At 38.2% G+C, this 72,089-nt stretch overlaps 1 long non-coding RNA gene across 1 annotated transcript; it reads left to right on the top strand.

Moving 5' to 3' along the window:
- Positions 1–40,736: 40,736 nt before the first annotated feature.
- Positions 40,737–67,336, top strand: LOC143643139 (uncharacterized). Its single transcript, XR_013156142.1, has 3 exons — positions 40,737–40,928; positions 56,895–56,999; positions 67,133–67,336. It is a non-coding gene; the product is annotated as an uncharacterized LOC143643139 (long non-coding RNA).
- The last annotated feature ends 4,753 nt before the right edge of the window (positions 67,337–72,089 follow it).

Raw genomic sequence — 72,089 nt, 5'->3', positions numbered from 1 at the left:
TGCAGAGTTATGGTATGTCCAGGCCAACTCCACAGCAGATTGGTGGATACTAATGAGGGCTTTGGGGTGGGAAGCCAGGTCTTCAGCTGCCCTTTCGGTTTTATCTCTTTATTTTACTTTTGCTTCTCAACCCCAAAAGTGCTGTGTTTTTCAGCACACTCTCAGGAAGAAATAGCAATAATAGAGAGACAGAGATTTAAAATTAGATTCTGTTAAGTCAGAAGCCTAGGAACTTTTTTTAACCAAGCAAACAGAGAAGCTTTGTGAAAGTTTCTCAATGGAGCCAACAGACATTGGGTCTGGGGGTTATGGATTCCAGCCCCACCTTAGAGTCTCCAGTCCTAGTCACTGAAACAGGACTGTCCAATGTATTTCAATCACTGACTGCAAGTAGCAGGCAGTCCCAAAGCCATTCCAGGATGTTCTTGGCAGTTTCATCCTTCTTCATTGGTGATTATCCCCCTTTTCTCTACACCCTCACTAAAGCAGACAAAGCAGACCCTACTTGGGTCTGGAAGTCCCCACCTACCTGGAGTTCCAATTCCTATGTTGTCTCAGGCCAGGCAAGGCATATGATATGAAGAAAGTGAGTGAGTGGCTTTCCCAGGCCCAAGTGGGGGATGGAGAAATGGGCTTGGCATAAGGACAGTGGGGTTGCCTGGGAGGCAGCTCTCCAGGTTCCAAAAGAGAATAAGAAAGTGGGATGGGGTTGGGGTGGTCAGGCCTCATTTTGAGGGGCCAGTAGGCACTGAGACAGCATTCCTGGGCAGCATTAGACCATTTCTCTGCACCACCTCCCTTTTCTTTTCATGAGTGTTGAGAGCATCAAAACATAGAGCCCCAGACCGGTTGTACTTAATTCTCAAACAAGAAGGAGGGGCGAATGGGAAAGGAGGGCTATTCCCCAGGAGCAGAAATGAGCCGTGGGTGGAGGGTCTGAGAAGGGCTCCTGGGGCAGGAAGTGTGCAGGCCCCCTTCTTGCAACTCGTGCTTCCAGGAGGCCTCTGATGGTGACATCCAGGTTTGGCCATCTTCAGGCCACGCATGCAGAAAGGAAAATGAGCCTGGTCTGGCTGGCTGTCTGCAGAGGAAGCCAAGGAAATGTCGTTGTAACTAGCCCCTGGTACTGAGGGTCAGGCTTCTCCTGACTTTCTCTTCTATAAAATCATCACCTAACATCACCGTGACAATTTGCTCTACAAAAATACCATGGGTTTATCATCCTTACTGTTGTCTCCAGTGCTCATGAAGGAAAGATGGAAGGCATAAGAGAGTAAGATGTTTGTACTAAATTAGGGCAGGACATAGAAATGGCATTTTTTTCAAGTTTTATTTTCCTGAAACTGGCAAAAGAAAAATCTATTGTGCTTGATAAAAAGAATTTTCAAATATGGTTTGGGATTGTTGATTTTATCTCCTGCATTTATAGGTGATGAGGATCCCATTCTGTCCTTTTTTATGAAATAATTTAACGAGGTATATTTCCTTATTGATTCTTAACACGAACTATCACTCCCTCTGTGGGTGCAAGGTGTCATTGTTGGAGCTGGGGCCGGAAGGCCTGGGAAACAGAAAGTTGAGCTGGGGTACACTGACATGCTCCACCAGCCTTGCTAAGAAGCAGTCCTGGGAAGTAACCATTTGGGGGGCTCTATCTTCCTCTACTAGACTAGCTGGTAAATGATTTGAGGAACTCATTGCTCCTGGTGTTTTATTGGTCCCTCTAGTGCTGCACTCTCTACCAGAACTTTCTATCTGTGCCGTCTGCTATGGTAGCCACCATCTTATGAGGCTATTGAACACTTGGCAATGTAACTGAGGAACCAAATGTTCAATTTAATTTAACTTTAATTAATTTAAATGTAAATAATGACCTTTGGCAAGTTGCTACCTCATTGGACAGTGGAGCTCCAGAGTCTTCCTAGAGAAGAGAGAATAGAGCATCCAGGGTACTGGACCAGGGTCAGCCAACCAGGTCTTTAGCCCAGCCCAGCCCAGCTGCTGAGTCTCTGTGTGACCTTGAGAAAGCTCCTTACCTTATTAGTTGCTCAGTTGCTCTCCTGGGACATCAAAGAGGCCTTGAAACCTCCAGGCAAGGTCTACAGAAGCTTTTGAGAGCTCAGGGACAATAATCAGGCTCTGGGGAACAGAGTCTGTCCCCCAGGAAATTGTTTTGCCCTCCCTCCCCAAAGCTGGAGACCCCAGTTAGCAGTTTAGGCTCTGCCCAAAGCTAGAGCCTTCTGACCTGAACTGATTAGCCAGGCTTAGAGCAGAGTTTTCTTGTATGGCTCAATTGATTTCCACCAACTGAACACACCCGTGTAACCAGCACTCAGCTCCAGCTGAAAAAAAAAAAAAACCAGAATGTGGGCAGAACCTAATGCCCTCTCTAAGTACTGCATCTTCCATTTCCATGTAAGGATAACCCTAAGTTTGACTTCCACTAGGAACTATCAGCCATTTTGTTCCATCTTACACTTTTGAACTTTATCCAAATTGTTCTGTGTAGCTGTAGTTAGTTCATTGTCTTTGCTGTTTAGTATAACATTGGGCATTGTATCACACTTTATTCATTTTTCTGCTGATGTGCATTTGGAAAGTTTCCAGTTAAGGGCTATTATGAATGATGCTTTCATGAACCTTTATTACCATCTTTGGAGAATATATACTGTTAAATATTTAGGAGAAGAATTGCTGGGTTATAAGGCATACATCTCTTCTGCTTTAGTAGATGCTGCCAAGCAGTGTTACAATTGGTTGCATCCAGTTTTACAGTTGTTGTTCCAATTTACACACTCATCCACAGTTCATGAAGGTTCTGGATACATCAATACACAGTACTTGGTATTTCCTATAGTTTTTATTTTAGTCGTTCTGGAGCATGTGCAGATTAAACATATTGTGGATGTAATTTTGTGACTTCATATTTCCATAATGACTAATAAAGTTGAACATCCTCATATGTTAGTAGACATTTGGTTATTGTCTTTTTTATATGTGTTAAAGACTTTTGTTTAGATTTTCTACTTAATTTTCTGTCATTTTCTTATTATATATTCTGGATAGGAATTTTCTTTGTCAGATACAGATACAGTGCAAATATCTTCTTCCATTCTGTTGGTTTATTTTCCAGTCACTTATTAGTGTGCTTTGATGAACAGAAGTTTTTTTAACTTTTTTTTTGAAACACTTTCAAACTTACAGGACAGTTACAAAAATTGCAGATAACTTTGGCATAGCCTTATTGCACCAGATACTCATATCCACAAATTTTGTCATTTTTTCACATTTGCTGTATCATTTTATCTATCTACATATCTGAAAATACATTTTCTGAACACTTGTCTGAAGGTTGTATTCATCATTCTCCTTGAAACTTTACTACAGCCATGCCCATTTCCTAAGAACATGGATGTTCATTTATGCAATCACCTTAAGCAGTTGTCAAGTTTCAGTAAATTGAACATTAATAGAAAGCTGGCAGTCTATATTCCAATTTTTTTAAATATGTCCTAATAATATCAATTTGAGCCTTTTCTACTCCCTTGTTAGATCTTCTCCAGGATCATTTAATTATCATCATCTCTTTAGATGTTTTTTCTTTTTGATTTTGTTTTTAAATTGTAAGCACATACATACGACATAAACTTACCCATCTCAACCACTCACAAGCATACAATTCAGTGGAATTAATCATATTCACAGAGATTACATCTATTATTAAAACTTTCTCAATCACCAAACAGAAACTCTATACCCATTATGCATTAACTATGAATCCCTTCACCACCTCCTGCTTGTGGCAACCTTTACTCTACTCTCTGGTCTTATATGCTTGCTTACCTTCTGATATTTTCTTTGCAGTTATCATGGGGTTTACATTTAACATCCTAAGAGTATAACCATCTTATTTGCTTTGGTATCAACTTCAATAGTATACACAAACTATGTTTTTATACCCTCTATCCATTCACCTTTATGTAATTCTTGGCACAAATTACATGTTTATACATTATGAGTCCCAGACCACTGATTTATCATTACATTTTATGCATTTGCCTTTTAAATCCTATAGGAAATAAACAATGGAGTTACAAACTCAAAATACAATATCCCTGGTATTTATATTTACCCATTGTGCTGGTTTGAAAGGATGTATGTATCCTAGAAAAGCCATGTTTTAATCCTAATCCCGTTCCACAAAGGCAGCCATTTCTTCTAATCCCTATTCAGTATTGTATGTTTGAAACTGTAATTAGATCAACTCCCTGGAGATGTGATTTAATCAAGAGTGGTTGTTAAACTGGATTAGGTGGAGGTGCATCTCCACCCATTTGGGTGGGTCTTGATTAGTTTACTCGAATCCCATAAAAGAGGAAACATTTTGGAGAAAGAAAGATTCAGAGAGAGCAGAGCAGAATGACATAGCCATGAGAAGCAGAGTCCACCAGCCAGTGACCTTTGGAGATGAAGAAGGAAAATGCCTCCTGGGGAGCTTCATGAAACAGGAAGCCAGGAGAAGAAGCTAGCAGATGATGCCATGTTTGCCATGTGCCTTTCCAGATGAGAGAGGAGCCCTGACCATGTTTACCATGTGACTTTCCAGATGAGAGAGAAGCTCTGACTGTGTTCGCCATGTGCCCTTCCACTTGAGAGAGAAACCCTGAACTTCATTGGCCTTTTTGAACCAAGATATCTTTTCCTGGATGCCTTAGATTGGACATTTCTATAGACTTGTTTTAATTGGGACATTTTCTTGGCCTTAGAACTGTAAACTAGCAACTTATTAAATTTCCCTTTTTAAGAGCCATTCTGTTTCTGGTATATTGCATTCTGGCAGCTAGTAAACTAAAACACCCATGTCATTACCCTTACCATAAACATTTATTTCTTCATGTGGCTTTGATCTATTGCTCTATAGAAGGAGTTACTGCAAAATTCTCTTCAGCTCTGGTTACGCCTGATCTAGTGGTAATGAACTCCCTCAGCTTTTGTTTATCTGAGAGTGTCTTAATCTCTCCCTCATTTTTGAAAGACAGTTTTTCCAGATATAGAATACTTGGTTGACAATTTTTTGCTTTAAGCACATTAATGTCATCCCACAACCATCCTGTCTCCATGGTTTCTGATGAGAAATCAGCACTTAGTCTTATTGAGGCTTCCTTGTAAGTGACATATTATTTCTCTCTTGCAGCTTCTTAGAATTCTCTATTTTTCACATTGGACTGTGTGATTATAATATGTGTTTTTTTTTTATTTATCCTGTATGGAGTTCGTTGAGCATCTCGAATGTGTGTATTCTTGTCTTTCATTACATTTGTGAAGTATTTAGCCATTATTTCTTTAAATATTCTTCCAGTCCTTTTCTCTCTTTCTCCTTCTGAGACTCCCACAATGTGTATTTTGGTAAGCTGGACTGTGTCCCACAGGTTCCTCAGGCTCTGTTCACATTTTCTATCCTCACTTCTTTCTGTTTCTCAAACTGGATGATTTCAATTGTCCTATCTTCATGTTCATTGATTATTTTCTCTGCCAACTCCAGTCTGCTGTTGAACTTCTCTAGGGAATTTTAAATTTCTGTTCTTATGGTCTTCAGCTCTATTTGGTTCTTTTTAATAATGTCCATCTCTCTACTGATATTCACTTTGTGTTCATTTATTATTTTCCTGATTTCCTTTAGTTATTTGTCCATATTTTCCTTTAGCTCTTTGAGTATATTTAGGATAATAAACACACACACACACACACACACACATATACGTGTATATATATATATAATATATATATTTTTTTTTTCAAAAAGAGAAAGAGTTTACATATAATAGGAGAGCAGACAGCCTAACAGCCCAAAATCTGTCTCCCCAAGTTTAGGGGTTCAAGGTTTTTAAGGATTTTAGCAAGACTAGATTAGGTCATTTTGGATAGCAAAGTTCAAAGCAGAAAAGAAAACATTGTTAAGGTAAATTGAAAGGAAGGGAGGCAGAGCTATCTTTCAATAGCAGAACCTAGCAGATATGGTTTACAAATGTAAGGGGCTGAGGCTAGTTAATGACTGACTTCATTAGCATTAGAGTCTGCAAGAGAATGACCAGATAAAGGGGGTAACAGCTTTTACAGTCACAAAGGCACAAGATAAGAGATAAGGGCTTTTTACAATCCTTTCAAATATCCAGACAGCTTATTTACAGTTTAGGGCTTCAGTATTTCCCTCTGTCTACGCCAATATCCCAAAAAGCAGAAGGAACATCTGTATAAGTAATCAAAATCATCCCTTAAATCTTGATTTCTCTGTTGCAATTCCTCCTTCTCATTTGATAATTATCTCTCAATCTTGAGGGATAGCTTGGTGATGACTCTTCCAACTGCTTCAAGGCTGAAAAGGAGCATTATCACTAAGGGGCAAAGGGATGAACCAATGAAACCAGTTGTTATTCTTGGAGAGTCCAGCATTTTTTGGGTTTCAGAGCTTCTCTGGCATTGGAAAAATATGGAGATTTCAAGTCTTTGAAAAGTAAACTTAATAAGTAAAATGTTATACAGCACAGGATATCTTTCAGGGCTTCCAGGAATGCTGTTGGTTAGGGTTTGTCTTATTGTGGCAGTTTACAAAATCTGACTTAAATTTGCATAAGCGTAACCTCCAGATTGACCTCTCAACTCAATTTGAAATCTCTTAGCCATTGAAGCTCTATTTTCCACCCCCACTCCCCCCTTTTGGTCAATTCATCCATGATGTCAGGGCCAGGCTCATCCTTGGTACTTATATCTCAGAGTGCCAGGGCCAGTTATCTTCTGTGATGCCAGGGTTAGTTATGTTTCATGCTGCCAGTGCCAGGCTTACACTCCTATAAATTATGCCCCACATTGGGGGGAAGTGAAGAGTTTGGCTTAGATAGAGACCACATTTGAGCAACAGCAGAGATTTTCTGGAGATGGCTCTGAGGCACTAATCCTAAGTAAGTTCAGTTTACTATTACAGAAATAAGTTTCATGAGGGCAAGCCTCAAAATTGAGGCCTTGGCTTATTAAATTGGGAGCCCCTTTTGCTCAAGAAAAATGTTAGGAACTCCCCAGGTGTGGAAGTTTAATAGTTCTATATTTCCCAGTCCCTCAAGGGACTTTGCAAACACTTTTTCATTTTCTCCCCCCAAAATACTCTGAAATGCATCACTGCATAACATTAACTTGTACAGAACATTAGCATTTTGTTCCTTATTCTAGGTTCCATATCAAGTAAAGCTGAATTAGGTTCTTTAACTGACTAGACAGATTATATTAGATAGTGCAAATTTTGGGCAAAATATTTTTCTTTTATTTCACACAAATGTTAAAGCTTTAAAATACAGGCAATATTATTCTTTACCTTGCATATTGATTTACCTTAGTTTTAACCAGATCAGTTTCATCGTATCTTCAATTGGAGTTATATCTCTTTCAGTTTTTTTTTTTAACCATTGCTGTGTGGACCCATGCTAACTTTCAGAGCTGAAGAACCAAATTTGAGTTTCAGGTGTCTCAAAGTCACTTAAAGTTCCAGGGAACTACTAGGCTATACAAAGAGTAAAGCACCTCAGAACTTAATAACAGTTAATGCTTACAATCTGAGCTTTAATTTTTATAACCATTTTTAAATGAAACTTCTATCAGAAATAAAAATGTTAGACAATTGTTTTATATTAAGAAACCATAGCGGAGGTTTTGTTCGGTTTCACTTTTAGACATTTACCAGAGTTATGTTATTTAACAGATAAAATATAACATATATATTTGTGCTGCCTTTCTTTTAAAGTTTTTCCAGATGGAGCTCTGATTTAACAGCTTGAAACCAGAGTAACTGACAATTTGGCTGTTTCTATGATCTATAGCCTTTTAAGAATAACTAAAATAATGACTAATAATACCATGCCATTGCTTAACATCATACAGATTAGTATCAAGATATAACATGGACAGTGAGAACATTGTCAAATTTTTAGGAATTTATACACTCTCTAAATATATGAATAATGTTTTATCTATACAATTTCAACCAGCAACAGAATAGAAAATCCCTTTTAACCACTGCAATACTTCCCAAACACCTTCTATGCAATAGGTTAAACTATTTTAGCAACTTACTTATATAAGGTGAAAGAACAAATTATTTGTAACTGCTTTTCCCTTTACAGTGAGAAGACTTTTTTCTGAAATAATACCACCATAAACATTAACAATGATATTTTGATGTCCGCATTATTTTTAATAGGGAGAAAATGAAACTTTAGCTTTGTATGAATACTTAACACAAATATCATATACATATTTAACATAGAAACTTCCTTTCTTCATATATGTGATACAAAAAGCTTTTTAACTTGCATACTTCCTTCCAATAGCAATATTCATGAAGCAGAAAAGAGACAGAGATACTACAAAATGGAAGAAAGAAGAAATTTATGCTTGGGTTTGGAACACAGCCAGGCATCTATATACTTTATATTCAGAACACACAAATGATTACTTTATAATATGCCTAAAATATCTCAATCCAATTTAGTGCTACTTTCAGAGGTCAGAAAAACTCCAAGTTTGGAATTTAATCAGCTTTTTATATTTAAGGAATTTATAGCCAGAAAAAAAAAACACACACAAATTTTTCTCAATATTATTCCCAACTGCTAAATAAATAATGCCAGGAATGTGTTAGTTAATGAAATTAAGTATGGTTTCTAAAAAATAGTTCAGAGTTCTATTTGTTTAAATGCTACTTATTTAAAGGTCTTACACATTTCATCTCTTCTATGAAGACTTCTGAGGTCATTCTTTATCTATTTGCTTTTTAAATTCTTCCAGCATTTTAATTCCTTCGTTATGACTGTCTTATCCTATGCCCTGGTACAAGTATATCCTGATTAGAATATAAACGCTTTGAAGCTAAGACATGTATTTTCTATTCATGACAGCACTTACTAATAATATATTGATTGACATTAACACAGCCACTGCGAATTCAAATTCTTCCACATACTGAAATAACAAATGGCCAAGAATCCAAAAACCAGATTCTTTGAAATCCAGATAATCAAGGTTTTAAAAAATCCATTTATATTTCTTATTAAACTTAACTAATTTCTTAAATAGAGTATATTTGAAGCATTAGCATATTTTAAACTCTTAATATACTTTATATGTGTTATTACCAGGTACATTGCTCAGTTTATATAAACTAACTTATTTTTGAGAATGTATTTATAATTCTAGCTTATTTTTTAGTAAGCTTATATAGATTTTAGGGAGAACACACTCAAGTAGAATAAAATCACACTTGTTCAATTCAAAATTTATCATAAAATTCCTTTTATCTGAGGGTGCAAAAAAGTCTTTGTTTTAATAATATTTTAAAACAAACAATTTTAAAAGCATATTGACTATTCAGTTCTGAAAAATAAACTGCAATTGTTTAATTTGTTCCAAGTCTAAATTCAGGAAAAATTTTTCCATATCTCAAAGATCTTTCATTTTGCTCACTGAACTTTGGTAATCAGATTATATTCAGTTACTCCTATCACAAGGCTATTTATATTTTAATGATAATCTGATTACTACAGTTACCATTGCAAAGGTATTATTGCAGGGGAAAAAAACCATATTAATAAGCATAGTCTATTCTATAGCATTTTGAGCTTACCATTTCTAGTCTCCAGGCCCAGTAAAAAGAATTCTAAACTGCACCTCACCATATTTTTCTGTCCCTAGACCACCCCCATACCTTTAGTTGGTTGGGCTTTAGCAGGGATAGGCTGCACAAACAGCAAGATATCAGGCTTGCTGGGTTTGAAAGTTTTAGGTGAGGGCCCTGGAATTGAGAGTTCCTATGCCCTTCCTTACATATTTTCAATTATTAGATCAGTTTAATTAAAAGTTTTGACCAGGACCATTGGAAAAGGTCTTTGCTTTTTTCCAGAGGCAGCCCTTTGGCACGTCTCTGCTGCCTTAAGGAAATTCCAGGGATGGTTTCTTTCTAATGTCCCAATTTGTTTACAGTAATTACAAAACAAAGGTTTTTGAATTTTGCTGTTCAGAGAGTTTTTTTCTATTACTTCAGAAGTACCAATTTATATATTTATATCAGGCACTCAATTACTCCTAAGCAGTTTAAACAGAACCCTTTAAGAATTTTCTTATTCGTTTGCTATTACCACCCAGAGGTATGAGAATATACATTGAAAACGCATACAGACGCAAATTGAAAATTAGTTACTCAAAAAACAGAAACACAGAAATACTTTTGAGAGGGACAAATAAAGAATTGAATATATTATCTCATAGCATTTCTACCTTTTTGCAGAACAATTTTAACTGTAATATCTTTAACTATAATGGGAATATTTTCATTTTAAATCATATTGAGGGCAGATTATGTTACAGAAATAAAACCCTTTTTATAGACTTATAACCAAAGTCTTTTCAAATTTCAATACAGCCCAAATATTCCCTTTTTAAGAGAATTTCCATAATCGGTAACCAATTAGGAACATTTGACGAATACTAATGCAAGAACAGACCAATTAATAATTGGTCTGAACACACCAGCTAACAAACAGACATTAGACACTTAACGCACTGATTAACAATTAAACATCAACTTTTACTATACCCAGGTAACACACTGGCTAGCATTTAAACAGGCTTACTTAACTTCATTAAATACCAAGTAATTGTTGGATATTCATTTTTAGGGGTATAATCAACAGACAAATTTAAACCAGGGCCTCAAACCTGTACAGAACATACACCTAATACATCAGTTAACAATTAAACAGATATAAAACACTTATCACACCAAGTTAACAATTAACCAATACTTAAGCAACATGCCAGCTAACACTTAAACAGACCTACTTAATTTCAGTAAAAACCAGTTAATTCTTGGATTAGGTCAGGGCTTCAAATCCTGCACATTATGGTACCCAAAATCAGAAGACATGGAAGCCAGAGCAGAAGGATCATTCAGGATGCATGACCCTGGCCTAGGTCAAGGGTACTTGAACTGCCTATTTACTCCCTGATCCACTTTTACCCTGATGACCCACTCGCCCAGTCAGATGTCCAGACCTGGGACTGTAAACGATTTCTCTCTCTGAAGCTTTTCAAGGTGCCCAAAGTCACGGGAGTGCTGGTAGAACAGAGAAACCCCAGTTGCTGAGCTTCTACACTAAATTCAGTCCAGCCACCGTAGAATGCTTGGCTACTTGGCTCACCTGTTCTCTGGGACTCCAGAGCCTCAGGCATTTGTCCCTTCCTGGTTGCCAATTGTTACAGGACAAAAGCTGTGGATTCTTCTGCCTGTCTCGCTCCATAACCAATTCCTGAGACAATGGGGTTTTAGAGAGAGAAAGAGTTTATATTACTATGCACATAGTAGGAGAGCAGACAGCTTACCAACCCAAAATCTGTTTCTCATATATGTATTTTTTAAACAATGCAAATTATTATCTCATAAGTTCTGTGGGTCAGAAGTTCTGATGGTCTTGACTGTGCTTCTGCTAGGGTCTCATGAGAACCAAATCAAAATGTTGTCAGGGCTGCACCCTTTACGGGATACTCCAGTGAAGAGTCTACCTAGAATTGCTCACTTCTTGTGGTTGCCGTTGGCCAAGTTCAGTTCATATCCTTAGAAATACGAGAGGACCATATTTTTAAAAGCCTTTGTCTGGTATATCCAAGGTCTGATCTCCTCATTGGTGTTACTCATGCTTTAATTTTCTCCTTTGCCTGAGCTACCACTTTCTATTTCCTTGTATGTTTTGTAATCTTTTGTTGAAACGTGAACATTTTGACATGTTATTGCTGGAATTTAGACTCTGTGACATTTTTTTTAAACTTGTAGCCATCCAGTATTATGACAAAACTTTCTTTGAATGCTTGGAGCTAACAAAGAAAAAAAAGAGATAGAAAGAGAGGAAAAATCTTTTCCAGTTTTTGCAGATTGACCTGAGGGAGTGCTTTCCTTCAGAGCTTATCCTTTCAATGGTTTAGAGAATTGCTTGAGGCCAAAGCAGGTGGATGTCCCTAGTCTTTTCTATTGATGTGACTTTTCTTGTGGAAGACTGTGTGGCCTTAGGAATTCCCTCATTTACACAGATATGAATATCTTCTCTTCCCAAAGAAACAGTTTCCTCATGGTCCTGGGCACTGCAATGCACGTCCTTCAACCAGGAATCCCTTTCTCTATGCAGCTACAACTGTGAATTGCCTTCTAAATGCAGGTCAAGTTCTGGGATGGTGAGCTTATGACAAGTGTCCTAGATCAGTTGCTCAGGCTGCCACCAGAGAGATTGGTCCAGACATATATGCTCCTGGTATGTGTATGAGGGTACTTTGCTCCCTCTGGAATCAAAACCAGGAACCTGCACTGGAATTGCAGGCCAGGTTTTTGCTGAGGCAGTGGGGAGATGAATGAGGGGCCCAGGAGGCCATAAGAACCTACTGCTTTTAAGATGCTTTTATCTTGATTCAGAGACTGCCTTGTAACTGCAATACTTTAGCTGTTTTGTGTTGTCTTGTGAAATATATTTCTGTCAATACTTGCTGACTGTTCAAAGCTTCTGTGGGGGGACAGATCCCTGAACATTCTCACTCCACCATTTGGATGGGGCTAGCAGGTGGCTTCAATTTAAAAAAAAACAAAAAAAAACCCTATAGCTCAGATGCAGCTTCATTCAGTGTTTTAACATGATTACTTTACAATTAGGTATTATTGTGCTGTCCATTTTTGAGTTTTTGTATCTCTAATATATCAATTTATTTTTGTGTATGATTATGCTTTTTTTTTCCCTTTTAAGAATTTTTTGTCCACTCTAAGGTCACAGACATATTCTCACAAATTTCATCTAAAAGTTTTATTGTTTTACCATTGCCATTTAGATCTCCAACCCACTGAGAATAGGATTTGATGTAAGGACAAAGATATATATGGCTATTATTGGCCGAAGCACCAATTGGTTGAAAAGTATATTTTGCCTCCAATATATCTATGATAATGCATTTGTCAAAAACCAGGTGACTATATAGATATGTGTTGGACCTATTACTGGCTTTCATTCTGCTGTTCCATTAATAAATTTGTTTATCTTTTTCCCAACATCATGCTTTCTAATTAACTGTAGGTTTATAATGAGTCTATCTAGTAGTGTAAGTCCTTCATGTTTTTTCTTCTCCCTTTTCCTCCTCCTTCTCCTTCCCCTCTTCATCCTTTGGGAATGCCTTGGGCATAACTAGACCTTTGTGAATTTCAATATGGATATTTGAATGATTTATGATATCACGCTGCCCATGCACACACTTCTGGAATTTGATTCTGATGTGTTGCATTGCATCACACAAAGTTCATGAAGAATTGGCATCCTTCACAGTCTTAAATCTTGTAAGTTATAAGGCAAATGTCCCCCATCTCATTCCTGATTTTATTTATTTGCTTCTTCTCTTTTGCTTTGTCAAAAAGCTTGCAAATTATATTGATTGTTTCACAAACCAACTTTTGGTTTTGTTATGCTCTCTATTGTTTTATAGTCACTATTTCATTTCTTCTGCACTAATATTTGTTATTTCTTTCCTTATGCTTGTCTTGAGATTAGCTTGCTGCTCTTTTTTCTTGTTGCTCCAGGTGTACAGTTAGGTCTTTGATTTTAACTCTTTCTTTTTTTTAATGTACACATTTAAGGCTATAAATCTCCCTCTCTACAATGTCTTCACTGCATCTCATAAGTTTTGATATGTTGCATTCTTGCTTTCATTAGTCTCAAGATATATGCTAATTTCCCATGTAAGTTCTTTACCCACTGATAATTTATGAGTGTGTTATTTAATTTCCATATATTTATGGATTTTTCCAGTTCTATGCCTGTTATTGATTTCTAGCTTCATTCCATTAAGGTCAGAGAAGATGCTCTGTATAATTTCAATTTTTTAAAACATATTGAGACTTGTTTTGTGATACAACATAAGGTCTATCCTGGAGAACAATCCATGTGCATTTGAGAAGAATGTGTATCCTCCTCTGCTGTGGTACAATGATCTGTTAGGTCTAGTTCATTTATCATATTATTCAATTTTTTAATTTCCCTATTGGTCTTTTCTATAGATATTCTAGCTATGGATGAGAGTGGTGTATTGAAGTCTCCATCTATTATTGTCTAAGTGTCTATTTCTTGCTTCAGTTTTGCTATTGTTTGCCTCATACATTCTGGGACACAGTGATTAGTTGCATCAATATTTATGGATGTTATTTCTTCTTGGTGGATTAATCTTTTTATTGATATCTAGTGTCCTTCTTTGCCTGTTGTAACTGACTTTGACTTAAAGTCTATTTTGTTCAATATTAGTATAGTAACCCCAGCTCTCTTTTTGATTGCTATTTAAAAGGAATATCTTTTTCCTTCCTTACTCCTTCAATCTATTTTGTCTTTGGGGGTAAGTTGTGTCTCTTATAAACAACATGTTGTTGGAATATGTGGGTTTTTTTTCCATTCTGCCAATCTGTGTCTTTTCATTGAGTTGATCCATTAACATCAGTGTTACTACTATAAAGGTTGTACTTACTTCTATTGTGAGTTTTTTGCTTTGTTTTTTTAATTTATTTTTTATTTATGATACATAACCACATACAAACACAAACATTCTTATCATATGATCATTTCATTCTTGTTATATAATCAATAATTCACACTATCATCACATAGTTGTATATTCATCATCATGATTATTTCTTAGAACATCTGCACCAATTTAGAAAAAGCAATAAAAAGAAAACAGAAAAAAACTCATGCATACATACCCCTTACTCCTCCTCTTCACTGATCACCAGCATTTCAGTCCACTAAATTTATTTTAACATTTTTCCCTCATTATTTATTTATTTTTAATCCATATATTTTACTTGCCCATTGATAAGGTAGGCGCATCAGACACAAGGCTCACACACAACCACACAGACACTCTGAGACAGCCATATCATCATACAATTATTGTCAAGAAACATGGCCACTGGAGCACAGCTCCACATTGTCAGGCACATGTGGACACACTCTAGCTTGTCCATTGCACCTTAACTAAACAGGTGATATCTATTTAATGCATAAAAATAACCTCCAGGATAACCTCTTGAGTCTGTTTGGAATCTCTCAGCCACTGACACTTTATTTTGTCTCATTTCACTGTTCCCCCTTTTGGTCAAGAAGATTTTCTCAATCTCTTGATGCTGAGTCTCAGCTCATTCTAGAATTTCTGTCCCACATTGCCAGGAAGGTCCACACCCCTGGGAGTCATGTACCACGTAGAGAGGGGGAGAGCAGTGAGTTTGATTGCTGTGTCGGCCAAGAGAGAGAGGCCACATCTGAGCAACAGAAGAGGTTCTCCTGAGGGTGACTCTTAAGCCTAATTTTAAGTAGGTTTAGCCTATCCTTTGTGGGATTAAGTTTCAGATGAACAAACCCCAAGATTGGAGGCTCAGCCTATTGCTTTGGCTGTACCCATTGCCTGTGAGAATATTAAGAATTCTCCACTAGGGGAAGTTGAATTTTCCCCCTTTCTCACCATTACTCCTAAGGGACTCTGCAAATGCTTCCCTATTCACTGTTCAAATCACTCTAGGATTTATCTGGGCATCACTGTGGACAAACCTTCAAAATCTCATGCCCTACTCAAGGTACCAAGTACTATGGTATTCAATTAAGCTGTCCACATAACCTATGTTAGGAAATACAGTAGTCAAAATATAAATTTTGTACCTAATAAACATTTTTTGCTTGTCTCACACATATGTTAAACTTTTAAAATATTAATTACCATCTATTTTCAACACTCTGCATTATTGACATTCCTTTGTTCTTCCTCATACAGAAACATTTTTAAATTTGCACTTTTAGTCGCTATCATTGTACAATCTAGGCATTCCTGTATTATACCATCTCAATCTTTATTGTCTGTCTTTACTTCTGATTTCATTTGTGCCCCCAGGCTTCTTCCCTCAATCATTCTCACATTCAGCTTCATTCAGTGTTGTAACATTATTGTATTACAGTTAGGTAATATTGTGCTATTCATTTGTGAAGTTTTACTATCAGTCCTGTTGCACAATCTGTATCCCTTCAGCTCCAGTTACCCAATATCTACCCTATTTCTATCTCTTGATGATCTCTGTGACCAAGTGAAATTCTCCAAGTTCATTCGCTAGTGTCAGTTCATATCAGTGAGATCATAGAGTATTTGTCCTTTTTTTTCTGGCTTATCTCACCCAGCATAATGTCCTTAAGGTCCATACATGTTTTTACATGCTTCATGACTTCATTCTGTCTTACAGCTGCATAATATTCCATCGTATGTATATACCACAGCTTGCTTAGCTACTCTTCTGTTGATGGACATTTTGGCTGTTTCCATCTCTTGGCAATTGTAAATAATGCTGCTATAAACATTGGTGTGCAAATGATCATTTGTGTTCTTGCTCTCATGTCCTCTGAGTAGATACCTAGCAATGGTGTTGCCAGATCATATGGCAACTATTGTGTTTTTTTTGCTTTTTGTATATCACATTTCTTTTTTGTTTTTTTTTCCTTCATCACAACCTCCTTTTCTGTAAATTGATCTTTTGTGATGTGTTTGACTGATTCCTTTCTCATTTCTGGTTCTGTAGATATTTTTAAATACTTTCTTTGTGTTTACACTGGGGTTTTTATTACACAACCAATATATATAACTCACTGTGATGATTTAGAGTTTTATGGCTCACAGAAAAAATCATGTTCTTAAAGCAAATCTATTCCTTTGGGTGTAAACCTATAACGAGTGGGATATTTGGATTAAGTTATTTCAGTTGAGGTGTGCCCCTAAGTCGGTTTAAATCCTTTTACTGGAGTCCTTTCTGAGAGGATGAAAAACAGAGAGACAGAGAAGCTGAGTGGGAAGCAGCCAGAAGCCAAAAGCAATGAAACCTGGGAAAGAAGGACCTGAAAATACTGGCCCTGTGCCTTGCCAGGTAACAGAGGAGCCCCAGATTGTGAGTAGCAGATCTTCAGGGAGAAAGCATTGCCTACTGATGCCATGATTTGGACATTTTCATGGCCTCAACATTGTAAACCTGTAAATTGATAAATCCCCGTTGTAAAAAGCAACCCATTTCTGGCACATTGCATCTTGCCAGGTTTAGCAAACTAAAATACCTACTAATTTATTCCAACTTAACTTTAATAGCACACCCATTCTTTGGTTCCATATCACTATTTCCCCTCCTTAGGTTGGTTTTGCCCCACTTTACCACTTTATATCTTGCATATCCATTACCTGGAAATATGCCATTTTCTTGTTCAATTTTACTCTTATATTTAAAGGAATTGAAGAGTAGCATTGTATTTTGAGCACACAGTACTAATGGGTTTTACGTTTAGCCTTTTATTTACTCTCCCTGATAATCTTCATTGTTTTACACTACCCTAACCCATGATCTCCTGTCTTTTCCTTTCAACCTGTAGAACTCCCTTTAGTAATTCTTGTAGGGCAGGTCTTCTGTTGGTGAACTCTGTCAGGTTCTGTTTAACTCTAAATTCTTAAAGCTCTTCCTCATTTTTGAAGGGCAGTTTTGCCAGGTAACACATTTTTGATTGGCGGTTTTTCTCTTTCAGTACCTAAAAGATATACTACTACTACCTTCTTCTCTCCGTACTTTCTGATGAAATATTGAACTTAATCTTATTGAGGGTCACTTTTATGTGACAAATCTCTTTTCTCTTGCTACTTTCACAATTCTCTCTTAATCTTTGGCATTTGCTATTCTGATTAGTATATGTCTCAGAGGAGGTCTATTAGGACTTGTTCTTTTTAGAGTACCTTGCATTTCTTGAAATATGCATATATATGTCTTTCATAAGTGCTGGGAAATTTTCAGTCATTATTTCTTCAAATATTATTTCTGCTCCATTTTCACATCTCTTCTCCTTTTGTGATGCCCATGATGTGTATGTTTGTGTGCTTCATGCTGTCAGTTAAATCCTTGAGAAACTGCTCAATTTCTGCTATTCTTTTCTCTATCTGTTCTTCTGATGACATGATTTCAATTGTCCCATCTTCTAGTTTGCTGATTCCTTTTTCTAATGTTTTATGCCTCTAGTGTATTTTTTATTTCTACTATTGTCTCTTTCATCCCCATAATTTCTTTTATGTTTCTTTTTATGCTTTCAAATTCTTCTTTATAATGCATATTCTATTTTTAATATCCTTTAGCTCTATATCCATATTTTCCTTCTTCTTCTTGAATTTGTTTAGAAGACTTCTTTGAACGTCTTTTATTCCAAATTAAATTTGTTCCAAATTTTGTGTTTCCTCTGATGTTTTCATTTGTTACCTTGACTAAGCCATATTTACCCATCTCTTAGCAAGGCTTGTAATTTTTTGCTAGTATTTGTATTGATGAGTTAACTCTGAAGGCCAGTTTCTTTCTTTTGTTTAGGGTTTTATTGTTCATTGACTTTGTGTTAAGGCTCTTCTTTGATGCTTGACCCTACTTATTCTAGACCTTCAGTATAGCCCATGTTTAACTAATAAGATTTACTCAGTTCTTCTTCACTTGATTTTTGCCCTGGATATGTGGGACAATTTTTAAAATTGCACTTTTGTGTAATTGTTTCACTTCCAGAAGAATGCTTCCTTTTCCCTGTTTCTTCTCTGGGAATCTTGATCTGTTCATTTTTTGTGTGTGTGAAGAATTTTCTCCCCACCTTACATGATTTGTTCAAATTCTCTCCTTCATTCAGAGATTCATTTTCCTTACACTTTTCAGTTCTGAGACCCTCCTGTCTTACCTCAGTTTATTTTAATTCTCCTTTTCAGTTTGAGACTTTTCTGCTTATGTTTCTTCTTCATTAATGTAACCTGCCCTGAGGAGCCAGATGTAGTCAATCCAGAAAGGTGGATCACTTCAGAGAAGCCCATTTTTTATTTAGATGGTCCAGTTGACAGTAACTGGACTGAGTAACTGCACTCCTTGTCAGTCAAAGTTCTATTGCATTCCTTCCCCCTCACCACTTGGGACACTTTTTATTGCTGCACTCTTCAGTGGCTTGTGCTTCATCCTGGTTCTCTGCAGACTTGGATCCTTGTACCTGGATATGTAAGAGCTTCTAACTTGCTGCTGTGAGTAAGTCTATAATACATGTCCCTCTTGTGGGGTGGAAGGATCTGGGCCACTGCCTCTGACCAACTCCCAAGCAGTAAAGGGCCAATTGAGGGGGAGGGAAGAGGGCCAACAGTGTGGGACTGAAGTTTTCTATTAGATATTTTTGTTTTACTTCAATTCAGCATTTGTGGACTCCTTTCCCACTCTCTACCATCCTCCAGTATTCTAAGCAAGTGGGGTTTGTCTATTTATTCAGTGAATTTCTGGGGAAGTTTCATCAGTGATGTCTTGCTTCACCATGTTGATGACATCATTCCAACACCAGTCTTGTCAGAACATTTCCAAAAAATTGAGGAGTAGAGGACAGTCCCTACATCATTCTATAAAGGTAACATCACCCTCCTAACAACACCAAAGAAAAATGTCACAAGAAATTGGAGATTACAGAGCAATATAATTTATGAATATTGATGGAGAAAACCTCAACAAAGTAGTAACTAACAAAATCCAACAGCACATTGAAAGTACTATACAATATGTTCAGGTGGGTTTTTTTCCAGGTTTCCAAAGGTGGTTCAACACAAGAAAAGCAATTAATGCAATACAGTACATTAACAGAATGGGGGGGGGTCATGATCAACTCAATTGATGCAGAAAAGCTATCTGACAAAATTTAACACCCTTTCCTGATAAAAAGAATGTTTAGAAAAATAGCAATAGAAGGAAACCTCCTTAATATGATGAAAGGCATCTATGAAAAACCCAGATTTTCCATCATATTCTATAGTGAAAGATTGAAAGCTTTCCCTCTAAGATCTGGAACATGATAAGATGCCCTATGTCACCACTGTTATTCAACATTTTACGGGAGTTCTAGCTAGAGCAATTAGGCAAGAGAAATAAATAAAACCTTCTCTATTTGCAAATTACATGATACTATATATTCAGAAAATCCAGAAAAATCAACAACACAAAACTACTAAAACTAAGTTTAAAAACTGATAGAAATTGAGCAATGTGGCAAGATACAAAATCAACATACAAATTTAGGCAGTGTTTCTATACACTAGTACTGAACAATCTGAAGACCATAGCAAGAAAAAAGTTACATTTACAATAGAACCAAATATTTAGGAATAAATCTAACCAAGAATGTAAAGTTACTTTACACCAGAAACTACAAAACATTGCTAACAGAAACCATGGAAGACCTAAATAGATGGAAGGATATTTTGTGTTCATGTATTGGAAGACTAAATATGAATAAGATGTTAATTTTACCCAAGGGGATTTACACACTAGACACAATTACAATAAGTATTTCAACTGCCATCTTTGCAGAAATGGAAATGCCAATCATCAAATTTATATAGAAGCGTAAAGTACCCTCAATAGCCAAAGCCATCTTGAAAAAGAAGAATGAAATAAAATGACTCACATATCCTGATCTTAAAACTTATAACAAAGCCACAATAATCAAAGCAGCATGGTACTGGCACAAGAACAGATATATGGACCAATGGAATTGAATTGAGAGTTTGGGAGTCAAAATCACATTTAAGGTCAATTTATTTTTGAAAAGTGTACCATGTTCAGTCAATAGGAAAGGAATAGTCTCTTTAAGAAATGGTGCTTGGAAAACTAGATGTTCATTTTCAAAAGAATGAAGATGGATCCCTATTTCACAACACATACAAAAATCAACTCAAAATGAATCAAATACCTAACCATTAAAACAAAACAGCAACACTCCTAGGGAAAAACACAGGACAGCAAATTGAAGACCTTGTGTTAGGCAATGGTTTCTTAGCCATTACACCCAAAGCACTAGCAATGAAAGAAAATATTTGGAAACTACATATCTGATAAGGGTTTAATATCCTTCAACTCAACAACAAAAGTATATACAAATGGCCAAAAAGCACTTAACATTATTAGCCATTAGGGAAACACAAGTCAAAACCACAATGGGGTACCATTTCACACCCACTAACATGGCTACTGGTAATAATATTTATTATCACTGGGTAATAATAAATAAACAGAAAATTATACATGTTGGAAAGGATGCAGGGACATAGGAGCTCATTCGTTGTCGATGGGAATGTAAAATGGGGTAGCCCCTATGGAAAACAGTTTGGCAGTTCCTCAGGAAGCTATATGACCCAGCAATCCCACTTCAAGGTATGTACCCCAAAGAATTGAAAGCAAGGATGCAAGCAGATATTTTCACAATGATATTCATAGTAATGTTATTCATGATTGTCAAGAGATGGAAGTAATCTAAGTGTCCATCAACTGATGAGTGGATAAGCAAAATGTGATATATACATACAATGGAATATTATTCAGCCATAAAAAGGAATGAAGTTCTGATACATGCAACTACATGAATAGGCCTTGAAGATGTCATGTTGAGTGATATAAACCAGACATAAAGGACACATATTGTATGATCTAACTTACGTAATTGCAATACATAAACTCATAGAATCATAAACTAGAATCTAGGTTACCAGGAGCCAGGGTAGGTGTAGAGAATAGGGAATTAATGCTTTAATTGTACAGAATTTCTGTTTGGGCAATGGGAAAAGGATTGGCAATGGATCATGGCATTGGCCACACATCACTGGGAAAGTAATCAACAGCACTGAATTATATACTTAAATCTGATTAAACTTTAGGTTGTGTATATTTTACTAGAAGAAAAAAAATTTAAAGAACAATCTATAGTATTGTACACTCGAACAGAACCCTAATGTAAATGATGTACTATAGATAATAGCACAGTATAAAAATGTTCTTTCATTAATTGTGACAAATCTAACACACTGATGCAAGTTGTTAATAATAGGATGTTATATGGGAACTCATATTTTATGCATGGTTTTAAGTAAACACATTCTCTAATTGAAAAAAGCAGACTTTCAAATAATTATGCCTTCACCATTTTTATTCTCTGAAAGAGTCCTTATAAGATTGGCATTATATATTTTCCAAACTTTGAAAATTTTTACCACTGAGGGTTTGTGAGAATGTCTGCAATAATTTAAATGTATTCCACTATTCAGATTTTCTGTATTTCCTTCTGTTGCCTTAATAGGTTGTGACTTTTAAGGCATTTTAAAAATTAAAAATTTAAAAATTTCATGCACTGTTTTAAATATAATGGCATAAACTTGTTCAAAATGTTTTCATATTTTCTTTATGGTGTCTGCAGGTATGTACTAAGTCCCCATTTTCCTTCTTAATATAGGAAGTTTGTTAATTTTCTTCATTGTACATTTGTTTTGTATATCTAATTTTTATTTTTTATAATTTCCTCATGCTCACTTTCTTATGTTTTATTTATGTCCATTTTGTGCCTTTTAGAGTTTTTATATTTTTTTACCATCTAGATATGGGAGTTTGAATCATTGCTTTTCGGTCTTTCTTTATAATAAATGTATTTATAATAACAAATTTTACTCTAATAATTGATTTAGATATATCTCATGAATTAGATATGTCAAATTTTGTTTTTATTCAGTAATTTCTGTTTTGATTTTTTCTTTGACCCATGTGTTATTTAGAAACATATTTTTGTAATTTCCAAGCAGTTTGAAATTTTCTGTTATCTTTTTGTTATTCAATTCTAGCTTGATCACATTATGGATAAAATTATTCCATCTTTAAAAACAATTTTGGGGGTTTCCTATTACCCAATATATGCTAATAGTGTCGATATTCTAAGTTGAATTCCTTTATTTTGGGGTGTCATGTACTTCATATCAAAATTAGGCTAAGACTATTAGTTACATTTGTCAGAGCCATATCCCTTCTGACTTTTTATTGTCTTGTTTGACCACCTATTTAAAGAATAGTGTGACATAGTCCTTATAGATATTTGTGGGATTGTCTATTTCTCCTTGTTTTTCCCTTTATTGGTTTTAAAGCTACAATATTGGATGCATTAATATTTAGGATTGTAATATCTTTACGGTAAATTGTCATTTTATAATTATGAAATACTATCTTGTTTAAAATTTTACTTTGTCTGATATTAATGACACCAATTTCTTCTGGCTTGAGTTTGCATCAGTATGAATCCCTGACTCATTACAGTCCTATAAAAATTATTACTTTAGCAGTTACCCAATAATGCTAGAATGTATATCGCGTAAACTCCATTTACCCCCACCCCAACCCATGCACATTTTGTCCCGTTGTGTACTGCAATTTAGCTTTATATAGATTTAAAAATTGATAATAAATTACTGTAATTGCTCTTACAATCAATTCAATTTATATTAACCTACATACTTACTTTTTTCATTCTTCATTCCCTCTGTTTGTTCTGTTTTATACTAAGGTCATTTTTCTCATCCTGAAATATTCCCTTAATTAATTCTTTTTAATGCAGGCCTACTGGTAGCAAAACAATTTTTATATAAAGTTTCATTTTAGGAACTAGATATTTAAATCTAGGAAAGCAGTCTATTTCTTTTAGCACATTAACTTGTCATTCCATGCATACTGAAATTCATAATTTCTGTTGAAAAGTCAGCTTAACTCCTTTTTAGTTTTTTGGAGGTAATCTTTTACCTTTACCACCTCCCCAACACCAACATGTTTGCTTTCAAGAATGTTTCAAACTTTGATTGTGGAATTATCTATTTATTCTTTTGGTTGTATAAGCATTTGTTTTATATAGTTTGAAACTACACTGTAAGATACATGTATATTTTGGACCCTGTCCTGATTAAAAAATGACTTGCTTTATCTGTATTGATATTTGCTTTTCAAATACTTTGTTTTCCTTTTCTTTTCATGAGTGTATTAGCATAGTATGTCTATCATCATCCTTTTACTTTTAATACAATTTTGTCCTTATAGTTAAAGTACATTGCTTATAAATATCATATAGTTTGATCTTGTGTTTTTAACTAATCTGAAATTGTTATTTAGTTGGAGAGATTATTCCAATAACCATTAATATAATTAAAAATATGGAGTTTAATTTTATCATCTTACTAATTTTATTTGTCCCAAATATTTTGATTTCTTTCATGCTTCCTTTCCTACCTTTTTTTGGACTAAGATAGTCATTTTATTTTTGTTCCTCTATTAAAAATATATTTATACTCATTTATATCATTTTTAGTGGTTCCCTATGCATATTCCAGTAAAACTTAAATCTGTACCTTATCCCCTCATGACCAATTCAAGAACTTCACAATGCTTTTACTACACTTGCCATCTCATCTCCTGTTTTTATTATTTTATCAGGTATTGTACTTGTTCATATGTAATATTCACACAAATTTAATATAGTTGATTTAAACAGTCAGTATTATTTCTTATTTATCTATGTAGTTACTCTTTCCAGAGCTTTTTAATCCTTTCTGCAATTGTATGCTCATATGTGAGTACTTTTTCTTCAACTCAAAGCATTATACATAATATTTTGTAGAGTAAGAATCTGCTGGTGGCAAATTATCTCAAGTTTGTCTGAGAGTGTTTATATTTCACTATTAATGTGAAGGTTACAATTGTAAACTGGAACTTTTTATTTTTGGCTCTTTAATACTGTAATTCCTTTGTTTTGTGGCTCCCTAAATTTCTACTGAAGCTGTCACTTTGTAGTTAATGGCCATTCTCACTGTTCTCCACTGAAAGTAAGGGCTTTACTTACCTTTGATGCCCTTGAGATTTTATCTTATTTTGCTTTTTACCTATTTTACCTTTCATTTGGGTTGATCTAATTTTTGCCTTGATATAGTTTTCTTTGCACTCTTTCATGTTTACATTTCACTGAGTGTCTTGACTATGTAGGTTGATGGCTTTAATCAATTTGGGGATATTTTTGACAACTGTTGCCTCAAGTATTGCTTCTTTCCATCCTCTGCTTTCTCTTCTTTTGGACTCCAATTATACATTTATTAGACTTCTCCCTACATCTCACATGCCTTTGTACTTTTATGTTTTTAAGTTTGGATGATGTCTATTTATCCATCTATGAGTTGACTAATCCTCTCTTCTTCTGTGTCCATTCTGACAATAAGCCTGTTCAATGCATTTGTCATTTCAGATATTATATTTTAATATTCTGGCATGTTTATTTGAGCTATTCTTTAGATTCCATTTATCTAACTGTGTTTCATCTCTTCATTCATTATGCCAATATTTCCTTTAATTCTTTAGCATATTTATAATAATTAACAAATTTTCAATATCTGAAAAATCTGTAGGTCTACTCCTATTGTTTATTTTTCTTTTAGAATCCAGTTTTTTTTCATGTGTTTGGCATTTCTTTGTCATTTTTGATACACTGTATATAAAAAATCAAAGAGTTTTATGGAGATCATGCTCTTTTCCTCTGTCAGGCATTCCAAGTAAGAATCAGATCAACTCAATATAATAATGGACTAAACAACATTACGGCTAAGTTTCAATTTTAGTGTAACTTAGTTCGGCATTAGTTTTTCCTCCTGCTCAAGAGTGGTCCACATAAAATTTTGATTTAGAGGTTTTCATGTACTCTGTCTAATCCCCTTCCCCCTCCACAATGTCTGTTGGAGTTTCATTTTTGAAGATTTTGAAGTTAGTTCACTTTTTTTTAACATTTTTTTATTAATTAAAAAAATTAACAAACAAAACATTTAAATATCATTCCATTCTACATATACAATCAGTAATTCTTAATATCATCACATAGTTGCATATTCATCATTTCTTAGTACATTTGCATTGATTTAGAAAAAGAAATAAAAAGACAACAGAAAAAGAAATAAAATGATAATAGAGAAAAAAAAACTATACGTACCATACCCCTTACCCCTCGTGTTCATTTACCACTATTTCAAACTGAATTTATTTTAACATTTGTTCCCCCTAGTATTTATTTTTATTCCATATGTTCTACTCTTCTGTTGATATAGTAGCTAAAAGGAGCATCAGACATAAGGTTTTCACATTCACAGAGTCTCATTGTGAAAGCTATATCATTGTTCAATCATCATCAAGAAACATGGCTACTGGAACACAGCACTTCATTTTCAGGCAATTCCTTCCAGCCTCTCCACTACATCTTGAATAACAAGGTGATATCTACTTAATGCATAAGAATAACCTGCAGGATAACCTCTCAACTCTGTTTGGAATCTCTCAGCCATTGACACTTTGTCTCATTTTACTCTTCCCCCTTTTGGTCGAGAAGGTTCTCTCAATCTCTTGATGTTAATTTCCAGCTCATTTTAGGGTTTTTCTCAGTCCTTTGATGCTGAGTCTCAGCTCATTCCAGGATCTTTGTCCCACGTTGCCAGGAAGGTCCACACCCCTGGGAGTCATGTCCCACACAGAGAGGGTGAGGGTGGTGAGACTGCTCGTCATATTGGCTGGAGAGAGATGCCACATCTGAGCAACAAAAGAGGCTCTCTTGGGGGTGACTCTTAGGCCTAAATTTTAAGTAGACTTCACCTATCCTTTGCGGGGTTAAGTTTCATGTGAACAAACCCCAAGACTGAGGGCTCAGCCTATAGATGGTTGTCCACACTGCTAGTGAGAATATCAAGAATTCAACTTGGGGAAGTTGAATTTCTCCCCACTCTCACCATTCTCCGAAGGGGGCTTGCAAATACTTTTCCAGTCAATGATCGAATCATTCTGGGATTCATTGGGGGATCACTCTGGACAAACCAACAAAATCTCATGTGCTACCTGAGATTCCAAGTAATCTCATGTGCTACCTGAGATTCCAAGTACTTATGACATTCAATCAAACTATCTACATGAGTTATATTAGGAAATGCTCTAGACAAAATCTAAATTTTGTAACAAATAAACATTTTTTGCTTTAGTCTCACACATAAGGTGACATTTTAAAGTATTGATTATCATCTATTTTCAGCACCCTGAAATAATGACATTCCTTTGTTCTTCCTCATGCCAAAACATTTAAAAAATTTGTACATTGTGCATTTCACTATTATTATACACTCTAGGCATTCCTAGATTATACCATCTCAATCTTTAACATCTGTCTTTCTTTCTGATTTCATTTATGTCCCCAGCCCTCCTCCCTCTATCATTCTCACATGCAGCTTCATTCAGTGTTTTAACATAATTACATTACAGTTAGGTAGTATTGTGCTGTCCATTTCTGAGTTTTTCTATCCAGTCCTGTTGCACAGTCTATATCCTTTCAGCTCCAATTACCCACTATCTTACCCTATATCTATCTCCTGATGGTCTCTGTTACCAATGACATATTCCAAGTTTATTCACTAATGTCAGTTCATATCAGTGAGACCATACAGTATTTGTCCTTTAGCTTTTGGCTAGTCTCACTCAGCATAATGTTCTCAAGGTCCATCCATGTTGTTAGATACTTCATAAGTTTATTCTGTCTTAGAGCTGCATAATATTCCATTGTATGTATATACCATAGTTTGTTTAGCCACTCGTCTGTTGATGGACATTTTTGGCTCTTTCCATCTCCTTGCAATTATAAATAGCGCTGCTATAAACACTGGTGTGCAAATGTCCATTTGTGTCTTTGCCCTTAAGTCCTCTGAGTAGATACCTAGCAATGGTATTGCTGGGTCATATGGCAATTGTATATTCAGCTTTTTGAGGAACCACCAAACTGCCTTCCACAGTAGTTGCACCATTTGACATTCCCACCAACAGTGGATAAGTGTGCCTCTTTCTCCACATCCTCTCCAGCACTTGTCATTTTCTGTTTTGTTGATAATGGCCATTCTGGTGGGTGTGAGATGATATCTCATTGTGGTTTTGATTTGCATTTCTTTAATGGCCAGGGACATTGAGCATCTCTTCATGTGCCTTTTGGCCATTTGTATTTCCTCTTCTGAGAGGTGTCTGTTCAAGTCTTTTTCCCATTTTGTAATTGGATTTGCTGTCTTTTTGTTGTTGAGTTGAACAATCTCTTTATAAATTCTGGATACTAGACCTTTATCTGATATGTCGTTTCCAAATATTGTCTCCCATTGTGTAGGCTGTCTTTTCACTTTCTTGATGAAGTTCTTTGATGCACAAAAGTGTTTAATTTTGAGGAGCTCCCATTTATTTATTTCTTTCTTCAGTGCTCTTGCTTTAGGTTTAAGGTCCATAAAACTGCCTCCAATTATAAGATTCATAAGATATCTTCCTACGTTTTCCTCTAACTCTTTTATGGTCTTAGACCTAATGTTTAGATCTTTGATCCATTTTGAGTTAACTTTTGTATAGGGTGTGAGATACAGGTCCTCTTTCATTTTTTTTGCATATAGATATCCAGTTCTCTAGGCACGATTTATTGAAGAGACTGTTCTGTCCCAGGTGAGTTGGCTTGACTGCCACATCAAAGATCAAATGTCCATAGATGAAAGGGTCTATGTCTGAGCACTCTATTCGATTCCATTGGTCAATATATCTATCTTTATGCCAGTACCATGCTGTTTTGACCACTGTGGCTTCATAATATGCCTTAAAGTCAGGCAGCATGAGACCTCCAACTTCGGTTTTTTTCCTCAAGATACTTTTAGCAATTTGGGGCATCCTGCCCTTTCAGATAAATTTGCTTATTGGTTTTTCTATTTCTGAAAAGTAACTTGTGGGATTTTGATTGGTATTGCTTTGAATCTATAAATCAATTTAGGTAGAATTGACATCTTAATTATATTTAGTCTTCCAATCCATGAACATGGTATGCCCGTCCATCTATTTAGGTCTTCTGTGATTTCTTTGAACAGTTTCTTGTAGTTTTCTTTGAATAGGTCTTTTGTCTCTTTAGTTAAATTTATTCCTAAGTATTTTATTCTTTTAGTTGCAAATGTAAATGGAATTCATTTCTTGATTTCCCCCTCAGCTTGTTCATTGCTAGTGTATAGAAACACTACAGATTTTTTAATGTTGATCTTGTAACCTGCCACTTTGTTGTACTGGTTTATTAGCTTTAGTAGTTTTTCTGTGGATTTTTCCGTGTTTTCGATGTATAGTATCATATCATCTGCAAACAGTGATAGTTTTACTTCTTCCTTTCCAATTTTGATGCCTTTGTATTTCTTTTTCTTGCCTAATTGCTCTGGCTAGAACTTCCAACACAATGTTGAATAACAGTGGTGATAGTGGACATCCTTGTCTTGTTCCTGATCTTAGGGGGAAAGTTTTCAATTTTTCCCCATTGAGGATGATATTAGCTGTGGGTTTTTCATATATTCCCTTCATCATTTTCAAGAAGTTCCCTTGTATTCCTATCCTTTGAAGTGTTTTCAACAGGAAAAGATGTTGAATCTTGTCAAATGCCTTCTCTGCATCAATTGATATGATCATGTGATTTTTCTGCTTTGATTTGTTGGTATGGTGTATTACATTAATTGATTTTTTTATGTTGAGCCATCCTTGCATACCTGGGATGAATCCTACTTGGTCATGATGTATAATTCTTTTAATGTGTTGCTGGATTTGATTTGTTAGAATTTTGTTGAGGATTTTTGCATCTATATTCATTAGAGAGATTGATCTGTAGTTTTCTTTTTTTGTAATATCTTTGCCTGGTTTTGGTATGAGGGTGATGTTGGCTTCATAGAATGAATTAGGTAGCTTTCCTTCCATTTCAATTTTTTTGAAGAGTTTGAGCAGGGTTGGTACTAATTCTTTCTGGAATGTTTGATAGAATTCACATGTGAAGCTGTCTGGTCCTGGACTTTTCTTTTTGGGAAGCTTTTGAATGACTGATCCAATTTCTTCACTTGTGATCGCTTTGTTGAGGTCATCTATTTCTTCTTGAGTCAAAGTTGGTTGTTCATGCCTTTCTAGGAACTTGTCTATTTCATCTACATTGTTGTATTTATTAGCATAAAGTTGTTCATAGTATCCTGTTATTACCTCCTTTATTTCTGTGAGGTCAGTGGTTATGCCTTCTCTTCCATTTCTGATCTTATTTATTCGCATCCTCTCTCTGTTCTTCTTTTTGTAAATCTTGCTAAAGGCCCATCAATCCTGTTGATTTTCTCATAGAACCAACTTCTGGTCTTATTGATTTTCTCTATTGTTTTCATGCTCTCAATTTCATTTATTTCTGCTCTAATCTTTGTTATTTCTTTCCTTTTGCTTGCTTTGGGGTTAGTTTGCTGTTCTTTCTCCAGTTCTTCCAAGTGGACAGTTAATTCCTGAATTTTTGCCCTTTCTTCTTTTTTGATATAAGCATTTAGGGCAATAAATTTCCCTCTTAGGGATGCCTTTGCTGTGTCCCATAAGTTTTGATATGTTGTGTTTTCATTTTCATTCGCCTCGAGATATTTACTGATTTCTCTTGTAATTTCTTCCTTGACCCACTGGTTGTTTAAGAGTGTGTTGTTGAGCCTCCATGTATTTTCTGGCACTCTGCCTATTATTGAATTTTCTGGCACTCTGCCTATTATTGATTTCCAACCTCATTCCTTTATGATCTGAGAAAGTGTTGTGTTTCACTTTCTTTTTAATGAAAGTGGTTTCAATCTTTTTAAATTTGTTGAGACTTGCTTTGTGACCCAGCATATGGTCTATCTTTGAGAATGATTCATGAGCACTTGAGAAAAAGGTGTATCCTGCTGTTGTGGGGTGTAATGTCCTATAAATGTCTGTTAAGTCTAGCTCATTTATTGTAATATTCAAATTCTCTGTTTCTTTATTGATCCTCTGTCTAGATATTCTGTCCATTGATGAGAGTGGGGAGTTGAAGATTCCAACTATTATGGTAGATGTGTCTATTTCCCTTTTCAGTATTTGCAGTGTATGCCTCATGTATTTTGGGGCATTCTGGTCCAGTGCATAAATATTTATGATTGTTATGTCTTCTTGTTGATTGTTCCTTTTATTAGTAAATAGTATCCTTCTTTGTCTCTTTTAAGTGTTTTACATTTGAAGTCTAATTTGTTGGATATTAGTATAGCTACTGCTGCTCTTTTCTGGTTGTTATTTGCATGAAATATCTTTTCCCAACCTTTCACTTTCAACCTGTGTTTATCTTTGGGTCTAAGATGTGTTTCCTGTAGACAGCATATAGAAGGATCCTGTTTTTTAATCTATTCTGCTGGTCTATGTCTTTTGATTGGGGAGTTCATTCCTTAACATTTAGTGTTATTACTGTGTGGGTAGTACTTTCCTCTACCATTTTTCCTTCTGTATTTTATGTATCATATCTAATTTTCCTTCTTTCTACACTCTTCTCCACACCTCTCTCTTCTGTCTTTTCATATCTGTCTCTAGTGCTCCCTTTAGTATTTCTTACAGAGCTGGTCTCTTGGTCACAAATTCTCTCAGTGACTTTTTGCCTGAAAATGTTTTAATTTCTCCCTCATTTTTGAAGGACAATTTTGCTGGATACAGAATTCTTGGTTGGCAGTTTTTCTCTTTTAGTAATTTAAATATATCATCCCACTGTCTTCTCGCCTCCATGGTTTCTGCTGAGAAATCTACACATAGTCTTATTGAGTTTCCCTCATATGTGATGGATTGCTTTTCTCTTGCTGCTTTCAAGATCCTCTCTTTCTCTTTGACCTCTGATAATTGACTAGTAAGTGTCTTGGAGAATGTCTATTTGGATCTATTCTCTTTGGGGCGTGTTGCACTTCTTCGATCTGTAATTTTAGGTCTTTCATAAGAGTTGGGAAATTTTCAGTGATAATTTCTTCCATTAGTTTTTCTCCTCCTTTTCCCTTCTCTTCTCCTTCTGGGACACCTACAACACGTATATTTGTGCACTTCATATTATCATTCAATTCCCTGAGCCCTTGCTCGTATTTTTCCATTCTTTTCCCTATAGTTTCTGTTTCTTTTTGGATTTCAGATGTTCCATCCTCCAGTTCACTGATTCTAACCTCTGTCTCTTGAAATCTACCATTGTAGGTTTCCATTTTTTTTTCATCTCTTCTACTGTATCTTTCATTCCCATAAGTTCTGAGATTTGTTTTTTCAGATTTTCCATTTCTTCTTTTTGTTCATTCCTTGCCTTCTTCATGTCCTCCCTCAATTCATTGATTTGGTTTTTGATGAGGTCTTCCATTTCTGTTTGTATATTCATAATTAGTTGTCTCAGCTCCTGTATCTCATTTGAACTATTTGTTTGTTCCTTTGACTGGGCCATGTCTTCAATTTTCCTGATGATTTGTTATTTTTTTGTTGGCATCTGGACATTTAATTATCTTAATTAGTTTATTCTGGAAATTGATTTCACTTATCTTACCTAGGGTTTTCTTGCTAGATGAGTTTTCGTCTATCTGTTCTTTGACCTTCAGTTCAGCTTTTTCTGGGCCTCTAGCTTAAGTTTTGTTTAACAGAGGGTAATTTTTTAGTACTTGTTTTCTTGTTTCTTGTCCTGCTTGTAAGGTGCCTTTTCCCTCCCCACCCTTAGGAGGGTCTACATAGGTATTACAGACTCCAGCTGGGTTTTCCCGGACTAAACTGGCCTCCTTTCACGGGGAAAGAGTCACCTGCATCAGTTTTCCCTGAGGGTGAGACCCAGCAGGTTGAAAGACTTTCTTGTGAAGTCTCTGGGCTCTGTTTTTCATGTCCTGCCCAGTATGTGGCACTTGTCTGTCTGCAGGTTCCACCAGCAAAAGATGTTGTGGCTCCTTTAACTTTGGAAGGCTCTCCCTGCTGAGGGCATGGTGGAGACAGAGGAAAGGTTGTAGGTTGGTTTTAATGGCTTCAAATTGCCAAGCCCTGGGGTCTGAACTCCTTGAGAGAGGGATTCCACCTCAGTTGCGTTTCACCCCTCCCCTGGGCAAGGCTCAGGTGGGAGACAGCCCTGAAAGGAGCCTGTTTCTGCGTATGCCTCGGGCAGTTGCAGCCTGAGTAGCCCCACCACTGAATCCAGAGGCAACCAAGCCTCCATAGAAACAGCTGCAAAAACCTGTTTTGTCCCCTTTCCTCTTTTTCAGTTAGCCCAATAGGCAACCTCCGCCTTGACCAGGTTCGCCTGAGCTGGGGGCCTATTTTTAGTAGTCAGAGTTTGTTTATTAATGCCACAATTGGTGTTTGGTTGGACTCAGTCCCTGCTACTGTTAGAGTCTCTTTCCTTTCCCTCCGGGAAGCTGCCTGTGGAGGAGGGATGCTGGGCACCGGCCACCGCAGCTTGGGGAACTCACGATTCTGAAGACTTGCAGCTGGTCCAGCTGGTCCAGACTGGGGTATGCTGTGTGTCTGGTCACTATCGTGGCTCCGGGAGCTGTTCTGTACTGTTTCTGGTTATTTAGTAGTTGTTCAGGAGAACGAACTAAAATGCGCACATTACTAAGCCGCCATCTTGGCCCCTCCTCCAATTCAGTTCACTTTTAGCCCCCTTATATGTTCATCTTCAAAGTCTATGAAATGGTTTGAGGGTCAAATGTCTCTTTATTTGAGACTGGATTCTTCCATCTAACAGAAATTTATTTCTGAAGTCTGATGAGATTATGGGAGATGTCACCATGACTTTTACAAGCTCTAATCTTAACTACATCAGCTACCCTGTACATCCCAAGAACTTAGAAAACTTATGTGAAAGCCAGCCTCATGTTTGAACATCCTCAAATGCCAGTATGATGTACCATCTGTGCTCCCCCCCCCACAGATTTCTGCCCCACAGATTTCTTTTTGCTTGTGTCAATCCTTGTCTAGAAGAGGTATATGCCCCCAAAAGATTTATATAGCTTTCAATTTTCTGCTCACTCTGAAAGGTTTTCCCCTCTCCTTTTCTTTCTATAATTGTAGTATATTTCATTCTTATTGCTTCTAAATTCACTGATATTTTAACAATGTGAGTTCTTGTAATTTATAAAGCCTTTTCTAGCTGGTGCAGCAGGAATGTTGAAATACTCTGACTTGCTACATCTTAGTAAGAAGTAGAGTTCTCAAATGACCTCTTAAAGGGAATTTTGGGTTTTTCTTGGGTTTTTGTTCCTCTCACTCCAGTGTACTTTAGGATAGACTTCTATTTAGGTACACCATCAAATTTATTAGAAATTCCAGCCTATCATGAAAGGAGTATTTGCCAGTTAAGAAAGTAAAAACTTCTAATCCACTGCCATTACTCAAGCTTTTCCAAGCTGATTGTGTGTTTTTCCCCTTTTGACAAACTAGCCCTATGCCTCATCGAAACAAGGCCATCGGAGAGCTTTGTGCCTTGACTATCTCATTTGAGTGAAGGGAGTCCCATATTTTTCTTCTCTCCTCTGGCTCCTTTGGGGCTTACTGGGCCAGTCACCAGACAGACTCCCCATGAGGAATGAAAGTGACCCCTGATGTGCTGGAGTGCAGGGTTGCAAGAGGAGTGAGGGCCCCAACCCTGCCCACTCAGACAGCAGATGGAGTGGGGTGGGGAAATCGAGGTGGACTGGCATCTTTACTGCATGGTCTCTTGGTACATAGTCTATGGCTCTGTCACAAAGAGTCTGAGGCTGCATTTTGGTGAATAATAGGGAAACAGGAGGTGGAGGCCACTGATGATGCCTTTTAGTTCAGAGTCCTGGTGTTGAATCTACTCCCCTCTGACCCATCCTGACCAACTCTGATAATAATACAGAATAAAAATCTTAATTTGTACTCTATCTTACAAAGGACCTAGTACCGTGCTAGGCTTTTCTTTGCTCACCAAAGTTGTCAAATGTATGACTAAATTATGTAAGCTTTCCAAAGCCTCCTAACTGCCCCCTGTTCCGCCTTGGGTCTCAGCCCATTTGCGCACACATGTCCTTTAAACTGCAAAGTAAAGCAGCCAGGACAGAAGAAGTGTGAGGTCTGCAGACGTGTGAACTGAAAAGCTCTACTGGGGAACCCCATGAAGAAGAGAGGACAGGGAGGGTCGTCAGGAAGAAGGCCTGGAACAGGGTCCTGAGGGGCAAGCTGGTGGTGGGGGGAGTGTTGGGTTTCCTGCAGGGACAGTGGAGTGACAGCAGGCAGCCACCAGGACCTCATGCACCCTGCCCATCTTTGAGACCCAGTGGGGACAGGCCTTGCCTCAGGACACAGGATGGAGAAGACTCCAGAAGACACTGGAAACCAGGGCTCCTGAATTCGTACTGCATGTGCCCTTCTCTATGTGGGGGTGATCACAATTGCTCAGGGGTACCATCTGGGCACACGGTCTGCCCTCTGGGGGTTGGGCCATCCAGCCCCTGTAGGTCACTCCACCCTCCCTTAGCCTCCAGGCATTTTTCTTAAGTCACTTTTCCTTCAACTTAGACCAGTCCAGGTGACTAAAATATGCTATTCCCACCCCATATTTTACAGATGGAGAGACTAAGACTAAGGGAAGGCAGGGCTCTGCCTTTAACCCAGACCCCCTTCCTGAGGTACTTCTGTCTCCACTATACCCTTCCTGTCCTGCAAGGGTTCTGACTTCACAGGGCAGGTTTGGGATGGGCAGGCAGAGGCCTAGGACCCCTGGGCTGTTTCTCAAACCCTTTGGGCTACTCAATGGGTCAGCAGTCTCCTCCAAGGGCCTCCCCCAGCCTCTCCCCAAACTTCTTGGCCATGACTGCCTTCCTGGAGAGTGTGTTAGCACCATACCTTGTGGTAGGTCTGGTGGTGGTGGCTATGGCTCATCCTTGGGAGCAGAGCTGCATCCCATGGGACATTAGCTGCTTCACCCCTTACTGGGGGCAAGGACACCACTTGTTGCTATGTGTTGCCCCACCTTGAGGTGGTATGGGAGTGCAGAGTGTATTAATACTGGCTATCCCTTTCAGGCCACTTTCCTCTTACCCATCCTCCTGTTACCCTGAAACATCTCAGGGGAAGCTTCCTGTTAGCATGCTGCTTTGCTTTGAGAGCTCACCACAGAGCCCCAGACTGCGGGGCTGCCTGCATCCCAAGCTGGAGGCAGGAATGTCGGGAGGCAGGCAGGTGTTGGGTACATTCTCTGAGACTGCAGCAGGGCTCTGGCCCTGGTTTCATGCCTACATGGGAAGTCCTTTATCTCTCTTTTATCTTCCCTAGTTTATGAGGAGGGGCTTGAACCTCCTGGGAAGTGGGTGGAGAGCAGAGAACCAAACTCAATTTTGAGGCAGCAGCAATACTTTCCTTCCCAGTGGGCCAGCTCAGCGTCTTTTGACTCTTCCTCTGGGGAAAGTCCTCCTGGTTTGAACCGAATTTCAAAGATATTCACAAATGACCATTCCTGGAGCCACAAAAGCACTGAAGTGTTTTTAATTCATCTGAAATTTGGTCAAAGATAAGAGGGAATGATAGTGCATGTATACATGTGAGAATTTATGTGTGTGAGTGTTGGTGAATGTGGGTGGTTGCATGTGAGTATGCATGTGAATGTATTGCCTGTGTACATGTGTCTGTGCATTTATATGAGAGTGCATGCATGTGTGTGCATGAGAATATATGTAAGTGTGTGCACATGCATGTGTATGAGTGTGTGCATTCAGGTGTGTGCATGAGTGTATGGATGCATGAGTTGCATGTATGTGCTTGTACATGCATATGTTTGTGTGTCTATACCTGTAAGGGCATGAGTCTGTATGTGTATTGTGAATGCGTGTGTCACAGGAGTGGGGAAGGGACTGGAAAGTTGGTGGGGACAGAACCTGTGGCTATTAAGTGCTGTTCTCTACAGCAGAGAGCCAGGATTGGTGGCAGCTTTGCCTTCATTATGTGTAAGCATTGCCTATCTCCTGCATGTGGGTCCTGCTTTCACTTTCAGATCCTAGGAAGCCCAGAGCAGAGGTAGCAGGACAGAGAGTTCAGGGGGGTGGTGGCTGCATAAGGTACCCATCAGTCACCTTTGGGTCATCACTCAATAAGTGCTGTGTCCAGCCCCTGAGTAAGGGAACCCAGGGCAGACTCTGATCCAGCTCTGCCCTCAGGAGATCTATACTACAAATATGAGAGAAGGACATGAACTGTCACAGGTCATGCAGTACAGTGAGGCCTGCTATCCTCAGTGGGGCCCAAATAGAGTGTCATTACCTCCAGGGTGGGAAGAGGCCAAGATGTGCATGGAGGAGGCATGGGAGGAGGACAGGATGTGCATGGAGGAGAGGTGAGAGGACAGGATGTGCATGGAGGTGGGGTGAGAGGAGGGCAGGATGTGCATGGAGGAGGGGTGGGAAGAGGACAGGATGTGCATGGAGGAGGGGTGAGAGGAGGACAGGATGTGCATGGAGGAGAGGTGAGAGGAGGACAGGATGTGCATGGAGGTGGGGTGGGAGGAGGACAGGATGTGCATGGAGGTGGGGTGAGAGGAGGGCAGGATGTGCATGGAGGAGGGGTGGGAAGAGGACAGGATGTGCATGGAGGTGGGGTGAGAGGAGGGCAGGATGTGCATGGAGGAGGGGTGGGAGGAGGACAGGATGTGCACGGAGGAGGGGTGGGAGGAGGACAGGATGTGCATGGAGGAGGGGTGAGAGGAGGACAGGATGTGCATGGAGGAGGGGTAGGAGGAGGACAGGATGTGCATGGAGGAGGGGTGAGAGGAGGACAGGATGTGCATGGAGGAGGGGTGGGAGGAGGACAGGATGTGCATGGAGGAGGGGTGGGAGGAGGACAGGATGTGCATGGAGGAGGGGTGGGAGGAGGACAGGATGTGCATGGAGGAGGGGTGGGAGGAGGACAGTATGTGCATGGAGGAGGCGTGGGAGGAGGACAGGATGTGCATGGAGGAGAGGTGAGAGGAGGACAGGATGTGCATGGAGGTGGGGTGAGAGGAGGCCGGGACATGTAGGGAGATGGGGGTGTGTCATGCTCAAGTTCAAGTGTCAACTTGGCCAGGTGGTGGTGCCCAGTTGACTGGTCAGACAAGCGTTGGCTTGTCTGTCACTGTGAGGATATTTCTTGGACTTTTAAATCATGACCATGTTGGCTGCATCAACTGATTGCATTTGCAATCAGTTAAGGGGAGTGTGTTCTACAATGAGTGATGTTTAATCTAATCACTGGAAGGCTTTTATGGAGGAATCAGAAGAGACAATCTCTCATCCTGCTTCAGCCAGCCTCTCCTAAGAGTTCATTGAGGACCTTCATAGGAACTGCCAGCTTTCAGCCTGCCCTGTAGATCTTGGACTTTACATCCCCATGGCTACGTGTGACACTTTTATAAATTTTATATTTACATGTGTCTCTGCTGATTCTGTTTCTCTTGAGAGCCCTAGCTAATACAGGGTGGGAAGAGGCCAGAATGTGCATGGAGCAGGTGTATTGGACCTGAGTGTTGGGCTGAGAAGGTGAGGAGAGGCAGCCCTCACAGAGACTCAGGACTGGGCAAGTCCATGCCGTGTTTGGGGGATGTGACACTTTCTCTACAGCTGGGGGCACTGAACAGCTGACAATGAAGCTAAAAATGTGTACTGGGTCCTTACTGTGAAGAGTCTAGAGCCTTGTTCAGGAGTCTCCGTTCTAGTTCTTAGGAAATGACTCATCCCAAGGGGTGGCCCTATGTGGATAATGGACTGTCTTGATGTCCCCCTGAGTAGCCCTGGATCTTCTGCCAGGCCACAGGGGGCTCAACTCCAAAGGAAAATGCCCAAAGCTGAGGTTTGGGGGGGCTGGGGTGCAGGAATCCCATGGCCCCTCATGAGGTTGGTGAATTTGCAGACAGGAGAGGGGGTTTTAATTCCAGAGCAGTAGGAGCCCCCGGCAGGAGGCCTCTGCTCCAGGCTCCCTAGAGACGGAACACCAAGGCCTCTGCAGCTCTGTATCTCTGGAGGAACCAGGTGACAACGCAGTGATGGCCATGGAAGGGGAAGGCCTATCCACAGAGCCGATGAACCCAATTTCAGGGTAAATTTCCTCCCATGACTGTATTTTATCTCAGGGCTATTAGGATGATATCCTTATTCTTTCCATGACAGCACTCATTTGCATGCCTGCTGTGTGTTGAGAAATGTCTGTGTCTCTAAGTAGCATTTTGAATGGGACAGGCACAGAGCCGCTCCCCAGATGAGGTCAGGCATGGAACCACAGGGACTCGTCCTCCCCATTCATCAGGGGACTCACTCCTGGCAGGGGGGCCTTCAGGGGGAACAACACATCAAAGACCCTCTTGGGAAGCAGCATCCATTCCCCTGACCAACCTGCAGCTGAGGAGAGAGGAGTGCACAGCTGTGATCGTCTCAGTTAGGCGATGCCCAGAGCTGCCCTTGGCTGAGAGGCTGGGGCAGCAGGAGTCTGAGGAGGACAATGGGGCTGGACTTTGGGGTCAGGGGTCAGAATTGGGTAAATCCTACCTCTTCCCTTACCTGCTGTGTGATGGGGGACAGGCTCCTGCCATCTCTGGTACTCAAGCTCTTCATCAGTAATGACAGGTTGTGGAGCGGTCAGATGATATCCTGGAGATGACAGTACTTTACAAATTATAAGGTGCAACACACAGTACATCTTTAGGAGGCAACACTCTTAGCAGTGACAGCACTGCCTTAGAAGCTGCACTGTCTGGATTGACTCCCCTTTGCTCCTGTGTGCTCTTTGGGGAGTGGTTCTATGCTTCGGTTTCTTACCAGTAAAGTGTAACGAGCTGCCCCATCTCCCCTCAAGGAAGGACATGCCCTGTGGGAGGGTCAGAACACAGCCTCATTTCCCAGGCCCTCCTGAGCTCCTGGCCTTGCGGGCCAGCCAAGGACAGACTGAGCCCAGGGGAATGAAGGCCTAGCCACCTGGGCCCCAATGCAGACAACTGATGGTCAGTGCTTACTCCAGGGCTTTGGGGGCTTGGCCCAGACTTGCCTCTCTCTACCCAATCCTGCTCCCCGTGTTCGCTGAAGCTTTTGCTAATAAGCATCTTTCACCTCAAATTCCAGCCCAGCACCTACTTCCAGGGAGGCCAAGAGGTTGATGTGTACAGAAACACAATGCTTGTGCAACAAGGTGTGTGATTGGTGGGAGAGTTAGATTTCAAAGATGGTGAACATTACCTGGAACACGGTGAGTGCTACCTAAGCATTTGCTATTATTATTATTATTATTATTATTATTATTATTATTATTATTAATTATTGCTGTTGCTTTAACCATCCAAGTCCTGAATGGACAACTCTCCCATGGCGTGTCCTCAGGAGGTTCCCATTCCCTGTGGCAATCACAGGGTGTCCATCCTTCCTGGAGCATCCTTGGCATCATCTGGTGGGGCTGGGCTGTGGGACTTTTGTGTGTGCTCCCCCTGCCTGTTGAGCTCCACACCATCTCCATCCTCAGGGACCCCAGGGGATAAGGACAGACATGGAACCCAGGGTTCAGAGAGGGGACGTGATGTGTCTATCTCCATCCCCATAGGGACCCCAGTGACAGGACAGATGTGGAATGCAGGGCTCAGAGAGGAGATGTGACTTGTTCTTTTCTGAAATAGCTGGAGGCAGAGCAGCGATATGGACTCAGGTCAATCTGATCCAAAGCCTCCTGACATATGCCATATGACCTTCTCCTGTACAAACCTGGGAACAGATCCCCAGAGAGGTAGAGAAGGTTGCACAGTGAATGACTAGAAGCCAGTGCTCCTGATCACCCCCCATCCCAGTAGGCTCCTTGCCCCACCTTATAGTCTGTAGTATCTAAATGCCTACATGAAAGAAAATGTGTGTTCGATCACCCATCTCTCCTTTCATTACTGTTTCTCCCGTGTTCCTCTGTTTTTTTTCAGTCTGTGTTTATATTGCACCATCATTTCTCACACACCCTATTGTTATAGGGGAAGCTTAATGTCTGCTAGGCCTGAGGGTGTCGGTGGACAGGTTATGCAGAGGAGACCAGAAGAGGCTGGTCTCCCTCAGTCTGCAGAGTTGGACGACATACATGAGACCAAGATGCTTCTCGCAGTCTCAAACTTTGGAGCACTGGGGTAAGCATGTTAGAACATCAGAAAAGGGATTTGTCTTTGGGTCCTTGATCTTCCAGAGACAGTGAACATCATGATCCTGCAGCCCCAGAGCTGGGAGCCCTGCCTGTTTTGGTTCGGTTGTGCAGGGAGACAGTGGGAAGACTAGGTATTTGCCTTGAAAAGATAATTTCTTTTGGTCCAGGAAAGAGTTGCAATTGAGAGAAGTGTATTCAAAGTCCTAACTCCAGAGGGGTTTTGTCCCCAGAGCTGTCCTCATGCTTACACTAGAATTCATGCCTCATACCTGCATCCTTCTCTCTCCATCCTAACCATCTATTGATTACAAAGCAATAGGGCCAATTTTGATCAAGCATTTTGTCCTTCCTGCTCCCTCAGGGATTCCTTTTCTTCACGTATCTGTATGACTCAGCACCCCTTTATTCCCTAATTTCTCTTGCCTCTTCCTGGCACCTCCTGTCACCCTCTACTACCCTTATGCTACTTTATTTTATTCATAACATGTATCACTGACACCATAGTCTGTATTTTCTTGTTTATTGTCTTTCTTATCTATTATAATGATATATTCAACACCTAAAACAATACCAGGCCTATAAAAAGTTCTCAATAAATATTTGTGGATGGACAAGTAAATGAATACTATATGTAAATGTCACCACTGTATAAGATTATTCGATTTTTGAAATATTGCAGCCACTGCTAAAATTGTTCATTAATAATTACACCGATTGACATGGAATCTATTTATTCTAGACATAGAAACTATCTATTCTATCTGTGTGTGTGAAAGACAAATTGGAGTGAAATATGTAAACTGTGGCATTTTATTCAGGACAACAAAATTTTGCTGCAACAAAGGAAGCCAGAATGTAGGCAGCTTTGAGATTCTTATTATGACACATGATTTTCATAGACATAGAAAGGAAGTTCGCTGGACTCCTGTTGATTGGGCAAAGTTTTATCTGTCTTTAGGACAGGGGGACTTTATTTTCAACTCGATCAGAAGTTATGAACTAGGGGCTTGATTAGCTATCTGGCTTAGAGGCTTTGATGGAGATTTCAAATTTTAAAAGGTAAAAAGGAAACTTAAGAGGGCACGGTTTTTATTTGTCTCTGAGTCACCCCTGCATACATGGGATAAAACCCACTTGATCATGGTGAATATTTCTTTTCATGTGCTGTTGGATTATATTTGCAAGTATTTTGCTGTGGATTTTTGACTCCATATTCCTAAGAGAAACTGGTCTTCAATTTTCTTTTCTTTGAGTGTATTTGTTTGGTTTTGGTATTAGGGTCATGTTGGCCTCATTAAATAGGTAGGTAGTATTCCCTACTCTTCAATTTTTTGGAAGACTTTGAGCAGGACTGGTGACAATTTTTATTGGAATGATTGGTAGACTTCACCTGTGAAGGCATCTTCTCCTGGGGTCTCCTTTTTGGGCAGTTTTCAATGACTGATTTAATCTCTTTACTTGTAGTTGGTCTGTTGAGATCTTTTATTTCCTCTAGAGTGTCAAGGTAGCTCACATGTTTCTAGAAATTTGTCCATTTCATCTAGGTTGTCTAATTTGTTGACATATAGTTGCCATAGTATGCTCTTATGACCCTCTATTTCTATGGAGTCACCACTCTCATTTCTGATTTTGTTTATTTGCCTTCTCTCTGTTTTTTTGTCAGTCTCACCAAGAGTTTGTGAATTTTATTGATCATTTCACAAACCAACTTTTGGTTTTGTTAATGCTCTCTATTGCTTTCTTATGCTCAATTTCATGTATTTCTGCCCTAATCTTTGTTATTTCTTTCCTTCTGTAGTTCTGGGATTAGTTTGCTTTCTTTTTTCTAGTTCCTTTAGGTATGCAGTTAGGTCTTTGTTTTACCTCTTTCTTCTTTTTTAATGTGAGCATTTAGGAATATAAATTTCCCTCTCAGCACTGCCTCACTGCATCTCTTAAGTTTTGATATGCTGTGCCCTCATTCTCATTCATCTCAAGATATTTACTAATTTTCCTTGTAATTTCTTCTTTGACCCATGATTGTTTGAGTGTGTTACTTAACTTAAATATATTTGTGACTTTTCCAGTTCTCTGCCTGTTATTGATTTCCAGCATCATTCCATTATGGTCAGAGAAAAGGCTTTGTACAATTTCAGTCTTTTAAAATTTATCAAGGCTTGTCTTGTGACCCAAAATATTGTCTGTCCTGGAGAATGAATCATGTGCATTTGAGAAGAATGTATATTCTGCTGTACTGGGGTGCAATGTTGCAATGTTTCTCTTTCTCTTTCTCCCTTTCCATATATATATATATGTGTGTGTGTGTGTGTGTGTGTGTGTGTGTGGAGATATATATATCTTCTAGGTCTAGTTCATTTATCATATTATACAAGCCCTCTGTTTCCTTATTGGTCTTCTGTCTAGATGTTCCATCTAGTGAGTGGTGTATTGATGTCCACAGCTATTATTGGAGAGTCATTCATTTCTCCCTTCAATTTTGCTAGTGTTTGCCTCATGTTTTTGGAGGCACAGTGATTAATTGCATAAATGTTTATGATTATTATTTCATCTCAGTGAATTGATCCTTTTATTATTATTTAGTGTCCTTCTTTGTCTCTCATAACTGCTTTTGACTTAAAGTCTATTTTGTCTGAAATTAGTATAGCAACTCCAGTTCTTTTTTGGTTACTATTTGCATAGAATATCTTTTCCCAACTTTTTGCTTTCAATCTATTTGTGTCTTTGGATTTATGGTGTGTCCCTTGTAAATGACACATACTTGGATTGTGCTTCTTTTTATCCATTCTGCCAATCTGCATCTTTTGTCATAAAGTTTCAGAATTCATTTCCTATCACAATGTTCTGAAGATGCTTCTCTATGTTTTCCTTTAGGTGTATGATAGTTCTAACTTGTATTTAGTTGTTGATCTATTTTGAGTTGATTTTTGAATATGGTGTGAGGTAGGGGTCCACTTCTTTTTTGCAAATGTATAGTGAGTATTTCTAGGACCATTTGTTGAAGACACTGTTCTTTTCAAATTGAATCTTTGCCACCTTGTCAAAAATCAGTTGGCCATTTATGTGAGGATTGATTTCTGAGCTCTGAATTTGATTCCATTATTCTGTATGTCTGTCCTTTTGCCAGGACCATGCTGTTTTGATTTGTAATAAGTTTTAATTCAAGAAGAGTGTATCTTAAACTTCATGCTTCTCTTTCATGGTTCCTCACTCTCCCATATAAATTTGATAATTGGCTTTTGCATGTCTACATAGAATGGTATTGTAATTTTGGTTCAGACTGTAGTGAATGTATAAACTGCTTCAGGTAGTATTGAAATCTTACTGATATTTAGTCTTCCGAACCATGAAAACAGAATTTTCTTTCATTTATTTAGGTCTTCCTTGATTTCTTATTTATTTATTTATTTGTTTATTTATTTATTTTATTAATTAACAGAAAAAAGAAATTAACCCAACATTTAGAAATCATACCATTCTACATACGCAATCAGTAATTCTTTAACATCATCACATAGATGCATGATCATCGTTTCTTAGTACATTTGCATCGGTTTAGAAGAACTAGCAACAAAACAGAAAAAGAAATAGAATGTTAATATAGAGAAAAAAAATAAAAGTAATAATAATAGTAAAAAAAAAAACCTATATCTCAGATGCAGCTTCATTCAGTGTTTTAACATGATTACTTTACAATTAGGTATTATTGTGCTGTCCATTTTTGAGTTTTTGTATCTAGTCCTGTTGCACAGTCTGTATCCCTTCAGCTCCAATTACCCATTATCTTACCCTGTTTCTAACTCCTGCTGGACTCTGTTACCAATGACATATTCCAAGTTTATTCTCGAATGTCGGTTCACATCAGTGGGACCATACAGTATTTGTCTTTTAGTTTTTGGCTAGACTCACTCAGCATAATGTTCTCTAGGTCCATCCATGTTATTACATGCTTCATAAGTTTATCCTGTCTTAAAGCTGCATAGTATTACATCGTATGTATATACCACAGTTTGTTTAGCCACTCGTCTGTTGATGGACATTTTGGCTGTTTCCATCTCTTTGCAATTGTAAATAACGCTGCTATAAACATTGGTGTGCAAATGTCCATTTGTGTCTTTGCCCTTAAGTCCTTTGAGTAGATACCAAGCAATGGTATTGCTGGGTTGTATGGCAATTCTATATTCAGCTTTTTGAGGAACCGCCAAACTGCTTTCCACAGTGGTTGCACCATTTGACATTCCCACCAACAGTGGATAAGTGTGCCTCTTTCTCCACATCCTCTCCAGCACTTGTCATTTTCTGTTTTGTTGATAATGGCCATTCTGGTGGGTGTGAGATGATATCACATTGTGATTTTGATTTGCATTTCTCTAATGGCCAGGGACATTGAGCATCTCTTCATGTGCCTTTTGGCCATTTGTATTTCCTCTTCTGGTAGGTGTCTGTTCAAGTCTTTTTCCCATTTTGTAATTGGGTTGGCTGTCTTTTTGTTGTTGAGTTGAACAATCGCTTTATAGATTCTGGATACTAGACCTTTATCTGATATGTCATTTCCAAATATTGTCTCCCATTGTGTAGGCTGTCTTTCTACTTTCTTGATGAAGTTCTTTGATGCACAAAAGTGTTTAATTTTGAGGAGCTCCCATTTATTTATTTCCTTCTTCAGTGCTCTTGCTTTAGGTTTAAGGTTCATAAAACCACCTCCAATTGTAAGTTTCATAAGATATCTCCCTACATTTTCCTCTAACTGTTTTATGGTCTTAGACCTAATGTTTAGATCTTTGATCCATTTTGAGTTAACTTTTGTATAGGGTGTGAGATATGGGTTTTCTTTCATTCTTTTGCATATAGATATCCAGTTCTCTAGGCACCATTTATTGAAGAGACTGTTCTGTCCCAGGTGAGTTGACTTGACTGCGTTATCAAAGATCAAATGTCCATAGATGAGAGGGTCTATATCTGAGCACTCTATTCGATTCCATTGGTTGATATATCTATCTTTATGCCAATACCATGCTGTTTTGACCACTGTGGCTTCATAATATGCCTTAAAGTCAGGCAGCACGAGACCTCCAGCTTCATTTTTTTTCCTCAAGATGTTTTTAGCAATTCGGGGCACCTTGCCCTTCCAGATAAATTTGCTTATTGGTTTTTCTATTTCTGAAAAGTAAGTTGTTGGAATTTTGATTGGTATTGCATTGAATCTGTAAATCAATTTAGGTAGGATTGACATCTTAACTATACTTAGTCTTCCAATCCATGAACACGGTATGCCCTTCCATCTATTTAGGTCTTCTGTGATTTCTTTTAACAGTTTTTTGTAGTTTTCTTTATATAGGTTTTTTGTCTCTTTAGTTACATTTATTCCTAGGTATTTCATTCTTTTAGTTGCAAGTGTAAATGGGATTCGTTTCTTGATTTCCCCCTCAGCTTGTTCATTACTAGTGTATAGAAATGCTACAGATTTTTGAATGTTGATCTTGTAACCTGCTACTTTGCTGTACTCATTTATTGCTCTAGTAGTTTTGTTGTAGATTTCTCCGGGTTTTCAACGTATAGTATCATATCATCTGCAAACAGTGATAGTTTTACTTCTTCCTTTCCAATTTTGATGCCTTGTATTTCTTTTTCTTGTCTAATTGCTCTGGCTAGAACCTCCAACACAATGTTGAATAATAGTGGTGATAGTGGACATCCTTGTCTTGTTCCTGATCTTAGGGAGAAAGTTTTCAATTTTTCCCCATTGAGGATGATATTAGCTGTGGGTTTTTCATATATTCCCTCTATCATTTTAAGGAAGTTCCCTTGTATTCCTATCTTTTGAAGTGTTTTCAACAGGAAAGGATGTTGAATCTTGTCAAATGCCTTCTCTGCATCAATTGAGATGATCATGTGATTTTTCTGCTTTGATTTGTTGATATGGTGTATTACATTAATTGATTTTCTTATGTTGAACCATCCTTGCATACCGGGGATGAATCCTACTTGGTCATGATGTATAATTCTTTTAATGTGTTGTTGGATACGATTTGCTAGAATTTTATTGAGGATTTTTGCATCTATATTCATTAGGGAGATTGGCCTGTAGTTTTCTTTTTTTGTAATATCTTTGCCTGGTTTTGGTATGAGGGTGATGTTGGCTTCATAGAATGAATTAGGTAGTTTTCCCTCCGCTTCAATTTTTTTGAAGAGTTTGAGGAGAGTTGGTACTAATTCTTTCTGGAATGTTTGATAGAATTCACATGTGAAGCCGTCTGGTCCTAGACTTTTCTTTTTAGGAAGCTTTTGAATGACTAATTCAATTTCTTTACTTGTGATTGGTTTGTTGAGGTCATCTATTTCTTCTTGAGTCAAAGTTGGTTGTTCATGTCTTTCCAGGAACCCGTCCATTTCCTCTAAATTGTTGTATTTATTAGCGTAAAGTTGTTCATAGTATCCTGTTATTACTTCCTTTATTTCTGTGAAGTCAGTAGTTATGTCTCCTCTTCCATTTCTGATCTTATTTATTTGCATCCTCTCTCTTCTTCTTTTTGTCAGTCTTGCTAAGGGCCCATCAATCTTATTGATTTTCTCATAGAACCAACTTCTGGTCTTATTGATTTTCTCTATTGTTTTCATGTTTTCAATTTCATTTATTTCTACTCTAATCTTTGTTATTTCTTTCCTTTTGCTTGCTTTGGGATTAGTTTGCTGTTCTTTCTCCAGTTCTTCCAAGTGGACAGTTAATTCCTGCATTTTTGCCTTTTCTTCTTGTCTGATACAGTCATTTAGGGCAATAAATTTCCCTCTTAGCACTGCCTTTGCTGCGTCCCATAAGTTTTGATATGTTGTGTTTTCATTTTCATTCACCTCGAGGTATTTACTAATTTCTCTTGCAATTTCTTCTTTGACCTACTCGTTGGTTAAGAGTGTGTTGTTGAGCCTCCACGTATTTGTGAATTTTCTGGCGCTCGGCCTGTTATTGATTTCCAACTTCATTCCTTTATGATCTGAGAAAGTGTTGTATATGATTTCAATCTTTCTAAATTTGTTAAGACTTGCTTTGTGACCCAGCGTATGGTCTATCTTTGAGAATGATCCATGAGCACTTGAGAAAAAGGTGTATCCTACTGTTGTGGGATGTAATCTCCTATAAATGTCTGTTAAGTCTAGCTCATTTATAGTAATATTCAGATTCTCTATTTCTTTATTGATCCTCTGTCTAGATGTTCTGTCCATTGATTAGAGTGGTGAATTGAAGTCTCCAACGATTATGGTATATGAGTCTATTTCCCTTTTCAGTGTTTGCAGTGTATTCCTCATGTATTTTGGGGCATTCTGGTTCGGTGCATAAATATTTATGATTGTTATGTCTTCTTGTTTAATTGTTCCTTTTATTAGTATATAGTGTCCTTCTTTGTCTCTTTTAAGTGTTTTACATTTGAAGTCTAACTTCTTGGATATTAGTATAGCCACTCCTGCTCTTTTCTGGTTGTTATTTGCATGAAATATCTTTTCCCACCCTTTCACTTTCAACTTATGTTTATCTTTGGGTCTAAGATGTGTTTCCTGTAGACAGCATATAGAAGGATCCTGTTTTTTAATCCATTCTGCCAATCTATGTCTTTTGATTGGGGAATTCAGTCCATTAACATTTAGTGTTATTACTGTTTGGATAATATTTTCCTCTAACATTTTGCCTTTTGTATTATATATATCATATCTGATTTTCCTTCTTTCTACACTCTTCTCCATACCTCTCTCTTATGTCTTTTCATATCTGACTCTAGTGCTCCCTTTAGTATTTCTTGCAGAGCTGGTCTCTTGGTCACAAATTCTCTCAGTGACTTTTTGTCTGAGAATGTTTTAATTTCTCCCTCATTTTTGAAGGACAATTTTGCTGGATATAGGAGTCTTGGTTGGCAGTTTTTCTCTTTTAGTAATTTAAATATATCATCCCACTGTCTTCTAGCTTCCATGGTTTCTGCTGAGAAATCTACACATAGTCTTATTGGGTTTCCCTTGTATGTGATGGATTGTTTTTCTCTTGCTGCTTTCAAGATCCTCTCTTTCTCTTTGACCTCTGACATTCTAACTAATAAGTGTCTTGGAGAACGCCTATTTGGGTCTAATCTCCTTGGGGTGCACTGCATTTCTTGGATCTGTAATTTTAGGTCTTTCATAAGAGTTGGGAAATTTTCAGTGATAATTTCTTCCATTAGTTTTTCTCCTCCTTTTCCCTTCTCTTCTCCTTCTGGGACACCCACAACACGTATATTTGTGCGGTTCATATTGTCCTTGAGTTCCCTGATACCCTGTTCAAATTTTTCCATTCTTTTCCCGATAGTTTCTGTTTCTTTTTGGAATTCAGATGTTCCATCCTCCAAATCACTAATTCTATCTTCTGTCTCTTTGAGTCTATCATTGTAGGTATCCATTGTTTTTTCCACCTTTTCTACTTTATCCTTCACTTCCATAAGTTCTGTGATTTGTTTTTTCAGTTTTTCTATTTCTTCTTTTTGTTCAGCCCATGTCTTCTTCATGTCCTCCCTCAATTTATCGATTTCCTTTTTGAAGAGATTTTCCATTTCTGTTCGTATATTCAGCATTAGTTGTCTCAGCTCCTGTATCTCATTTGAACTATTGGTTTGTTCCTTTGACTGGGCCATATTTTCAATCTTCTGAGCATGATCCGTTATCTTCTGCTGGTGTCTGGGCATTTAGTCAGATTTCCCTGGGTGTTGGACCCAACAGGTTGGAAGATTTTTCTGTGAAATCTCTGGGCTCTGTTTTTCTTATCCTGCCCAGTAGGTGGCGCTCGTGGCACACGTTTGTCTGCGGGTCCCACCAGTAAAAGGTGCTGTGGGTCCTTTAACTTTGGAAAACTCTCGCCATGTGGGAGGTTCACCAGCCGAAGTGGCTTGGAAGTGTGCCTGCCGCCCTGCGGGTCCAAACGCGGGGAGGGTCGCCGGCCGCCGCAGCCCGGGAGAGCGCCCGTCCGAATTTTGTAGTCAGCCGGGGACGCCAAGCGTGGTGGGAAGGCGCCAGCCACCGAGGCCCAGGAGAGTGCACCATTCCCAGCAGGGATCCCCCCGGTCACCACTCTCTGTGGCCTGGGAATTTCCGATCCAATTCTCTCAGTTGGCCCGGGGGGCTGTGCATGGTGGGGGCACCAGCCGCCGCGGCTTGAGGGGACCCTGTGGCTCCTTTATTAATGCCACTATTGGTGTTTGGTTGGACCCAGTCCCTGCCACTGTTGGAAATTCCCTCTTCTCCCTGGAGGGGTGCCGGTCACCGGCCACCGCGGCCCGGGGAACTCGCCACCAGACCAGGAAGCCACCTGCGCGGGGTGGGGCGCCGGTCGCCGGCCACCATGGCCTGGGGAACTCGCCACCAGACCAGGAAGCCGCCCGCGGAGGGGGGGCGCTGGTCGCTGGCCGCCACGGCCCGGGGAACTCGCCACTGGACCAGAAAGCTGCCCGCAGGGGGAGGGGCACCAGTTGCCGGCCACCACGGCTTGGGTAGCCCTCTGATCCGAGTCTCGTAGCCGGTCCAGGAAGCTGCCCTTAAAAGAGGGGTGCCAGCCGCTGTGGCTTGGGAAACTTGCCTCTCCGAGACTCTCAGCCAACCCGGGAAGGAGGGAGGGAGGAGCTCCGGCTGCCAGCCGCCGTGGCTCAGGGAATCGCCTGCCGCTCGGGGATCTCACCGCAGCAGAGTCTCGCAGTCAGTCTAGCCAGTCCAGACTGGGGTATGCTGTGTGTCCATTCCCTGCCGTGGCCCCGGGAGCTGTTCTGCACTGTTTCTGTTCACCTAGTAGTTGCTCTGGAGGAGGAACTAAGACACGTGTACCTTACTAAGCCGCCATCTTGGCCCCGAGCCCCTTGATTTCTTTTAACAATGTGTTTTAGTTTTTTGTGTACAAGCCTTAGCATCTGTGGTTAAATTTATTCCTAGGTATTTGATTCTTTTAGTCACTATTGTGAATGGAATTCTTTTCTTAATTTCTTCTTTCAGTTCATTGCTTATGCATAGAAACACTATTGATTTTATGTCTCACCATGTTGGTGAATTAATTTATTAACTCCAGGAGTTTTGTTTTGGATTTTTCAGTATATTTTTGTATATAGGATCTTATCATCTGAAAATAGGAAAGTTTTATTTTTCCTTTCTAATTTGGATGACTCTTTTTTTCTTGACTAATTGCTCTAGCAAGAGCTTCCAGTACAATGTTGAATAACAGTGACAGAGAGCATTCTTGTCCTGTTCCTGATCTTAGAGTTAAAGTTTTCACTATTAAATAAAGTGCTAGCTTTGGGCTTTCCCCATATACCCTTCATTACATTGAAGAGGATTCCTTCTATTACTAGTGTTCTAAGTTTTTATCAAGAAAAGATGCTGGATTTTGCCAAATGCCTTTTCTGAACCAATTGAGATGAATGATCGTGTGTTTTCTTCCTTCGTTGTGTTAGTGTGGTGTATTGCATCAATTGATTTTTTTTATGTCAAATCAACCTTGCATACCAGGTTAAATCCCACTTGATCATGGTCTATAACCTTGTATACCATGGATAAATCCCACTTGATCATGGTGTATAATTTTTTTAATATGATGTTGGACTCTGATTACTGGTACATTGTTGAGGATTTTTGTATCTATATTCATAAGAGACATGGTCTGAAGTTTTCTTTTCCTGTGTACCTTTATCTCCCTTTGTTTTAAGGGTAATATTGGCCTTATAGGATCAATTAGGGAGTGTTCCCTCCTCTTGAATATTTTGAAAGGTTTTGAGCCAAATTGGAGTTATATCTTTTTGGAATGTTTTATAGAACTCCCTCGTGAAGACATGTGGTCCTGGGCTTTTCTTTATTGGGAGATTTTTTATTACTGATTCAATCCCTTTATTAGTAATTGGTTTATTGACATGTTCTATTTCTTTTTCAGTTAATGTAGGCAGTTTGTGTGTTTTTAAGAGTTTGTCCATTTCATCTAAGTTATCTAATTTATTGGTGTGCTGTGGTTCATAATACCCTCTTATAGTCCTTTTTATTTCCTCAGGGTTTATAGTAAGGTTTCCCTTTTCATTTCTGATCTTTGTTATTTCTATCTGCTCTTTCTATTTCCTTGTCAGTCTGGCTAAAGGTTTGTCAATTTTGAAAGAATCAATTTTTGGTTTTGTTGAGTCTCTCAATTTTTTTTCTCTTTCATTTATTTCTTCTCTAATCTTTATATCCCTCCTCCTGCTTGCTTTGGGTTTAGTTTGTTCTTCTTTTTCTAGCTATCACAGTTTTGAGGCTAAGCCTCTGATTTGAAGTCTTTCCTCTTTTGAAATGTAAGCATTTAGAACTATAAATTTCCCTCTCAGCAGTGCCTTTTCTGCATTCCATAAATTTTTGTATGTTGTATTTTCATTTTAATTCACCTTTATATACTTCCTAATTTTTGCTTCTGTTTTCCTCTTTAATTCATTGGCTGTTTAAGAGTATGTTGCTTTATTTCCACATATTTGTGAATTTTCCATTTTTCCTTCTACTATTGATTACTAGCTTCATTTGGTTGTGGTTGGAGAATATGCATTGTATGATTTTAATAGTTTTGAATTTATTGATACTTGTTTTGTGACCCTACACATAGTCTATCCTGGAGAATGCCCCATGTACACTTGAGAAGAATTGTATATTCAATTCTGTTATGTGAAATGCTTTATAAATTTCTGTTAGATCTAGTTGGTTTAGAGTATCATTCAAGCATTCAAGTATTCTACTTCCTTCTTTATCTTCTAATTAGATGTTCTATCCATTATTGAGAGTGGTTTATTAAAGTGCCCTACTATTAATATAGAACTGTTCATTTCTCCAGTCAAACTTGTCAATATTTGCTTTATATATTTTGGGGCTCTGCTATTAGATGCACATATATTTTTAACTGTTATGTCTTTCTTTTGTGTTGTCTCCTTTATCCATTTATAATGACCATCTTTGTCCCTCATAACTGTTTTTAACTTAAAATTTACTTCATCTGATATTAGTATAGCCATCCCAGATCTCAGCCTTTGCCCACCTGCTCTTCCCTGAATGCTGTACAGTGCAGCTTCTGGAGTTTCAAAATGGTTGTTTCACACAGTTCCTGCCTGTGAAATAGTTTGGTGGAATGATTACTCTGCCATCTTCCCACAGTGCATGACACAAATTTCTAAATGCTGAGTTTTTGTTTTAATTCAATTCAAAATATTTTCTTATTTATTTTTCTTTATTCTTTGAGGATTGGGTTACTTAGAAGTATGCTTTTTTGTTTCCAGATATTTGGGGATTTTCCAGATATTGGGAGATTAAGAGATAACCCTCTTAATGATTTCTAATTTAATTGCATTATAGTAAGTGTATATATCTTATGCCTTCAGTTCTTTATTTTTTAATGAGATATTTTTATTACTCAGAACTTTGTTTATCTTAGTAAATATTCTGATGTACTTGAAAAGGATGTGTATTCTCTTGTTTGGTTATGTGTATTAAATGGTATTTAGGTCGAATTCATTCATAGGCTTGTTCAAATCTTTTATTTCCTTGCTAATTTTCTGTCTTTTAGCACTATCAGTTATAGGGAGACCAGTGTTTAATCTTCAAGTATAGCTGTGGATTTTTCCTATTCCCCTGCAGTTCTATTATTTTTTGCTTCATACTTTTGAAGGCTCTGTAATCAGGTAGAAGTGTATCTACAATTCCTGTGTCTTCATGAATTGACCCTTTATCTTTATGAAATGATGTTCTTCAACTCTCATAATATTCTTTGTTCTGAAATCTACTTGGTCTATTGTTCAGATAGCCACTTCAACATTCTTTTGACTAGTGTTAGCTTGGCATATCTTTCACATCATTTTAACATCAACCTATTTATGTATTAACAATTAAGGGTGTTTCTTGTAGACAGCATTACAACACAATTATAATTAGGTTTTGTTTTCTTTATCTAACTTGACAGTCCAATCTGTATTTTAATTGGGGTGTTAAACCATTACATTTAAGGGATTATTGATATGGTTATGTTTAAACATATCACCTTGCTATTTGTTTTCCTCTTCTTCTGTTTGTTCTTTTTTTCCTCTTCTTCTTTTTCTGCCTTCTTTTAGATTAGTTGATCTTTTAAAAACATCCCATATTACCTCTTTTGTTAGGTTATTAGCTATAAATTGATGTTGTTATTTTAGTAATTACTTTAAGGTTTATATTATAGATAATCTAACTTAACTTATAATATGTCCCTTCACATATGGTATATATTCCTTATAATGATTTTTTTTTTGTTTTTTTCTTCATTTTCATTCTATTTTTTATGCATTTACTTTCACATTTATTAGTAACTCCATAGTTCTTTGTTAGTATTTTTAAATAGTCAATTCTCTTTTAATGAAATTTAAATAATAATAAAATTTCTTATACATTCACTCAAGTGCTTGGTATTCTTTTGTGTCCACCTGTATCATTTTTTTTCAACTTGAGATGTCATGGGTTAATAGAACAAGCATGCCTAAGTTATAAGATTCCTACATACCACCCTATTATTAATACCTTCTATTGGTGTGGTACATTTGTCACAATTGATGAAAACACATTTTAATAATTGTACTATCAACTATAGTCTATGGTTTAACTTAGGGTTCACTATTTGTGTTGTGACTTTTTTGCAGATTTTTTAAAAATGTTATTCTGTTACAGTATATACAACCTAACATTTCCTCTTTTAACCGCGGTCATTATATAATTCAGTGCTGCTAATTACATTCTCAGTGTTGCACTACCATCACCATCATCCTTTACCAAAGCTTTTCTGTCTTTGCAAATGTAAACTCTGTACTTATTCTGCCTGAAGGACTTCCTTTAATATTTCTTATATGGACTCTTTTAGTTACTAATTCTTTCAGCTCTTCTATATCTGAAGATGCATTCATTTCACCTCTGTAAATGAAAGATATTTTCACTGATTATAACATTCTGATTTAGTAGTTTTGCCTCTGCTGCTCTAAATATCTTGATCCGCTGTATTTGTGCCTGCATAATTTTCACTGAGAAATCTGTTGCTATTTTCTGTAATGTGACTGTTTTCTCTGCCTGCTTTAAAGATTTTTTTCTTTGTTAGTGGTTTAGAGCAGTTAGATTATGATGTGATTTTCTGTAGTTTTTATGTGTGCTTATAATCTTTATCAAATTGGGAAAATTCTGGCCATTACTTCTTCAAAAAACTTTTTTGCCCTCCCTGAGGAAACTCTGGTTTGATATATTTATCAGGCCACTTGCTATTGTTTCATAGCTCACTGATATTCCATTTCTTTAGTTTCCCCCTGTTTCATAACTGATGGTTTCTATTTCTATGTCTGTACGTATACTAATCTTTTATCCTGCAATATCTAATTTGCTACTAATTCTATCTAGTATGTACTGCAGCTCAGGATTAATTTTCATCTCTAGACATTCTACATGATTCTTTATCATTTCTTCTTATATTTTTCATCTCTCCACTTAATTTTTGAACATGTGTAATACAGTTATAATAATCCTTTTAACATCCTTATGTGGCAATTCTAACATCTGTGTCAGTTGTAGGGAAGTTTCAATGATTGATTTATTTCCTCATTATGGGTTCTATTTCCCTACTGCTTTGCATCCTTTGTAGTTTATCAGATTCCAGACATTGTGAATTTACATTGTTGGTGCTGGACATTTTTGTACACCTATAGATATTTTGAGCATTTTTCTGGATGCAATTATGTTCCTTGAAAATAATTGAACCCTTTCTTTTCAATATTTGCTGTGTGGGACCAGGACACAATTCAGTCTAGGGCTCTATATCCTCCACTAATGAGGTGAGTTCTTTCTATGCCTCAAACCCAATGGTAAAGAATTCCAGTTTGTCTGATATGAATGGATACTATTCCTAGCCCTGTGTAAGTGCTAATCATGGTAACCTCTGATCCTTTCATGTAGTTCTTTCACTGGCCTTGGATACATGTGCTGTTAAATACTAAGGCAAATGCACAAGGAAGACCCTCTTCCGATATCATCAGTCCTCTCCCTGATCAGGTCTTTTCTTGTAGGCACCCTGCCTGGAGAACTCCCACTCCCTTCTCTTCCCCAACCTCCCAGCTCTGTTTTCCCACCCCATGGATGACTTGAGGCTCTTCCTGGGTTCCCATTCTCTGCACTGGGGTATGGACATTTTTATTAAGCAGTAAACTGGGGCAATCATAGAGCTCACTCAGTTTGTTTATCCTTTCAGGCTCCATTTGTTGCCTGGTGTCCAGTGTCTTTGTTCTCCAATTCTTTTGTCATATTCTCTGTCTTTCTCTGTTTATCTGTCCCTCTATCCATCCTTCCCTCCTTCCCTCCCTTTCTCTCTCTCTCTCTCTATTGTTTCTGGTGGAAGGGTAAACTTAGTCAGTTTTTCTATCTTGGCCCAGAATAGAAGTGAGAAAAAGACTCTTTTAAACCTCTGCTCTATGAATTAACAGAAAGCAAAGATGGAAGGGAAAGTCTGGGCAAGGTAAATGCACACGATAAGCATGTGATTAAGAATACCACTTTTTTGGAGAACAAGTTCTCTGTGCTTTACATGTATTAACATAGTAACTCTTCATAACGACTCTATGTAAAGAATTTTATTATTGTCCACATTTTGCAGATACAAAAATTGTGCCTCATGGTGACTAAGTAACTTCTTCAGTGTCACCTGGCTTTAAGTGGCATAATCAGAATTCAAAGCCAGACAAGCTAGCTTCATAACCTGAGCTCTTGACCATTGTCCTCACTTGCACATGAAGCAAAATAAAATGTCCTATGGCAGAGGGCAAGTGACAGAGTTTACAATAGTGGTTGCCAGGCATTAAGGGGAAGTTAGGAGTCACCTACTTAATTAAGATAGAGGTTACATGTGGTAAAATTGTCCTCATTGAAGTGTTCAACTAAATTATTTTTATTATATTTACAGAATTGTGAAACCATCATCAAAATCTAATTTTACCACCTATCCCTCACCACAAAAAGAAATCTTCTGACCATTTGCAGTCACTCACCTTTCCTGTTCCCAATCCAGGTAATTGTTAATCAAATTTTTGTTTATTATAAACTTGTCTTTTCTAGACATTTCATATAGATGGAATCATACAGTATGTAATCTTTTGTGTTAAAAAAGATTTTGTGTTCATTTACCATATAGTATGTAATCTTACAGTGTGTAATACTGTGCTTCATACAGTTTATAATAAATCATACATCATATATCAGACATCATATAGTATGTTATACATCATACATCATACAGTATATAATGTTTGTGTTTAAAAAAAGCATTGTGTTTTTAAAAAGCTAAGTTTGCTTTTACTTAGCATAATGTTTTGAGGTTCATCCATGATGTGGCGAGTATTGATACTTTAAACCTTTTTATTGCCAAATAGTATTCTTAGGGCCAGTTGCAATTTGGAAGTATTTTTTAATGAAACGTTTGATTTTTGAATAATTTTAGATCCAGAGAAAAGTTGCAAAGATAGTACAGAGAATTCCCATGCATGGCATGTACATTTTCTCCTATTACTAACATCTTCCATTACTGTGGTATGTTTATAACAATGAATGAGCCGATATTGATCAATTATTATTAACAAACATCCATACTTTATTCTGATGTCCTTAGTTTTTACTCACTGTCCTTTTTCTGACCCAGATGCTATCTTGGATACCACATTACAATTAACAGTCATATCTCCTTAGGTTCCACTTGGCTGTGGCAATTTCTCAGACTTTCCTTCACTTGGAAAATCATCAAGGGATGATTTTCAGGAGTACTGCTTTGCTCTAGTATTTTGTAAAATGTCCCTCAATTAAAATTTGTCTGATGTTTTCCTTTGATTAGACTGGGGGTTTGGTTCAAGGGGAAGACCAAAGAGGTGAAGTGTCATTTTCACCACATCATATCGGGTGTGCATGTTGTCAACAGGATTTGCTACTGTTGCCTTTTCTGATTGTCTTATCAATGGGATAGCATAGTATGTAGCTTTTTAAACCTGGCTTCTTTCACTTAGAGATATGCATTTAAAACTCCCATTCTTTGTATGTCTTGATAGCCCATTCCTTTAAATCACTGAATAATTATTCTATTGTATGGATGTAGCACAGTTTGTTTAGCCATTTGCCTATTGAGGGAAATCTTGGTTGCTCCCAGGTTTTGACAATTATAATGCTATAAATATTTACCTGAAGGTTTTTAAACCTTGAGTAAATACTTGAGTATGTTTGCTGGCTCTTAAGGTAAGAGTATGTTTCATTTTGTACAAAAATGGCAAACTGTCTTCCAAAGTGGCTGTACCATTTTGCATTTCTATCAAGAATAAATGATAGTTCTTGTTGCTCTACATCCCTGCCAGTCTTTGGTATTGTCAGTTAGTTTTAGATTTAAGCTATTCTAATAGATTTTTAGTGGTAGCTCATTTCTATTTAAATTTGCAATTCCCTAATGTCAAATGATGTTGAGCATCTTTTTATATGATTATTTCCCATCTGTGTGTCTGTTTAAATCATTTTCCCATTTTTGAATTGCGTTGTTTACTTTCTTATTGTTGAGTTTTAAGAGTTCTTTTTATATTTTTGTTTTTTTTGAATATGTATTTTACATATACTTTCTCCTACTCTGTGGCTTTTCATTTTTTAACAGTGCCTTTCACAGAGAAAAAGTTTTTACTTTAATAAAGTCCAACTTATCAAGTTTTTTCTTTCATTGATAATGCTTTTGATTTGTATCCCAAACTTCATCATTGAATTCAAGTTCATGTAGATTTTCTCCTCTGTGGTCATCCAAAAGTTTTATAGTTTTTCATTTTGAGTTAATTTTTGTGTGAAGTGTAAGGTCTGTGTCAGGGTTCCTCTTTGCTTATTGAAGTTCAAATGTTTCAGCACAATTTGTTGGAGAGATCATCCTTTCCCAGTTTAATTGCTTTTACAACTTTGAAAAAAATTAGTAGACTGTACTTGTGTGGGTCTATTTCTGGGCTCTGTGTTCAGCTCCATTGATTTATGTGTCTATTCTTTCATCCTAGCATATCACCTTAATTATTGTAGCTTTATAGTAATTCTTGAAATTTGCTATGTCATTTTAATGAGCTTGTGTCTGGCTTCTTTCACTTAGCATAATGTTTTCAAGACTGAAGGATGTAAGTGGGAGTAATTTGGTAAAATTTGTGTTTCAGCTAAATCCACTTGGGACACATAGAGAACATATTAGAGAAGAATAAGATGGGGAATGGAAAAGTCACATAATCCAGGTGCTGGATAAAGGAAGTGGTGCAGTGGGATTGAGAGGAGGGAGGCAGGGAGAGCTGTCCTTCCAAGATCCTGGAACCAGCCAACTGGCAAATGATATGACATTCATTTCCAAATTGGATGAGTCAGCTGTACCTTCCCATCCTTCTTTATCAGGAGTTCACCCCTTTACAAAATTTTACATCTTGACGTTTTTTTTATGTCTAGGGGCACACAGAAGACTTAATAGATTGACTAGCCACCTATCTCCACCCCTCCAGGACCCTTACCATCAAAAGTTAGAGAGACTTGCTGTGTTGGTTTGAAAGGATGTATGTACCCTAGAAAAACCATATTTTAATCCTAATCCCATTTTGTAAAGGCAGCTGTTTCTTCTAATCCCTATTCAAAATTGTATGTTTGAAACTGTAATTAGATTATCTCTTTGGAGATGTGAATTAATCAAGAGTGGTTATTAAACTGGATTAAGTAGAGGTGTGTCTCTACCCATTTGGGTGGGTCTTGATTAGCTTCTGGAGTCCTATAAAAGAGGAAACATTTTGGAGAATGAGAGATTCAGAGAGAGAGCAGAGAAGAACAAGGTAACCACGAGAAGTAGAGAGCCCACAAGCCAGTGACCTTTGCAGATGCAGAAGGAAAATGCCTCCCGGGGAGCTTCATGAAACAGGAAGCCAGGAGAGAAAGCTAGCAGATGATGCCTTGCCTGCCACGTGCCTTTCCAGATGAGAGAGAAACCTTGACTTTGTTTGCTGTGTGTCTTTCCACTTGAGAGTCAAGGTATCTTTACCTGGATGCCTGTGATTGGACATTTCTATAGACTTGTTTAATTGGGACGTTTTCTCAGCCTTAGAACTGTAAACTATCAACTTATGAAATTCTCCTTTTAAAAGTCATTCTGTTTCTGGTATATTGCATTCTGGCAGCTAGCAAACTAGAATACTTGCTTTCCCAGCTACCCCTATGGTCAGGGCTGTCCATACGATGAAGATTTGGCCAATGAATTATAAGGGGCCTATTTTCTGGGGAAAATTTTGCTTCCTTGATAAAAACGTACATATGTAGCCCCTGCTACTCCCTCCCTCCACACACTCAGATGCATTTATTTCCCATATCATATATGATTTATTTATAACTGGGGCAGTGTCAGCAAACATAAAGCCAAGAGGGAGAGGCCAAGAGAATTACAGCAACCTGTCCCTGACAGCATTAAATCGTTGGATCAATATGAGGCAACAACTACCCCCAGACTCTTAATTTGATGGGGAAAACAATTTTATATTTGTTTAAGCCACTATTGTCCAGGTACTCTATTACTTTTGCTGAAAGTATTCTTTGCTGATAAGTGTGCACTCCTTCATCAGTCCTATGACTGTTACCCTATTGGGTAGAAATATACTGTGGTTGTGTCTGTCTTCACTAATAATCTGGACTTGTCTTGCCTGATTGTTTCTGTGAGTGTCTTACCAGGTTTTTGTCTCCTTTCAAGTCTCTGGGTCCAGGGAGCAGATCTCTTCAGAGCAAAGAAAAGAATCCTTCCAGTGTCATGCCAATTTGTAGGCATGCTTGGGGATTGTAGTGTCATAGAGATTAGAGTGCAGCTCTTCCAGTTTGCCCTTACTTTTCTGCCAGGTAAAATACCCTGTAAGGTTATCTGCATCATGATAGGAAACCAAACGGCCTCCTTCACGGGAAAAGCCTCCCTCCAACCCTCGCTGTGTTCCTAAACTTGACCAGGTTCCGTCCTCATTTATGGGGCATTCATTCTCCCTCTCAGAAGCCTGCTATCCCTCCCTCTAACCTGGATTCCTTCACAGTACCTATCAGATATGTCTGCATTTGTCTGAGAAACTCTTGTGGACATGGATCAAGTACTCATGTTCCCAAGAAACAATTCATGTCCTTGTCCAGCAGTGGATGGATATGGTTATTTAGGTTATTGTGGTTATTTACCACTGAACTCTTCCTTCATGGTGTTTCTAAGCCTCAGCTCTGATCCATACAGGGCATTTCACTTGGGATTGCCTGTTTGTGTGTCCATCTGCCCCTGTAGTCTATGAGTTCCCGGAGCTTGGAGCTCCATATGGTCACTCAGCTGATTTTTAGTCTACATTGTTTAGAAGAAGGGACAAAATGGTAGCTTTAGACATTGGTCAAAGGGCTTCTAGAGATTCCAGGAAACACAGGAAGGCTGGGTTGTAAAGGAAAAGGCTTTCACTATATCACAAATAACCTAGGGACTATGAATTTAGGGACAAGTTACTGGGGTAGAGAGGTGGGTAGGGAGAGAGAGATCTCAGAGGTACACAGTAGTAGTAGGTTTATAAAGAGTTAGAAAGATGGAGAAATGCAGAATTTGCCACAGCAGAGAAGAGAGATCGCCAGAATACTGACCAGCTGCCAACAGGATTCTATTCAAAGAAGCCGGATGAGCTGTCAGACGGGCACCAGGTAACAAAGATCCCGGCCCCAGGCAGTGTGGTCTGTTAGGATCAAAGGCCAGGACCTTTGTCATGGCTTTGCCTTTGAGGAGCAGGGAAGTATAAGTACACGCATGCCCATGTCTCCAGATCTGTGTCCCCACCCAGGCCCCACTGGGTGCCTGGAAACCTGGTTGCTTTGGTAGAGGGCTAAGGAAAATGAGGAAGATTTTGATCCATAATGTGCCTGGTTTCTTGTGGTGGAGCCAGGGAAATGTGGCTTCAAAAGTGCTCTACTGTGGTTTCAGCTTTGAACAAAGGTTTTAGCTCATTATTTCTCTAGACCTAGAATCTTCACATCGTGATAGTCTTGATCAATCCAGCTTAGTATAAAGGGAAGACCATGGACTTAATTATCAGAAATTCCCAGGTTCAAATTCAGATAGTGGTGACCAGGGTACAGTGGTTGGAAGCATGGTCCTTGGTGTGGGGTTACTTGGCTTAAGTCTTAGGTTACCACTTTCTAGCTGTGTTCTCTTGATCGAGCTACTTAGCTTTACTGTGCCTCAGTTTCCTAATTTATTAAAATCGGTATTATTATAGTGATATCAATCTTACAGGGTTGTTGTGAGACATAAACAAGGACACATGTGAAGGGCTTAGAGAAGGTTTTGGCACTTGTAGCTATTATTATTAATATTAACATCATTATTTGACCTTGGCAATCACTTAGGTTCTCTTTGGAGTTCTGTTTCTTCATCTCTAAGATGATGATAAAATGACCATTCATGTTAGACATTATGACACAGCAGTCAGATTCCCCATTAGTGAAAGATTCTTGCCCCAACTGTTGGGAGCACTATAGGCAGCAGCCTTTCACTGTCAGTCACTTCAGGAATCTCCTCAGCTGCAGACAAGAGGTTCTCCCAAGGTCACACCCTTTCCTGTTGGCCCACAGCCAGACTGATCAATATGGTGTATGAAATTCCGACCAACTTGGCCTATTTGGAATACTTCTGAAGACTCCAGAGATATACTTGAAGCCAGTTAAGGTTATTGTTGGGCTAAAATTCCCTGTTTGCTCGTTTCTTTTCCCTTGTTTTCATAGGTCGTGATTCCACAGATATCCTTAGGTAAACATTCTGCCTGCAAATCAAAACTAAGAGATTTTCTACCAAAGGAAACTAACCCATGACATCTAACTTAATAGAATTTTTTGGTCAGCATTAAGACAAATGACATGTATAGACCTTAGCACAATTGCTGCAATATAGTAACGGACACTCAATTAATAGTTTTCCCCATGCCCTTTTCTTACAATATCACATGTTAAATCTTTAGTGGGACCTTGAACCCTAAGCAGGGGGTGCTGTCTTTTCCAAGGAACAAGTCAACCATGACAAACCCAAATAAAAAATTGTTTTTTTAGCCAAGCTAGATTCATCTTGTTAAATTTCAGGATTTAACCCCATATGACATTGGGGACATGAGTTCAGGTGATTTAATGAAATCTGCTTATCCCTATCCCAAACCCAAAGCACAGGTTAAGGGAAGATAACATATCTCCATGCATCAAAGATAGAGGCTGTAGATCCTGGCCTCAGGCACCTCATCCCCCATAAAGATTGCACACATTTATCCAAGCTTACAGTTTTTGCTTTTCTAGGAAATAGGCTTAATGACATCAGACAAGCCACTGATTTGCATAGAGACTGCCAAGGCCCTTTGCAAAGCAAAGAAATGCACATCGTTAAACAGTTACAATAACATCAACCGCCACCATGCAAACAATTTTACATCAGATTAAACACATGGTGAAAGAAGCCCAGCGCAGGAGAAACCTCAACGCTAAAGTAGAATTTAGTTAACAGCTAGCAGAGAGCCCTAAAGACAATAGCCAGATGCAGTATTGAAAAGGCCCTCACTGGGTTATTGTATTTAGTGAGTGGGACCTCTTCTCCAGTTTGGGGAGATTATCTGCCTGACATCAGGGTTTAAATGATAATGAGAGAGAGAAGTGGAGGGAATGCTGAGGCCCAAAAGGAATTGGAATAAAACAGAGGCCACGACATCTTTACAAAACATGGGGAAACTTGCTGTCAGCCAAGTTGAAAAAAGGCAGACATGAGGAGAACAGAGATGTGCTCTTATGTGGTGATAATAAGTATGAAAATAACGGATTCATAACAAGCATGGAAAGCTCTTCAAATATTAAGGAAAGGAGAAAAAATTAATCAGAATTGCCAGTGATAATAACCATTCCTGGTTTGATTTCAATTCCTTTCCTACTCCAGCGAGGTGTATTTTCTCCATTTCCTTCCTACAGAAGTGAGGGATTTCTACAGAAGCGAGCCTCTCTTAGTTGCTGTCCGGTGCTGAAAGTGGCTGTCTCTCTGACCCTGATTATCAAGCTCTTTTTATGTGCCTTGCCTGGGGAAAATCTTAGCCAATGAATCTCACTCTCAAGTCTACATTTTTTTCCTTTTGTGGCAAAAATCCAGGGACACTTAGGCTCCTATAAATAATAAAAGTAAATGATATTAGAAAGAAGCAAGGGCCTCAACGTCATTTAAAAAGCACCCTGCTCTGGTTTGACAACTCACCCCTGGACCTGGAGTAGAGAAGTGAATCTTGAAAAAGAGACAGAAAATGGACTTTTGGGGGATTTATCACTATGAGAATCAAACAGATAAGCATAGTTTTTGCTTGAATTATGATGCCTTTGATTGTATCAGACTCTTGGGAATTACAGAACAGAGGCCTCTCATTTGTCTCATATCCTCATCTGTGAGGATGCCTGGAGTTGTAGATCCTGAACATATTCTGGGTTAAAGAATGTCTCATTAAAAGGCAAATGACAGTGGGATATAGAAAATTATATGTAGTGTAAACCTAAAAACATAGAAATAGTAGGGAATAAGTGAAAAAAAACTGCTGTGACATCTAGCTGAAATAAACGTTCTTCTTTATTGAGGTGTGATGCAGATGTACCTAAGCAAGGTGCCTAGAATAATTTATGAGATTCTAAAAAAGTGCATAAGTGGATCCAAACAATTCAATTTGTTTACCTCTAAATCTAGATAGTCTATTTCTCTGCCATTGATCCACCCAGTCTAGGCCCTAGTTAAACCTTGTATTGAGATCTTTCTAGGAAAAAAATAGTGCTAAGTTTTGCATTGAGAATAGTAGAGAATTTTCATAGCATAAAGAAGAGGAGGGTTAGGGAAGGCTGTGTGGTGATTGGGATGGAGGAGAGGCAGTAGTAGTGGAAGAGGAGGAGAACTATTCACTGCTTTCTGTGTGTCAGCCTCTGTTCTTCTCATCCACACACCATCTCAGCCAATTCTTCCAATAACACTATTAGTTAGACAATCTCTTCTCTATTTCATCAGCTAAGGGAGATTAAGAATACACCCAATCATAAATCAATAAGGTGCTATCAAAATTGGAATTCCATTCACCAGTATAAAAACAAACAAACAAAAACACTTGCCTATAGTGGCTTAAAACAAATAAGATTTAATTCTTCCCAAAACATAAAATGTCTTGAAATAGAAAAATGTTGGCAAGGACACTCATAGCCCTGCTCTTCCATCGTGTTTTTCCTTATGACCATGATATGGTTCCTGTACCTGCATACATTATGTTTGGAATCAAGGTAGAAGGAAGAGGGAACAGTAACTTTTATTTCAGCTGTTTCTTTTGTTTGGAAAGAAAAATCCTTCCCAGAAACCTCTAAAATCACAACTATTTCATTGACCTTGATCTGACTGTATCACAAGGCCGCCTGTAGGGTCAAGGTGCTTGGGAAAATAAGTATTGAGTTTTCAATCATGTTAATGAGTAGTTCTTATCACCTCTTTCTTGCAGGGGACTATTACTTTTCCTGGAAGTTGATTTCAGCCAGGGTTTTCTTTGGTTTTAATGGGAAGCCTAAACTCTGGTACTGGACTCAGCTAAACTCCTGACCCTCATCTCCCCAGGGAAATGACGTTTGTGTAGCTTGTAGAAAGAGCAAATCACAAGAGTTAGTGGAAGTGCTCAGAGTGTATCTGGGAAGACAAGCTTCCTGTCTTAGGTGCAGGTTGGGAGGGTGCAGGAACTAAGGGAAAAGAGGGTTCATGATGCCTTTTAGTTAGCAAAAAATAGTGTATGCCAGAGAGTCAGAGTGAGATCATGAACCCAAGTCTCCTAACTGTAATTTTTATGCTCTTTCTTCCACAAAACTTCTTACAGTGAGCCTGCCAGCTAATTTCTGCAGGTCCATCTTCTCTCCTCTAGAACCAGATTCCTCAAATAAGACTATGTATTTTTGTCCTGGACTGCTACAGTCCTCTGATCTAATTTTTCTGCCGAGGAATATTATGGTGTAATAGATACCTCAGGAAACAAATGACCTGGATTGTGGCTGTGATTTTATTATAAATTTCCCAGTATTTTCCTCTATAACTTGGAATAAAATTGAAATAATTAAACCTAACACCTTCTATCCCACATAGGTTTGTGATATATTTGAAAGTGATTTAAGAGATTCCAAATTAGGTCAGATACTAATTAGATTAATACTAATAATTTAACACACTGCAACTCTTAATATTTATAAAGTGCTTTAGAGTTTAAAATTACTCTCCAAAATAACATTGTCTCATTTGAGCCTCATAATAGCTACCATCAAGTAGACAGAATGAGAAGTCATTTTAGAGTAAAAGCTGTGCATAAGGTAACTTTCCTCCATCCCCAAATTATTGCAATGATTCTAATTGGTATATTCAAATATCATAAAGCAAATTTTTATGTATGTCCATTTGTACCACCATTTATAACACATACGTTATGGCCATACAGTTTCCAAGTCTATTTATATTCCTTACCTTTTCATGATTCTCCTTCATCCTCTAGCCACAATTATCAAAGTAATAATTGATTTGGTATTCCTCTGCTGTCCTCCCTACTCCTTATCTGACTCCCATGAGTGAACCAAATTGAAAGGAACATTTTGCCTTGCTGATGGGATAACAATCAGTGAACCCAAGTGCCTCTGTGCACCTCCCTGTAAAGGGCAGTCTGAGTTGGGCAGAGGAAGTTTACAATCATGTTAATGAGTAGTTCTTATCACCTCTTTCTTGCAGGGGACTATTACTTTTCCTGGAAGTAGATTTCAACCAGGGTTTTCTTTGGTTTTAATGGGAAGCCTAAACTCCGGTACTGGACTCAGCTAAACTCCTGACCCTCATCTCCCCAGGGAAATGACGTTTGTGTAGCTTGTAGAAAGAGCAAATCACAAGAGTTAGTGGAAGTGCTTAGAGTGTATCTGGGAAGACGAGCTTCCTGTCTTAGGTGCAGGTTGGGAGGGTGGCAAGGGGAGAGGAGAGAGGGTTCCTTTCTGATCTTGCTATGCCCAGAGTGATGCTCATCCTTAGTCACAAGAGGGGATTTATGAAGCAGAAGAACTCTCCAAACATGGTTCTGTAGTTGACCAATTCTCTTTCCTTATTAGGTCTTGCTTACCACCTCAAGAACCCAGTCGAACTACGATGAATGAGGCCTCCAAGAACCACCTTCCTAGAACCTCCTTCCTTGTGGTTCTGCCCTCCAGGAACAAAATTAGCTTGTACAGGGCACTTTGATGAGGACCTCAGTGTCTCGGGAGGGGTGAGAGGAGAAAACTTAGGAGGAGGGAGGAGAGAGAAAAGAGGCTCGCCCTATGAGGACAGCTTTCTCCCACTTTTTACTAAATCCCCTCCCTGGTTTAGAGGTGGAGTCTGGAATACAAACAGTGGCAAAGAGGGTGTATTGCAGCTCCAGCAGTCATGTGTCACTTTCCCAGGCGCTTAGAGATATGGCGGGGAAGAAGCTTCAGGCAATACTAGGACATAGATCACGCTGCAACCTTAAAGGTTCTGAAAAAAATCAGAAATATTTTTTTGCATAACTGAATCTTATATGAAGCACGCTATTCCACAAATCAATTCAAAACTAATATGAACAAAAGGAGAGTCTCCCTATTCTTAATAAACATATCCAATAGAAATGAAATTCTAAGGGAATAGTAAGAAACAGATGCTTCCTGATGCCATAACAAATTTGTTGTGAAGAAAAAAATTATATCCCACATCCCAGGACCATTAAACATACACTGAATATGCCTCAGATAAAAGCTTTGATAATGGGCCTCAGAGACCTGCCCCCCCCCAGGGGGGGCTGCATTCTTGTGCTCACAGAGTGTAGGAGATGTCCAACATGCTTACACTGGAGATACTGAGACATTGCTTGTATAACCTATTTTGTGACACTGTCTGCTACAGAAACCTAGCTTAAAAATACAAATTTGCACCATGGACTGAGACGTTCTTTTCATCGAAAGGAAATAATTAGTTTTTGCCTACTCAGGGACAAGAGGGAGGAAGGCTTCTGCTGAATGAGTCATGTCCCCCCAAAAGACATGCTCAATTTCCTCACCCCTGCTTATGTAGATGTGAACTCATTTGTAAATAGGTTCTTTGGAAATCCTATTAAGATGAGGTCAAACTGAATCAGGGTCAGCCTTAATGCAACATGACTGGAATCCATATAATCATAGGAAATTTGGACACAGTCAGAAGAAGGAGACAGAAGGGGTAGATAGAAGACCACGTGGCAGAGGCAGAGATTTGGTTATGGATTGGCACAATCACCCCGGGGTGAATCCTTTCTGCATCTCTAAAGGCCTAGGCTGAGCTGCAAGTGCTGAGATGAGGTATGCCGAGCTGCTTGGGCTGTGCTACCTTGCACTCTCTCATTTAAGCACCAACCAATTAAGTCAAATGTCATTCATTGCAGCAGGCACACCTCCTAGCTGACTGCAGATGCAATCAGCAACAGATGAGGTTTACGAACCATTGGCTCATGTCCACGGCAACAGAACTAGGTGCCTTCACTTGGCCAAGTTGACAACTGAATCTAACTGCCACAGTTGTGGTACTTGTGTTTCTTCTCATGTGACAGCTCTGTGTTTGAGGTTAATGAGGAGGGCCATTAGAGTTTGAAATATCAAGGATAAGAGAAGGTGAGAAATAGAATCTAAGAGGTTGAGTCTTTCAAGACCATCCGGGATTTTCTAGTCTGGCAGATACATTATTTTGTGAAACAATAAATGATTGGATCTGACCAATTCCTGTCAGCAAACAACATCTCAGGTAGTGCCATAAAATGAAATAATCTGGCTGTGCCACTGGCAATTATCCTGCTTGCTATTTATTTCATCTTGTTCCAGTTGTGTGCATGCCCTCAATTTAGAAATCAGAAGGAACTTAATGTCCACCATTAGGTAATGTTTCTCATATAACACCATATTGTTTCTTTATTATCATCATAATTTATCTTAACAGTTTAGTTAGATGAATTTTGACAATTGTATACACTGATGAAACTTCTGCAAAACACATGATACAGACATACTTTCACCATACCAGAAAGTCTTCTTGTGCCCTAAACCTTTTTCCCTCCCAATATGTAACCATTATTCTGAGTTCTATCATAGACTAGGCTTGGATTGTTCTTCAACTTCATATACATTGAATTGTAAATAATGTACTCTTCCGTGTCTTAAATTCAACCATATGTTTCATGTATCTGCAGTCTATTTCTTTCTTATTGCTAAGTAATATTCAGTTATATGAATATACCACAATTTAGTTATTCATGCTTCAGGTTATTTTCAGATGTTCTGACTAAGACTGTTATAAATATTTTTGCACCATTCATTTTGTGAACCTGTTGTTTTTTGGAGGGGTGGGGGTGGGGGTAGGGGGGTGCTGCATGGTCCAGAAATCAAACCTGGGTCTCCTGCATGGAAGGTGAGATTTCTACCACTGAACCACCCGTGCACTCTTGAACACGTTTTAATATTACTTTTGCAAATAGCTTGGAGTGGAATTATTTGGTCAGATGCATCCAGGCCTTTATAAGAAACTATCAAGAATTTGCCGCAGTAAATTTTCCCTTTCGTACTCCCTCAAATATGAATGAGAGTTATGGATACTTCACACCCTTGCCAATGTTTGAGGATGTCAGAATTTTTTATTTCAGTAATCTAATGGTTAGGAAATGTTATCTTATTGTGGTTTTAATTTGCACTCCCCTGATAAGTAGCATTGACCAACATTTCATTTGCTTCACAGAAAATATATCTTTTGTGAAGTGCCTGTTTGAATTTTTTAACATTTTAAGTAAGTTCTTCATCTATTTATTATTGAATAATAGACAAAAATGAGTTTTTCTATTCTCTCCTTTCTCTATATTTGTGTGTGTATATATATATATCCCAATTATCATTTGCCTATTCATTTTCTAATAGTACCTCTGATAATCAAATTTATTTAATGAAAATGAAGTCTGTTTTTTAATAGCTAGTGACGTTGGTATCTCTTCTAAGAAATCTTTGCCTAACTCCAAAGTTAGTATAATAAATTATATTTTAATCAGGCTTATAATTCTAGCTTTTATGTTTACATCTATAACACAATGTAAATTAATTTTTTTTATATATGGTGGCAGTCAAGTTATTTTTCCTTGTGAATATAAAGTTGTTCCTGCACAATTTGTAAGACTTTCCATTTCCCATTGTACTGATTGACTCTTTGGTCAAAATCAATTGGGTATATAGTTGTTGGTCTATTTCCAACTGTCTGTTTTGTTGTATTGTCTGTACTTATGTCAATACCACACAGTCTTTATCTTTATAGTAAGTCTTGGGTTAAAGAATGTAAGTCCTCCAACTTCGTTTTTCATTTTCAAATTGTTTTGGCAATCCCAGATCCATTTCACATCCATATGCATTTTAAAATACACTTCTCAAAAACTGTTTCCACAAACCCACTGAGGTCTCCTCTGATTTTTCAAACACATCCCTGCATCCACCTTTGGTTTTGTGATGATGGAGATCTGTTCTGTCTCAAACTTCCGAACTTCAGGAGAGTAACAAGGTAGCGCAAGTGAAAGGAAACTAGTAATTTTACTGCTAATGTCCTATACCTGGAGGCAACTATCATTTTAGTAAAAGAAGAAGTAAAAGGCCAGCTCAGGGCTTGGACATATTAATGGCATTTGCATATAGTGCTCCATTTCAAGTCATGTAAACTTAGGAGCCCATAGAAATCTATATTTATTATTTAAAAATTTCTGACTCAATAATTGTGCATTTAAATAACTTCTAATCCCCTAATAAAAAATGTGCCATTGGGTCATTGTTTTAATTAGCAGCAAGGGAAAATCAAATTTTTACTATATATGGATATAGCCTAGAGTTGGCATTTATATTGGGCTCTCTATTTTCAAAGCACTTCAAGCTCACTACTTGGTCACTCCACCTAGTGTCACTGAGCTGAAACTCTCTCAAGTTTCTCTCACTTGCTATATCCAAGATATTCCTGGAAACAGGTAGGCTCCATGCCTCCTATTCTCCTAGATCCTCCCTCTGCTCATGACCTCTCTATAGCTCAAATCCCAGTTCTTTTTGCTTGCTGAGAACAAACTGAAACCTCCATCCCTTGGTGATGCCCCTCCCAACACACCACCCATGAACAGGCTCATGTGTTGCAAAAGAATCCGTAACCTACACCGAAATTTTGTCAGGTGAAATTCTTGTACTTCCAATGAAATTGTTGAATGCTGTGATTTTGTTCCTGTCTTATTTTGAAATGATAAGTGAGAATTTTCTAAACGGTCTTATTTGATTTTTATCTCTGTCCATTAGATCATCAAAGGGTCAATGACAAACATGATTTAATACAAAGAACCTATTTACTTTCTTCAACTCAGTAAACAAAGCCTGAGGTTCTTGGCTCCAATGTAGCCCAAAAGGTGTGACTGACCAAATCCTATGACCAAAGCTGTCCTGTGTCCTGTCTCCACTTCTTCTGTCTAATGACCCCTGGTTTTATAACTTCTTCCTTCAAGGTAAAAGATACATACATTTAAGAAAGAATGTTATATAGGGAAACTGAAATATCTGTGACCCTTTCACAGAAGAACAAGCACAGCATATGACTTTGGACAAGTAATTTTACTTCTCCGACCTTTCTTAGTTTCTCCATCAATATAATAAATGTTGGTTTCAATTCATGGCTCTTAACCAGAGGTATGCATTGAAGTCACTGTAGCATTTTATAAAACACACAGGCCCTGGCCATACCACTGGACATCCTATGTGTTGAGTGTGGAATAGGATCTGGCTTGATGTGCAGTTTTTAAGGCCTACAGGTGATTCTGATGCTCAGCACAGTGGAGTAAATGGTCTAGATCAGTGTTCTCAAACTTCAGTGTGCATGAGAATCACCTGGAGGGTTTGTTAAGACACACACTGCTAGGTCTCACCATCAAAGTTTATGATTCAGTAGGTCTGAGTAGGGTGCATGTTCTCTGATGATAGTGATGCTACTGTTTGAAGATCACACTTAGAGATACACTGCTCTATC

This window comes from Tamandua tetradactyla, chromosome 8 (genome assembly GCF_023851605.1).
Source record: "Tamandua tetradactyla isolate mTamTet1 chromosome 8, mTamTet1.pri, whole genome shotgun sequence".
NCBI lineage: Eukaryota > Metazoa > Chordata > Mammalia > Pilosa > Myrmecophagidae > Tamandua > Tamandua tetradactyla.
The sequence above is the reverse complement of the archived record's forward strand: the minus strand, read 5'-3'. Positions and strand labels throughout refer to the sequence as shown.